This window comes from Brachypodium distachyon, chromosome 4 (genome assembly GCF_000005505.3).
Source record: "Brachypodium distachyon strain Bd21 chromosome 4, Brachypodium_distachyon_v3.0, whole genome shotgun sequence".
In the NCBI taxonomy this organism is placed as follows: domain Eukaryota; kingdom Viridiplantae; phylum Streptophyta; class Magnoliopsida; order Poales; family Poaceae; genus Brachypodium; species Brachypodium distachyon.
The window spans coordinates 8,949,284-9,004,998 of NC_016134.3; the positions used below are offsets into that span (position 1 = coordinate 8,949,284).

General features: G+C 47.4%; 6 protein-coding genes and 1 long non-coding RNA gene across 9 annotated transcripts; 4 read left to right on the forward strand and 3 right to left on the reverse strand.

The window, feature by feature from the left end:
- Positions 1–3,181: 3,181 nt before the first annotated feature.
- On the reverse strand, positions 3,182–3,544 carry LOC104584888 (uncharacterized protein K02A2.6-like). Its single transcript, XM_010240682.1, has one exon. The coding sequence runs from the start codon at positions 3,542–3,544 to the stop codon at positions 3,182–3,184; it is 363 nt and encodes a 120-aa protein (XP_010238984.1).
- A 9,055-nt stretch (positions 3,545–12,599) lies between these two features.
- Positions 12,600–15,531, forward strand: LOC104584427. The gene is made up of 5 exons (XR_002960555.1): positions 12,600–14,341; positions 14,446–14,518; positions 14,692–14,749; positions 14,956–15,044; positions 15,211–15,531. It is a non-coding gene; the product is annotated as an uncharacterized LOC104584427 (long non-coding RNA).
- Positions 15,532–20,664: 5,133 nt separating this feature from the next.
- Positions 20,665–22,916, forward strand: LOC112268712. Its single transcript, XM_024454678.1, has 2 exons — positions 20,665–21,069; positions 21,775–22,916. Coding segments are annotated over exons 1-2 (324 nt in total). The 5' UTR covers positions 20,665–20,746; the 3' UTR covers positions 21,776–22,916.
- A 926-nt stretch (positions 22,917–23,842) lies between these two features.
- Positions 23,843–25,120, forward strand: LOC100843707 (myb-related protein MYBAS1). The gene is made up of 2 exons (XM_010239082.3): positions 23,843–24,291; positions 24,379–25,120. The coding sequence occupies exons 1-2, from the start codon at positions 24,236–24,238 to the stop codon at positions 24,836–24,838; spliced, it is 516 nt and encodes a 171-aa protein (XP_010237384.1). The 5' UTR covers positions 23,843–24,235; the 3' UTR covers positions 24,839–25,120.
- A 1,637-nt stretch (positions 25,121–26,757) lies between these two features.
- LOC104584889 (putative disease resistance RPP13-like protein 3) lies at positions 26,758–31,691 on the reverse strand. 2 transcript variants are annotated; one of them, XR_002960032.1, is made up of 5 exons: positions 30,679–31,691; positions 28,383–30,407; positions 28,172–28,294; positions 27,644–27,764; positions 26,758–26,933 (listed from the first exon to the last, which is right to left on the reverse strand). XR_002960032.1 is itself a non-coding variant. In XM_010240683.3 (4 exons), the coding sequence occupies exons 1-3, from the start codon at positions 31,674–31,676 to the stop codon at positions 28,180–28,182; spliced, it is 3,138 nt and encodes a 1,045-aa protein (XP_010238985.1). In that variant the 5' UTR covers positions 31,677–31,691; the 3' UTR covers positions 27,175–27,764; positions 28,172–28,179. The 2 variants fall into 2 exon arrangements, 1 of the variants encoding a protein (XP_010238985.1); XM_010240683.3 differs by lacking the exon at positions 26,758–26,933 and having other exon boundaries at positions 27,175–27,764.
- A 12,208-nt stretch (positions 31,692–43,899) lies between these two features.
- On the forward strand, positions 43,900–48,275 carry LOC100829929 (putative disease resistance RPP13-like protein 3). 2 transcript variants are annotated; one of them, XM_003575596.4, is made up of 4 exons: positions 43,900–44,826; positions 44,974–46,882; positions 46,965–47,114; positions 47,841–48,275. In XM_003575596.4, the coding sequence occupies exons 1-3, from the start codon at positions 44,006–44,008 to the stop codon at positions 47,010–47,012; spliced, it is 2,778 nt and encodes a 925-aa protein (XP_003575644.1). In that variant the 5' UTR covers positions 43,900–44,005; the 3' UTR covers positions 47,013–47,114; positions 47,841–48,275. The 2 variants fall into 2 exon arrangements, with proteins under 2 accessions (XP_003575644.1, XP_010237385.1); XM_010239083.3 differs by having other exon boundaries at positions 46,965–47,098.
- Positions 48,276–48,724: 449 nt separating this feature from the next.
- On the reverse strand, positions 48,725–53,669 carry LOC100844311 (disease resistance protein RPP13). The gene is made up of 4 exons (XM_010239084.3): positions 53,527–53,669; positions 53,376–53,457; positions 51,887–53,129; positions 48,725–50,980 (listed from the first exon to the last, which is right to left on the reverse strand). Exons 3-4 carry the CDS (start codon positions 52,828–52,830, stop codon positions 49,003–49,005), a joined length of 2,922 nt encoding a protein of 973 aa, XP_010237386.1. The 5' UTR covers positions 52,831–53,129; positions 53,376–53,457; positions 53,527–53,669; the 3' UTR covers positions 48,725–49,002.
- Positions 53,670–55,715: the final 2,046 nt, after the last annotated feature.

The window sequence follows — 55,715 nt, forward strand, 5'->3', positions numbered from 1 at the left end:
CCTAGTTTATGGCAAAACAAGTAATTCAATGAATCGTCCTGGGTGGGCTGCTTTGAGTTTTCGGATGTCGTGACGTTAGGTCCATTTCTATGGGGCCCGCTGAGTCGTCTCTCCGTGTGATTCGGGAGCGTCCATGGTCATCTCCCCGTGCGATTCGGGGAGCGCCTGCGTCACAATGTGGGATGCCACCCGGGGTAACCAGAGACTGGACTAGTTTCCTGTTTAGTAGCTTCCAGTACAACCACATGGTATTATGGGCTCTGCCAGGATGGATGTAAGAAATATGAACCTGGATCCGAGGTGACATCGGTATGTAGCAGTGTAGGTTGGAACGCGTCCCTCAGGTGGTTTGGGGGAATATGTTCTGAAAATTCCTGTAATCGATGCCGTTGCTACTCTACCCTGAGGACAGCAAGGGATTAACACGTCGATTTCTTGTGGGTAAAGTGTACCTCCTCTCGAGAGTGTCAAACTAAGTACTTAGCCGTGTCCCCGGTTACGGACAATTATGAGCAACTGGATATCGGAGCTGTAAGGAAAGTCTCACTCATTCCAATTTCTTAATAAAATGAATGGTTTGAACTGGGTAGGAGCATTGATGTTTCTACTCAATGTGCCTAGGTTAATAGGAGCATGGGTGTTTCTACCCCGTGTCCAATAGAATTCAAAACTATTTGTCTGAAAATGATAGGATTTGAATAATGATGCTTTTATGCAAAATAGCCAAACCCCACTTAGCCAAACTATGCATGTACTTGGTAGGTCCTTTATAACTCTAGTGAGTTTGCCAATACATTCAAATGTATTGACCACGTAGTGGCTACGGTTAATAATGCAGGTGGATCCGACGATGAGTGAGGTTCGTCGTTTTGTCATGGGTCATGTGCTTACATTCCAACATGCTCTCTCCTCTGGGAGTAGATGAGGCCCTTTTACTCTACTTTTCCGCTGTAGCTTCATGATATTTTGTTGTCATGGTTTTGAACATTATTTGTTTATGCTGGCCTAAGAGGTCATGCAAGTTTGTAAGTACAATCTAAGTTCTGGATTATACGATGTAATAAAGTACTTTTGACCTTTGTATCTTGGTATTACATCTTGAACTGTGTGTGCTAGTGAGTCGATCCGGGGACTAGCACAAGTAAGCACAGAGATCGAACCCTTGGCGAAGGGGGTTCGCTTCAGGGCCCCACCTGTCAGTGGCAGCGGACGGACCGGACTGGCGGGGCCGGCTCGCGTGCGGTCGGGCGCGTCGGTTCTGGGCCGGTTCGGCCCAAGAGGTCGGACCGGTCCGGTTCTCTTTTTTTTCTGTTTTCTTTTTTTCCCTTTTCCTCATTTCTTTGATATCTTTTGATTTTGAACTCCAAATTGGCCCAAATAAATCCCAGAAAATTTGTAAAATCATGTTCTATCATGATACAGCTTTTGGGAGTGATTTCCCCTCAAAATAAAATACATAAAAATACATTTGCCCTATAAATGCCTTTAGGGCTATATAACTATTTAAAGAAAATACTTTTTCAACTCCAAATAATTATCCAAAAATTATGGGATAGCTCATTTATGCAATAAACCCCTTTTATACATAAACCCTATTGGTTTGAAAATCCAAAGCTTAAATGGGTGTGAACCCTAGGGTTTAAATTGAAACAAAGTCTTTTAAAGCCTTTTGAGATTCAAATTTGAATTCAAATATGCAATTGTGGCATGATGCTCATGGATGCAATGCACATGTAAAATTTTGAAATTTTGGGATGTTGCATTTAATCTTGAACTGTGAGTCTTGATGACTGAGGACTCCCGATGGGAGTAAGTCGGGTGCGCGACCAGCGCTCCCGATGGGAGTAGCCCCCGGGTCTGTGCGTAACTGCTTGCAGTTGGGTAGAGACCCAAATTCTTCGGTGTTGGAATTTGCTTGACGAGTCAATTGGGCGGAGTTCCTGAGTGAGGGGTGCGTCCAAGACTTAGTTGAGTCGATTGGGCGGAGCCCCCGAGTTAGGGGTGCGACCAAGACTTAGGTGAGTCGATTGGGCGGAGCCCCCGAGTTAGGGGTGCGACCAAGACATAGGTGAGTCGATTGGGCCGAGCCCCCGAGTGAGGGGTGCGACCAAGACTTAGGTGAGTCGATTGGGCAGAGCCCCCGAGTGAGGGGTGCGACCAAGACTTAGGTGAGTCGATTGGGCAGAGCCCTCGAGTGAGGGGTGTGACCAAGACTTAGGTGAGTCGATTGGGCGGAGCCCCCGAATGAGGGGTGCGACCAAGACTTAGGTGAGTCGATTGGGCGGAGCCCCCGAGTGAGGGTGCGACCAAGACTTAGGTGAGTCGATTGGGCGGAGCCCCCGAGTGAGGGGTGCGACCAAGACTGAGGTGAGTCGATTGGGTGGAGCCCCCGAGTGAGGGGTGCGACCAAGACTTAGTTCAGTCGATTGGGCGGAGCCCCCGAGTGATGGGTGCGACCAAGACTTAGTTGAGTCGATTGGACGGAGCCCCCGAGTGAGGGGTGCGACCAAGACTTAGTTGAGTCGATTGGGCGGAGCCCCCGAGTGAGGGGTGCGACCAAGACTTAGTTGAGTCGATGGGACGCAGCCCCCGACTGTGGGGTGCGTCCGAGTCTACGACCCGTCTTTGAGTAGAGAGAATGGATTATTACTTTATTGAGTACCGGAGTACGTAAGAGAGAAAAAGAAAAAGCACTAAAGCCAAGATAAAAAATTGAGGTGAAGCTATAGAGCTTTTAGGCATAGAATCGTCGCAGTTGTGCAACGTTCCAAGGCCTGTTGTAAGTTATGCCGGTCTTCATGTCCTTGAGGTAGTATGCGCCGCCAGGCACTACTTTTGTGATCACGTAGGGTCCTTCCCAGGGGGACTCAAGTTTATGGTGCCCTTTCAGCTTTAGCCGAAGGACCAAATCACCCTCAACAAAGGAGCGAGGGCATAGGCTCTGCTGATAGATAGCTGCTCGAGCTAGGGCAATATCACGAGCCTCGTCAACTGCGTCGAGAGCGTCCTCCATTGGCATATCGACGTCAGGACCGGAGTAAGCTGTGACTCGAGGTGCGTTGGACCTAACGTCGGAAGGGAGGATGGCCTCGGCACCATACACCATGAAGAATGGTGTAAAGTTTGTGCAGCCGTTTGGAGTCTTCCGCAGGCTCCATAAGACGGAGGGTAGCTCCTCGACCTAGGCCCCAGCTGCTCGGTGCAGGGGAGTCATGAGTCGTTTCTTGATTCCGACGGTAAGGAGGCCATTGGCCTTTTCGACTTGACCGTTGGTTTTGGGGTGTGCCACGGAGGCATAGTTGAGGTGTATCCCCATTTTCTCGCAGAAGTCTTTAAACTCGTTGGAGATGAAGTTGGAGCCATTGTCGGTGATGATGCTGTGCGGAACTCCGAAGCGGAAGACGATCGAGCAGAAGAAAGTGACGGCAGTCGTGCCTGCCTGGTTGGTAACCGGCATGGCCTCGATCCATTTGTAGAACTTGTCGATGGCAACCAGGAGTAGGGTGTGGCCACCCTCCTTGGATTTACGCAGTGTACCCACCATGTCGAGTCCCCATTGGGCGAAGGGCCAAGCTAGGGGCATTGTCTTCAGTTCTGAGGCGGGCCCATGCGGTTTGCAGGCAAACATCTGACATGTCTCGCAATGAATCACGATGTTGGCGGCGTCACACAGCGCTGTTGGCCAGTAGAATCCGGTTCGGAACGCTAGGCCGCGATTGCGCGGCTGCTGGCATGATGTCCACAAGTGCCTTGGTGGATGTCAAGTAACAGCTCACGTCCTTCCTCGGGTACGATGCAACGTTGCAATACCCCGGTGACGCTTCGCTTGTAGAGCTCTCCCTCGATGATGGTAAAGACCTTCGAGCGTCGTACGATGCGACGAGCCTCGGCCACATCATCGGGAAGCTCCTGCCGTGTCATGTATGCTATGAACGGCTGCATCCAGGTTGGCTCGACCATGAGGACCTCGTCCGACTCTTCTTCACCGCTCGCGACCTCTGGGGTGGCTGGTGTTTGTGAGTCAACGAGGTCGGGGTCGAGCGCGACTCCTTTGCTTGATGTAGACTTGGGGGTTGGAGCACCCTTTTCCTTGATAGATCTCTGGTGGATCGACTCCAGGAACACTCCCGGCGGGATGGGTGTTCGAGTGGAGCCGAGGTTAGCCAGCTGATCGGCCTCGTCATTACTGGCACGGCCAATATGACGAAGCTCGCATCCTTCGAATTGCGCCTCCAACGCGTTGTACGCCTCGCGATAGGCGATCATTGTCTCGGAGACAGCGATGCACATTTTCATTGTTTGCTGGACGACCAGGTAGGAGTCGCTGTAGATCATGAGTCGAGTAGCACCGCAAGCTCTGGCCATTTGCATGCTGTGTAGAAGCGCTTCGTACTCAACCTCATTGTTGGAGGGGTTACGAAAGTGCATTTGGAGCACGTAGCGCAGTCGGTCGCCCCTGGGTGAGATCAGGACGATACCGGCGCCGGCTCCTTCGTGCCTCTTCGACCCATCAAAGTATATTGTCCATGAGCTGGTCATGTCAGGCGGACCCGGAGTCTGGGCTTATGTCCACTCGGCGATAAAGTCGGGGAGGACTTGTGATTTGATGAATTTCCTCCGCTCGTAAGTTATGTTACGAGGGGAGAGCTCAATCCCCATTCGGCGACTCGCCCAGTCGCCTCCGGGTTGTTGAGTATATTGGCTAGCGGAGCCTCGCTGACCACCACGATCGGGTGATCGAAGTAGTGCCGGAGCTTGCGGGCTGTCATAAAGATGCCGTAAGCAAGCTTCTGGTAATGCGGGTAACGCTACTTGGTTGGAGACAAGACCTCACTGAGGTAGTAGATGGGGCGTTGGACGCCGTGAGTCTTGCCTTCTTCGGGTCGCTCGACGACAATGGCCATACTGACCACCTGAGTGGTGGCTGCTATGTACAGCAGCAATGGCTCATCCTGAAGGGGTGCTACGAGCACCGGAGAGGTTGACAATAACCTTTTCAGGTCGGCAAAGGCCGCGCTGGCCTCTGGGGTCCAAGCGCAGTCTTCGTCCTTCTTCTTCAAGAGATGATAGAAAGGCAGGGCCTTTTCACCAAGCCTGCTGATGAACCGACTCAGTGCGGCGAGTCGTCCCATGAGCTCTTGGACCTTACGTAGGTTCGTCGGCTCGCTCATCGTTAAGATGGCCTTTATCTTGGAGGGATTTGCCTCGATTCCACTTGCTGACAAGAAATAACCAAGCAGCTGTCCCGCGAGGACTCCGAAGGCGCACTTCGTAGGGTTGAGCTTGATTTTGTACTTGTCGAGGTTATCGAATGTTTGGCGTATATCCTTCGGCAGGTCGACCTCCTTCTTGGATTTGATGACGATGTCATCTATATACACCTCGATGTTGTCGCCCAACTGCGATTGTAGACACGCCTGCATGCAGCGTTGGTACATGGCTCCTGCGTTTCGGAGCCCGAAGGGCATCGTCGTATAGCAGAAGACGCCATATGGTGTGACAAACGCGGTCTTTTCCTCGTCCTCGACCTTGAGTCGAATCTGGCGGTAGCCTGAGTAGGCATCGAGGAAAGACAGGCGCTCGCAGCCCGCAATCAAGTCGACGATCTGGTCGATCCGAGGCAGGGGAAAGTGGTCCTTGGGGCAGTGCTTGTTGAGTGACGTGAAGTCAACGCACATGCGCAAGGCCTTTGTATTCTTTTTCGGGACAAGAACGGGGTTTGCGACCCAGGTTGCTTGTTTGATCTCCCGGATGAACTTGGCCTCGAGAAGGCGCTTGACTTCCTCCCCGATAGCTTTGCGCTTTACTTCTGAGAAACGCCGCATGGGTTGTCGAACCGGCTTACAGTCTTCATCCACGTGTAATTCGTGCTCGGCGAGTTCCCTAGGGATGCCTGGCATGTCAGCTGGGACCCAGGCAAAGATTTCTCATCGCTCACGGAGGAACTCGACGAGCGCGCTTTCCTATGCGAGAGGAAGGGTTGCTGAGATAACAGCGGTCTTGTTCGGGTCGGTAGGATGGACCTAAACCTCCTTTGTTTCTTTCTTGGCATTGAACTCCACCTGCGATGTTTTCTTCTTGGCCGCAGGGAGGAGGTCGTGTTCGGCTCCCGGCTTGAGTTGCTCCAGCTCTTCGTGCATGCCGAAGGACTCGGAGATTTTGTGAAACTCCTTGTCGTAGCTGTCGGAACGTGTAAAGTTCCCGGAGATGGTGATCACGCCGTTGGGTCCAGGCATTTTGAGCTTGAGGTAAGCATAATGCGGGACTGCCATGAAGCGCGCCAGGGCGATGTGACTCAAGACTACGTGGTACTGGGATGTCAGTCGACCACCTTGAAGTCAAGTCGCTACCGCCGGAAGTTCTCGGGTGTGCCGAATACAACGTCCAGGCTTATTTTCCCCAGGGGGATCGCAGCCCTGCCAGGTATGATACCGTGGAAAGTTGTATCGGTTGCAACGAGATTAGTTATTGACCGATTCATCCCGCGTAGGGTATCTGCATAGATGAGGTTGAGGCCACTGCCTCCATCGATGAACACTTTGTTCATCACGTAGCCACCGATCTGGGCCTCGAGTAACAGAGCGGCGTGTCCGGGCCGTGGGACTCGAGGCGGACGATCCTCTCTGGAGAAGATGATCTCGGTTTCCGACCAATCGAGGAACATAGGCGTGACTGGTGGTGCAGTGACGGCCATGTGCACCTGCCTAGAGATTAGCTTCTGAGCCCGATTGGTTGGCCTACCTTTCTGGATCATGTTGACGAGATTGATCGGGTCGGGGCACTGCTTGAGTGCGACTCGATCGTCGTGGCGACTACTCTCCCGGTGCGAGTCACATTCTCCAGGAGGGCAGTCGGTCCGTGGTTTTCGCACGTCATGGACGGCAATTTCCGCGGGGGAACGAGCAGTGTTGCCCTAAGACTCCAAGTCGTTGCAGTTGCGGCAACCTCCTTGATTGAAGCAATCGCCAGCGTCGCTAGGGACGGGGCTTTCTCCTGAAAAGGATTGATCTGATCCAGTAGAGGATAGACCAAGGTCCGTCTCCCAGACGCCACTGGAACGTGAGAGATCGGGTGTTGAGAGCGGTCTGACCGCAATGTAGGGTCGAGGCTCCTCGAGTGGGGGCGCGAGGAGATCTGGGAATTGTAGGATTTCGGTCTCGTCGGCCTGTATGTGGTAATCTCCGAACGTGAGATCGACGCCAGACTGCAGCGAGTTGAAGGCTGCGTGTCGCACCAGTGGCACCCGGGGTACCACCGTCGGGCGACGCGTGGGTCGCGTCGCCGAGTTCCTGGGAAGGCATCATCCCGGGAAGCAGTTAGCGTGCTGCCCGGCAAGCCACCAGCCCGGAAGGGCTAGCGGGGCTTCGGGGAATATTCCCGCCTGGCCACCTCCCGGGAAGTCACTTGCCGGGAGGGGGGTTTCCGGGCGCAGGCTCCCGTCGTGAGGGAGGGGCCCAGCAGGCAGAGCAACGGCGCCACATGGGCGCGCGTCAGACATCCAGTGCGCAGTTCCGCCAGGGCAAGGAGTGAAGCACACGGCGCATTTAATGAGCCGACAGGAGGGAAGTTACCTGTCCAGTCGAGTGAACAGCGGCTGTCCAGAGCTAGTTCTTAGGCCTTAGGCCCCTAGCTGAGGAGTTGGCACTCATGCATGCCACCAGCGCACCGAGGGGGAGTTGCCCTGTCTCCCTGCTCGCCACTTGTAATCCATGCATCGTGGCACCTGTGGTATCCCCTTGGCAATAAAAGGAGGACTCCCGCCAACGGTCAAAGGGTTGATTGAATTTTCGTTGGGTCTTTGGTTGGTCGCTCACAGTTAGCCTTTGGCATTAGCAGAGAATAGTAAGGAACACTTAGCCAAAGGGAGAGAGCGCCCGGGAACTCACCCGACAACCTGTAAACACTTGGTTTTGCGATAATACCAGCTCAGACAAGCAGGACGTAGGGTTTTACACCTCCGGGTGGTCCGAACCTGGTAAAAACGTGTGTGCATGTGTCCTTAGCTTGCATGCATCCTGGGTACCTTATGCAGTTCACATACGCCATCGGCCACGGCGGTGATCGCCAGAGCGATCCCCGACACCCCTGCCGAACCTAAAAGGGGGTGTGCCAGCACGCCCCCGGTGTCGGAGCCCCGTGCGACGACATCTGGTGCGCCAGGTAGGGGGCACGAGAGGAGAGCTCGCCGGTGACCGCCGGCAGCAGCTTCTGCATCGACGTCGGCCTCGTCCTCTTCACCGACGGAGCCAACCGCCATGCCCCCCAAGCATGCTGGCGATCCTCAGATAGACACGCGTGAGGCCCCAGCGGCACACACGTGGTCGCATGACTTGCGACCCGCGTCAGGGGCTCAGGAGAACCCTGAGCCCTCAAAGGGGCAGCAATCGTAGCTGCCTCCCCCGCCCCCTCGGCCGTCGGTAGACAACCGGCTAAGGGGACCAGCGGCCCCCTGCGTGGGGGCCAGCCGCGCGAGCGGGCATGGTGCCGCCCGCACTGGCCAGCGAGTCAAGTCGCGGGCCGAGGACACGTAGCGACAGCGGCACCATGAGCATATCGCGCCGCCAGCGACGCCCGGGGGCTCAGACCCCGCGCACCCGCAGGCATCCGGGGCTAGAGCGGACAACAGCCGCTCGGGAAACTGGCTGCCCCCCGCACGAACCTCGGCGGAAGCCATCATCGCCGCACGGGTCATGGGGCGAGGAGTTGGACGCACTCCTCGCTCTGGCCGCCCAACAGCCGCAAGGCGAGGGCGTCCCGGTAGGCTCCGGCCACAGGCAGAACCCGGAGCGCAAAGACGCGCCCCGTGCCTCTCGACAGGGGGAGAGCCCTCCCTCGCAGGGAGGCCAGGGAGACGGGGACCTGGAGGGGTCCTCGGACTCGTCACCCACCGTCACGTGGGGTGACGCGCGCGGCATCTTGAATGCCCGCCAGCAAGAAGATCTACGCCCACGCCTAGAGCGCCGGCGTCGGCGCGAGGTAGAGCGCCAGCACCCGCAGGAGCAGGAAGATGCTCCCATGGGCCTCTTGGACGGCTGCACCGCGTTCACACGCGAGTTGCGCCGGGTGACGTGGCCCCGCAAGTTCCGAGCGCCAGCGCTCGGCACGTACGACGGGACCGTGAATCCCAAGGATTTCCTCCTGACCTACACGTTGGGGATGCACGCCATCGGCGCCGACAACAAGGTCAGGGCCAACTGGTTCCCGATGGTCCTGAAAGGATCAGCGAGAACCTGGCTGCTCAACCTGCCCGCTAGGTCCATCGCCACTTGGGCGGACCTGCGCGAGCTCAAGTCGGGGATCCTTGGGTCCCCTACGGCCGCTGCCGCCATCGCAACCGCTGCGTCAGCACCGCCTTGGTCGCCGCCGCTCGATGCCGGGCGGGGCTTCTTGGTTGGGGCTGCTGGCGACATGCTGGTCTGCCCCCTCTTCCTCGACGATCTGAAAAACGCAAAAATAGATTAGTCAAGCACAAAATAATTTCACGAAATCAAAGCTGTTTTGGGTGACATTGAACTTACCCCGCCGGCTTGAGCTTGAGCACCCTGTCCGCCAGGATGCTCCTCGCCGGAGAGCCGCTTCGTGCGGGGGGAGCTGTCGGAGTTGCCGGGGTGGTCCGAGCAGCTGCTGCAGCCGCGCCACTGCCGCCGGAGGCCACAGCCCCCGCGTCGCCGTGAGGCTCCTGGAGCTGCGGGCCGGCTTCCCGCCTGCCCGCCTGTTCCGCCGCGGACCGCCTCACCAGGGGACGTCATAGTCCTCGTCGTCCTCCTCTGGCACGACCTCGCCGGCTGCCGGGGGAGCGTCGTCGTCGCTGAGGTCTCCTCCGACGCCCAGCGAGGAGTAGTCAGAGTCTGAGCCCTCTGCCTTGGCGGAGGCCTGGCCTTGGCCCCCTTTCCCTGAGTCGGCAGCCGGCCCCTTGCCCTTCTGGGACCTGGGCTGCGGGGGGGAGGGTTGCGCCAAGGGGTCCTCCACGATCCCCCACTCGTCGCAGAGTGGGAGATCTCGGGCTCCCGGGTTCAGGATCGCGGCGTGGAGCGAGTGCGCTCTAGGCGGGAGGAGCCGGTAAGGTTCATCCTCGCCGGTGATACCCTTCACCAGAACTGCACTTCCTCCGGGAGGAGGTCCGTGCGCTGTAGCCGGGTCCGGTCGCCGGCCCCGGTGTACATCCACGCCCGATGCGAGCGCCGCTGCGGGAGGCCACGATGAACTGGCGCGCCACATCCGTGTCCGTGAGCCCGGCCTCACGGAGCGCCTTGATCTTCACGCAGATCGGGGCCAGCTCCTCGTCCTTCGGGTCGCGGAGCGCCCAGTTGTTAGAGCCCTTCGGAGGACCGAGGGGCTCCTCATGGAACTCCTGGACCTCGTCGGTGCGCACCCAGCACCAATCGCGCGCCATTCGTGCTCAATCTTCTTCTTCCCCAGCTCGATGAATTCCGATTTGATCCTGTCGTGGAATCGGAACACTACCCCCGAGGACAAGGGAACCTTCTTCTCCACCCTCGGGTACTAGTAGTGGCGGAATAACGCCGATGGTATCACCCCCACGAACGCTTCACAGAGGTGTTGGAAAACAGCCAATGTGAAGAACGACGTGGGGTGAAGCTGCGCTATGAGGAGCCCGTAGGACTCCATGATGGTTGAGAGGAAGTAGGAGTGCGGCGGCACGAACCCGGCAAGGATGAACCTCCCAAAGATCCAGAAGTACTGCTCGTCGTGCTCCGCACCGACGAGGAGGACTCGCGTTGGCCCGTGCTCGTTGTGCTTGGTGGCCAGCGCCAGGATCAGCATGTCGACTCCCTCACTGTTGTACCCGGGGGAGAAGAAAGCGAACTTAGCTCGCATGTCGTCATCCTTCCGGGCTCTGTCCGACAGCTCCTTCTTGCCGGCCTTGTCGTGCTTTTCCCCTTTGCTGGTGCTCCCCTTGGGACGATTCTGGCCCTTGGAAGACATCGGCAGAGGTGGAGAGGAGATTTGGTTGGAGTTGGGGTGCGGGGAGCTTGGGAGGAGGCAATGGCAGGAGCGAAAGACAATGGGGAGTGCCCACCGCTGGCCTTGGGTATTTATCGGGGCTGGCAGACTGCAACGGACACCCCCATGATGGGCAATAAAGAGCCCTAAAGAATCGGAGATTAAGAGGGGGCTGGTGATTAAGGGGAATAAGGCACGAAATCGTGCGCCCAACCGTTTCGCTCGGAGGAGAGGAACTATAAATGCGGCCCACGAGGCCGAGTGCCCAGGGGTTTCCCCCTTGGGACCCACGCGTCGGATAGGGCGTAGCCCGGCAACCGACCGAGGATAGCACTTGCTGGAAGCTTCAAGGCTGCCGGCCCACGCCTGGGGGGTACTGTCGTACCAGTGGCCCACGGGGTCCCACTGCTACGGGACGCGTGGGTCGCCAGTGACGGAGCCCCATCAGGAAGGACTCCCGGGAAGTGACGAGCCCGGGAAGCCTGCCTCGAGGAGACGACCCCTAGTGAAGCTAAAGTTAGGAGCCGAGTACAAAATGCTCCCGGGAACCCCGGTCTCGGGAAGCCGAAGGAACACCTCCCGGCAACTAGCAGGTGCGCTAGCCGGGAAGGTGCACCCCAACAACCCACGCTCAGGCATGCAGGTAGGACCCGCAAAACAGTGAAGACAGGACAAGACGGCGGGCGCAGTGCATTAAATGCACCGACAGGAGTCTTATCAGCAGGCCTAGTCTTGTTTAGCAAGACTAGAACGGTTGCCCTGAGAACCATTTTTTCTACCATGTATAGTGGACTGGGCGCTGCATGGCGTCCAGCACAGATGAGTAAAATTGTATTCCGTGTGGCTATGACACACGTTTAGGCAACATGTTACGCTGCATGCAATGGCACCTGTGGTATCCCGTTGTCTATAAAAGGAGGACCGATGCCACCGATCAAAGGGTTCTGAGGAGTCTTAGTTGGAGCCCTAGTTAGAGTCATCACCAAGTAGCTCCCCGGGAACTCCCAGGACACATTGTAAGCAACATATACAACCTTGAATATAACAAAACGCAGGACGTAGGGTGTTACACCTTCGGGTGGCCCGAACCTAGGTAAATTCACGTGTCCACACTTCGTATCTATCGCCACGTCGGCGATCGCCGGATCGATCACCTCACCCTCCATCGAACCAAAAAGGGGGTGCTCGGCATCTCCGGTGCCGGAGACCGTGCTCCGACAGTAGAAAAAAATGGTTCTCAAGGCAACCGCCCTAGCCTTACTAAACAAGACTAGGCCTGCTGATAAGACTCCTGTCGGTGCATTACATGCACTGCACCCGCAGTCTTGTCCTGTCTTCACTGTTCTGTGGGTCCCGCCTGCATGCCCGAGCGCAGGTTGCTGGGGCGCACCTTCCCGGCTAGCGCACCTGCTAGTTGCCGGGAGGTGTTCCTTCGGGTTCCCGGGGGCACTTGGTACTCGGCCCTTAGCTTCACTAGGGGTCGTCTTCTCGAGGCAGGCTTCCCGGGCTCATCGCTTCCCGGGGGTCCTTCCTGATGGGGCTTCGTCACTGGTGACCCAGGCGTCCCGTATCAGTGGGATCCCGTGGGCCACTGGTGCAACACACACGCACTCAGAAAATCGCGCCTCGCAGCCCCCTCTGGCCCTCTCCTCCTCCGTCACGCCGCCGCGCCCCTGCTCTCCTCCGCCCCCGCCTACCCTCTGCCCCCCATATCCGGCTCTCCTCCGCCCCTCGCCTCCCCTCTGCCCCCCATATCCAGCTCTCTCCGCGCGAGCTCGCCAACGGGCGCCATGGCCCCTGCAGGTTGCTTCCCAAGCTCTCCTCCGCAGCACCGTCGACCTCCCCCCTTCCTCGTGCCACCCTACTCCCAGCCTCAAATCTGCGGCGGCAGGGTGCGCGCTTGGCGGCTGCGGCACCGTGCGGGCAGGGCAGCGGCAGGGTGCCACCGTAAGAATGATGGTAGAGAGTGAATTGACAAGCCTGAAGAGATACAGACACTTTGTGAGGCATTACTTTATTGCAATCATTTGTTCTTTTTAGGGCCCCTACACGTGTACTGCAATTTAGGGTTAGTTTTAATTTTGCTGTCAAATCTCAAATGTAGATTGATCTTGTCAGACCTGGAGATATTTAAAAGCTAAAAGTAGTTGCAATACTTGTATATATTTTCTGAATAATTATGTTGGACAAACACTGTTTTTGTTTGATACATCAACTGCAAAGGTGGATGTCAAATCTTTTCTAGCAATAGCTCAAGTTTAGCTTCCATCTATAAATGTAAGTTGCGACTAAGTCATTGAATGCTAAAAGTATGAACACACTTTACCTCTTTGTATCATTTGCAAGTTGATTGTTGTACAGTGCAGAACGGGATAATTCACCGTGTATTTTTTCAGAAATATATGCCTCAAGTCAGCATGTGTATTGTGTAATGTGTTGTGTACGAAATTAACTCTCCTTTTTGGACATAAGGAATTTAGCTCGGGAACAATGCTATGATCCATCTTTGTATGCTAGAATAATACATAGTAGAATGTACAAAAATGTGTGTTCTGTTTGGATAACTACATGTGTAATACTTTGGATAACCATAAATCAATATCTTTATTTTTCTATGTCTAGCTCATGTGGTTTCACTGAATCATAATGGTTCAGAATTAGTAACACATGTAAATAGCTACCACATATTTCAGGTTAGTGTGTTAGTTTGATTGATTAATTTTGTGAAATTGTGTTGAAGTTAACTCTTCATATATAGACTTGTAGGATTGTCAGTGCTTATGGTAGATTGCATATTTATGAATTATGACTATGCTCACTTGAGAAAACTAATTTTTTTTCATTTACCATCTACTCCACTTGTGTAGAAAACATACTACAGATGATGTGGTTTGGGGTATCATGGGGGTGGCTGAACTAATGTCTCCCAGTCCTGGAAATTTGTTTAGATAGGGTTGTGATGTATGGAGGACCATATGCATGTAAATTGAACTGATTCAGTTTGTTGGTTACATAATCTGGAAGCTGAATGTTTGATTTTCTAGCACAAGTCTGAACTGAATGGTAGTAGCTCTGACTACACATTGGCTTTTCTGAGAAATATTTGACGTAACTGGACTGATTTATTAATCTTTCTCATCATCGATGCACATGCTGGATGGCTTCACTAGACATAGAAACACCTGTGTTTGTTTGAGGTGCATCAATATTACATCATGCTTTAAATATCTTTACAGCAGTCGGATGCCAAAGACATAACCTTGCATATTCAGATGCAATATATTTGGGCAAGTTTATGGATTTTGTGGCTCGAGAACAGCACAGTAGTCGGAATTTGATTTATTTTGTGGCCAAAGACATAACCTTGCATATTCAGGTACTGTACATGTTTGTGCAATTTGATTTGTTTGTTTTGTGTAAATCAGGGAATTATGTTCTGTTTGGGATTTCAAACTAATTTTGTTTATCTCGTGTGGCTAGATGCGATCGGCGGGCGCCCACAACTGGAATCAAAGTACTGCCCTAAAAATATCTTTACAGTAACCTTGGCCTGGTAAGCGAGGGATGCATATATCGAATTCTTTATATAAGGTGAAGCCAGCATAGTCGATGTACGAGTTGTTTTTTTTGAGAAAACTGGAAGCTTGCGTCTCGATGCATTGATAGAAGATATATGAGTTGTTTTAGTTTTGTATCTTGGCTCAGTTAATTTCACAACTTCTCCAGAACTACAAAGACATCTAAGCAGAAGGTTAAAAGGGACTTTGAAGCTTATGGGCAAAGGGTAAGTAAGTATACATGGCAAATACCAGTACAGGTGAAGTGATTCTTCATTGGTAAGGTTTTCAATTGTTATAAAATTGGTAAACCATCATGGGTTAGCATTTCTATAGGACATTGAAGGGAAGGACAACGGATTTTGATGGCCGTGCGGTCTTATCCCAATATGGTCAATACTGGCATAACAGTTGGCTCTTCCTCTGTCTGTAGGCAACACCCCAACGGCACGTAGACGTCAGCAGATTCATGAATCATATGCCTAGGAGGTACATGTGTTGTTGTCCCTGTTGGTGTTGATGGTACGTACTCCTCCTGCCACTTTTATAACCATCTCCTTTCGTCCCAAGACGTTTCCCTCTCTTTGCTTTTGGAACCTCCATGCATAACTCATGGTGACGGGATTTGACATTTTGAACCGTTCAACAGTGAGGCCTAACAGAAAATATGTTGTTGCCGCTGTTCCAGGACCACGGTGGTGTTCCCCACTGAGCTCCGCCATCCGACGCATGCCCCTCCCCAATCTATTCGGATAAACTCACCATCGACATCTCCTTTTTCCTTTTTTTTGTTGATATTTTCCCTGTTGATGCTTTTTGTTTACATATTTAGGAATATACGAATATAGAATTGCTTAGTGTTTATGAAAAAAATTGTGCTATTGTGTCTGTTTTATATTATTGTGGAGTGACTGTTATCAAAGGAGTTGGGATTATTGTGTGGTTATCTGGAAGAGCTAATGTTGTACTATACAACTTTATTAATACATGTGTAAATCGGTTGCCTTAACAATGGACTTCTATTCCTAAAGGGCTGCAGAGTATTTGATTGACGAATAATCCTAAACATGATTATGTGGGTTGATTAAACATCGCAGTCCACGAGACGCGAACAAAGCGGTTTGCCGCAATGGATGAAAATCACTTCGGTGTTTACATAAGAATACCATTTTATTGTTCCGTAGCACCGCACGGGCACCCTATACTAGTGAATTTTATAACATGAGATCTGTACCACTAGAATTGTCTTAAAAAAAATACTTGTATGATTATATTTCGTGTCATATAAAACATGTATTGATAAGATAATTTCTTAATAAAACTTAATACAACATTGGTCGAGAGAAAGACGGAAGACTAAAGATAATACTATTCCTCCTTCTAATAAAAGATGTCTTTGCTTAGACTAAATTTGAATACATCTATGCACTAAGTACTGTCTAGATATATCTAAATTTTGACAAACTTGAGACATCTTTTGTACGTAATAAGTTTGAACTGCGAAATGCATCCCATTTCAGACTACTCTCACTGCGAGATGGAGCTTTCTAAACGAGTTCCCGTACTACAACAACAACCACATGCGTATGGGCCGGTCCCGGTTCACAGCAACGTTCGGGCTGAAAGCACTAGCAGACAGCTGTAATGGACGGCGAGATAATTGTTTAATTATAGCGTAGGGTTGTCAGGTTAATTGTTAGTTTAAATTTTGTCATCGCTAATCGATGCATGTCCACATGCGCATGCAGTCTACTCCCTCCGTTCAACGAGTCTTAACTTTGACTAAATTTGAATGCATCTATACACTAAGTTACGTCTAGATGCATTCAAATTTGATAAATTTGAGATATTTTTTGTTGGACGGAGGGATTACTTTAACTAGCAGGTGTGTCCGCGCGTTGCTACGGGTCAACAAAACCACAAACTATTTTCTTTTCCTGTGTAGGCAGCTCATGACGCCGTCGAGGTCGGCATGCGGGCATGGTGTCGTCGGTTGTAAGACGGAGGAGGAGAAATCGTGAATAAGGCGGGAGTGAAAGAAAATAAGGGGCAGTGGTATATTGGTTGTAATTTTAACGAAGTTGACCGACCAACGACGCCCAACCATCACCACCAGTTCCAATTTAATAGATAGTAATAGATCTAGTACTGGTACGCCATTGATTACACAAGGAAGGACGCTGCAGGCACGATGCATTTCTCAGATTCATACTACCCATCACCCTTGTCCATCTGAAGATGCATAACTCCAGCTTGGAAATTATTTAAATGGTTCTCATATACATGCTTTCCTTTCCAATTTCATTCATAGTTCAAATAGAGATTAAGTATGTTAAGCTGCTCGTATGATGAACTCCTCCAAACATAAGATCAAACCTACGTGGCATAATTTCCTCAAAGGAAAAGAATACACCCCATTTTCAAGTGAATTAATCCATATTTGAAGCGACCGCCCCCTACAGGGTTCGATCTCTATGCTTACAGTGCTAGTCGCTGGATCGACTCGCTAGCACACATAGTTTTAAGATGTAATATCAAGATACAAAAGTCAAAAAGTATATTACATCGTATTGATTCAGAATTTAATAGTAACTTACATATTGCATAACCTCATGGGTTATCTCAAAAGAAAAAAAAAATCTTGCAGCGGAAAGCAGAAGATACAAGAGTCCCATAACAACTCCACAGTCGAAACATGTTGGAATGTAAACTCGCAACCCTAATAATTCGTACCTCACTCTTCACCTGGTTCACCTGTTTAAACGTTGTAGCCACTAGGGGGTCAATACATTGAATGTATTGGCAAGTTCACCGAAGGTTATAGCAGACCTAACAAGTATATGCATTATTTGGCAAGGTGGCTATTTGCATAAAATCATCAATGTTTCATCCTATCATTTTTGAACAAATAGTTTTATCACTATTGGACACGGGGTAGAAACACCCATGCTCTTATTAACCTAGAGCACATTAAGTAGATATATCAATGCTCCTACCCAGTTCAATCCATTCATTTTATTAAGAAATTGGAATGAGTGAGACCTTCCTTACAGCCCTCAAATCTAGTTGCTCATAGTTGTCCGTAACCGGGGACACGGCTAAGTACTTAGTTTGACACTCTGCAGAGGTTGTACACTTTCCCCACAAGAAACCGACGGGTTAATCCCTTGATGTCTTCAAGATAGAGTATCAACGGCGTCGATTACAAGAATTTTCAGACCATAGTCACCCAGACCACCTGAGGGACCTACGTTCCCACCTATACGGCTACATCTGCACAATCCCTCGGATCCAGGATCATATGTCTTACTCCATCAAGCCAGAGCCCATTTAGCATGTGGTTGTACTGGAAGCTACTAAACATGAAACTTGTCCAGTCTCTGGTTACCCCGGGTGGCATCCCACATTTGCGACGCAGGCGCTCCCATAGAAATGGCGAGACGACTCATAGAAATGGACCCATAGAAATGGACCTGATGTCGCATACATCTCAAATACTCAAAGCAGCCCACCCAGGACGGTTCATTGAATTACTTGTTTTGCCATACACTAGAAAAATCATACTTTAATTCAATAATATCACATTGTAATAATACCAACCCTTGTATACTAACATAGCGTAGCATTTTACTACTACGATGGCAATTGGTGGTAAGGACATGGCTAGGGTTTCCTATACTACTAGGACAAATCATAGCTACCATAGATACAACAATAATCCTAACAATGCAACTAATAAAAACTAGTGCATAATAAAATAATAGGATGATGGTCAAAGTGAACTTGCCTTGATAATAGTTGCTATTCAAACAATCTTCGCAACCACACAGTTCGCTCTTCTAGAAAACTATACGAAACAAACATACACATACATAAACACACAATTCACATCACGATAAAAGAAGGTATGCTATGATGCAATGCAAGTATGTGAATGATTTGGTTTATTTTATTTGGGTGATCAACTGGTCCAAAGCATTAGCAATTAAAATTAATGCGTTAGGTTTAAAAACATAATGCAAAAACTAGGGATTAAAACCCTAAATTAAAGTTTTATTCGCATCAATTCAAATATTTTATTTCTCTGTCCCAATGGACAGAGGATAAAGGAACAAATTTTTGGGCACTGGTTTCAATTAAAAAGGATTTCTAAATAATTAGTTATGAATTAAATGTCATTAAACCCTATTCTGTAAATTCATTGAGGTTAAGTTATTCAAATTTAAAATTAAACTATTCCAAAAGATTCTACAGGTCAAGAGCTTTCCAGAAAGGTAAAATTTGTCAAAATTGGCCAAAGGGTTTAAAAGTTATGATCATTTGAAGTTCTAGGGGCTTTTCTGCAAAAGTTCCTTTTAATTCGGCCAGGGAAATGTTTTTATTTAAATGATGTGACACGTGGCAGATCCCTATTGGACGATACCGGTTCGAGATTTAATTAAAAGGGAGCCGTCGGATCTCACTTAAGTTAGATCGGACGGTCCAGATCGCGTACCGGTTCGGTGAGTTAAGTGATCTAATCCTAGCCGTAGATCTAGATCGGACGGACGAGATGGATCGGGCTCACCTCCGGCGGCGCTAGGTTTCCGGCGAGGTCTCCGGCGAGCTCGGGGACGCGGCGGCGGGCGGTTCGGGCGAGGCACGACGAGACGGAGACGCTGGTGGCGGTGGCTCGCTTCGGGGTGGCCGGGGTTGACGCCCAGGACGGCGGAGACGTGGCGGCGGCGGAGCTTCGGTCGTTGGGGTCCTCGGGTCTACGGCGCACGGGAAGAGAAACCAAGCGCATCAGGAGAAGCGCGATGACGAGACGGGTGAAAGAGAGGAGGAGGGGAGGACGATGCCGTACCCGGTCGTCGGCGGTGACCAAGAAATGGCGGCGGCGGCGGGCTTGCCCCGGTGACAAATCTTGGCAGTGTGGGCGCGTAATCGACGAAGAGGAAAGGAGGAAATGAGAGAGGAGCGCAGGGGCTTTAAAAGGACGCGCTCGGGCTCCCGATTAATGGACGGGGCAAGGAGATCACGGCGGTGAGCGCGCGGCCGGCGGACATGGCAGGTGCGGGCGTCGCGCGCGTGATTCCGGGGAAGACGATGCTGACGGGTGGGCCCCGCGCGTCAGCGGCTTGCCGGTTCGGGCGCGCGCGGTGAGTTGGGCCGGTTCGGCCCATTTGGCCGGGCTGGTCCGGTTTTTCCTTTTTTTTTCTTTTCTTTTTTTTCCTTTTCTATTTTTCTTTGATAACTTTTAATTTTGAACTCCAAATTGATTCAAATAAATTCCAGAAAATTTGCAAAATCATGTTTTATCGTGATTCAACTTTTGGGAGTAATTTCTCCTCAAAATAAAATATATAAAAATACCTTTGCGCTATAAATGCCTTTAGGGCTATATAACTATTTAAATAAAATAGTTTTTCAACTCCAATTAAATTTCCAAAGATTATGGGATAGTTTATTTATGCAATAAACCCCATTTATAGTTAAACCCTATTGGTTCAAAGATCCAAAACTCAAATGGGTGTAACCCTAGGATTTAAAATGAAATAAAAACCTTTTTAAAGTCTTTTTGAAATTCAAATTTGATTTCAAACATGCAAATGTGGCATGATGCTCACGGATGCAATACGTATGAAAGAGTTTGAAATTTTAGAATGTTACGATATTGCAGTGGCCGCCAAATATAGAATGTGGAACCACGGATCCGTTAATTACGTGTCGGATGTAACTAAGACAAGCCGAATCAAAACTGCTACTCCCCGTGTCAGACTCTACTCTCACTGCGAGATGGAAATTTCTAAACGAGTGTGTGTACAATAAAACGGCAAGAGGAAGGAAGCCCACGCAATCCTCTACGGTCCAACAAGTACACATGCATATGGCCGGCCCAGATTGAGCAGGAGCATTCGGGCCGAAGCACATTATGGCCTCAAGCACAATCCGGGCCGATGATGTGCTTATTAGGCCGGATTTCTTAAGCTCAATTCGATTTAACAGACATTGAGCGTAATGGGCCGAGTTCGGTCGTGCTTATTGGGCTTCGAATCTGACGCGGGTGCTGCCCATGGCCGTTTTTGGCATGCTCTGTTTGGCGGGAAACGTGCCCGAGTTCCTCCCCACGCGCGCCCTTTTCCCATCCCCCACTGCAGTCCCCGAGGAGACTTCTCTGACAAGGGTGCAATCGCTCGCTAAACACAGGCGATTCCAAGGAGCGGCGGCCCCAAGTCCAGGCGATGGCTCCCAAGCGCAAGTCTCCGGCGGCGGCGGCGGCGGCGGCGATGTCGCCGAGGAAGACGCGGAGCATGGCCGCCCTGAAGCGGGGCGAGGTGGTGCCGGCCAAGGAGGAGGAAGCTGAGCCGGTGCCGGCCGGGAAGAAGGGGAGGAAGAAGGGCAAGAAGGAGGAGGCGGCGGCGGTGGTGGAGAAGGAGGATGCGGATGCGGCGAAGCAGGAGGGGAGGAAAAGGGCCAAGAAGGAGGTCGCGGCTGCGGCGACGGCGGAGGAGGACGATGACGGTGCGGCCGTGGAAGACGGGAAGCGCGTCGTCGTCGAGGCTTGGTGAGTTCGTTTGCCTGACGGTTACAGGTTTAGCTTGCCTCTTGGAAGTTAAGGAATTTAGGGTTCGATTGATTGGGGGTTTTGGGCACGATTAATAGATGAAAGTAGCGAAGTTTTAAGATTGCTTTGTAGTCTAGATTGGGGAAAATGTGTCAATTCTGGGGGTAAAATGGACCGACTCAACTCCAGTAGGTATCCGAGCTTACCTCCAGCAGGAAGCTGGCTTTCTATTTTTAACTGTAAGTGATGCATGAATCATGATCGATTGAAATAGGTGTAGAATGTGCTTTAACTTGTAACGAAATCCAATAGGAGTCCAAGCCGCAAACATTGACTAAAAGATGATTCCATCTGGTATTTTCCATCTTTACAAGTTGGAGCTTGGGTGTCGATTAAGCTGCCCTGGAGAACCACCGATGGTTCAAGGGTAGCGCACTTGCGAAACAGTTAGTACCATTTCCTTTTGTGGATCTAAAATTCGTCAACAGAGTTTTTACGTTTGAAATCCCAATTCCAATAGAAGATTAAATTACTTTGGGTGACAATAGGAGAAATTTGACAAAATGCCACACTTTTCTTTGGACTTTGTCCCAAATGCACACCTTTTCTTTTCTTAGACAAAATAGCACGCTTTTCTTTAGAACTTTGATAAAATAGCATTTTTCTTTTTTTTAATCACCTTTTCCCTTTTTGCCCACATGGCAGATTTTTTAGGAAGAAAATGCCCCTACGCCTTCATGTGCCGACCGATCTAACAAATTGATGGACCATCTTATACCTCGGTCTCCCGAATTGATCGATCATCTCATCCCAAATGCAATTTTATCTGAAAGTAGACACCGCAGCAGTCAATGGCAAACAATCAGCAGCAGCAATTTTATCCCTACAAGCTACAGCGACCTACAGCAACAATCTACAACGCCACGGGCTACAACCTTCAGGCCGAGAAGCCGAGAAGGCAGCATAGCAGAGCGAGACAGGCGCCAATTCCTCGCCGGCCCCTTCTAGCCGGCGGCGGTGGCGACCTCGACTGGTGGGCCTCGGCTGGTGGATGGGGACGGCGGCCTCGTCTGGCGGATGGCGTCCGACGGCGGGGGCGGCCTCGTCCAGTCCCACGACCGTGATGGTGGACGCGGCGAGCGAAGTCTGATGGGAGCACCTACCTACGTCTCCTTCCCATGTCCTCCCTCTGCCGCTGCACCGCCTCTGGTTCTTGAAATATCGATCGATCGATTTGGGGATCGATCATAACATGAAGGAAGGGACAGGGGAAATTTCGTAACTATACAATCTGCCATGTGGGCCAAGAGGGATAAAAAGATTAAAAAAACAGAAAAATGCTATTGTGTCAACGTTCCAAAGAAAAATGTGCTACTTTGTCTAAGAAAATGAAAAGTGTGCATTTGGAGCAAAGTACAAAGAAAGATGTGGTATTTTGTCAAATTTCTCAAGATGGGAGAACCTCCTTATTTTTATTGGAACCTTGTTTCCCTTTTGAAATTGAACAAATGAGAACTACAAGCAAATGAGAACCCTGCTGTCCAAGTTCCGTCTGTCTTTTTACAACTTCCGTCTCCATAAAGGCCGAAGCGGCATTGCAAAATTCAGTAAATGAGTAATATTAATAAGATCCAGCATTTAGTAACATAACAGTCACATATAAATCAACAAGGGTGTCAGAAATATTACACCGATAGTGTAGCATGATCGGTTATTATATCACCTGAAAACTTTGACGCAAAATAGTGGAACTATTTCTTCTGAAGGAAAAACCATCAGTACAACATATAACCACAACAAAATCCATCCAAGTAGTCAGTATAGATGCACAAAGGCTTGCTTTGATGAGGCTCAACGAACAACAGAAGGGAACATTTACAAGGCAAGATGAGTGGCAGAATGTGCATAGGCCCATTTGTATTGGAGGTGTGTGTATGTCTGGAGATATTTTGCTTTGCCTAGTATATGACTGACAAGAAAGGAGGGATAAAGTCCTCTGTCCTAATGATAATTGCTGACAGAAAGGAAAAATGCTTTTTACATCCAGGAGAAATAAAATAAGTTAGGATCAAGAGAAAGATTACATATTCGGCCCATGAGTCGATGAATGCTTGTCCCACAGCAAACAAGTAGTGACACTCATGGATTTTAGCACAAAAAGATTCTCGATGGACAAGCATCGGCTTATCTGGTAACAAACTGAACCCTTTTATAGATTGCTTACTTCCGTTTGCATTTCAGTTAAACAAAACATTGTGTGTGTTTGCCTTCACTTCAGAAGTGATTTCTGCCATTCCGTGAGACATCCGATGGGCACAAAGCAGTGAATCGAAAGCAAAATTCATGAACTTATCTACCTATTTGAGTAAAAAATAAATGCCATGTTCCTTAATTAGAAGCAGGGAGTCAACTCACAGAGTAAACAAACAAGAAGTCAGAAATACATGTCTTCTGAATCAAGTATAAGCAAGGTTGACCTGACCATTCTCTTGTATAATTTGAAACACAAAGCAAGAGCAAAAGGAAAGCCAATTTAGGTCTGAGGACAGCCTCAATGATCAAAAATAGGATCATTAAGATTCTCTAAACCATACCCACCACGTCACATGACCCCGCAAGAGCCTTCTTGTCCTGCCTATAAAATGAGGAGCCAGAACCACCAAACCAGTGAACAGCTAAGAAAAACAAAGTGCCTAGTAAGCAACCTTCTTCCCATCAGGCTGGAGTTCATCAAGGATCTGAACCTAAAACTGGAGCCCACGAGTACGCAGAGAAGGGAGAGCAACAAGGCTGGCTCCCAGCCCATCCAAGGCCGAAGCGAGCAACGCTAGAGGATGGTGACGGTGCGGGATGAGATGCGCAAGGGGCCATGGACAGAGCAGGAGGACCTGCAACTGGTACGCACTGTCCGCCTGTTCGGTGATCGCCGTTGGGATTTCGTTGCCAAAGTCTCAGGTTTGAGGGGTGGGAGACCTGCAAATTAGGTAGCCAATTTTGCAAGCCCTTGGCACAAAGATGCAAACAGCATGCAGTCCCATTTTTCTCTAACCAGTTCTGTCTTCATATGTCACCTTATCTATGGTCGTGTAGGCCTTAAGACAGGACAGGCAAAAGCTGCCACCTGCGGTGGGTCAACTATCTCCACCCTGGCCTCAAGCATGGGCGCATGTCGCCACAAGAGGAACATCTTATTATTGAGCTCCATGCTCGATGGGTTAACAGGTTTGATATCTCCAGAACAAGACTTGGACGAAGACTTTCTTCTCAGCTATTAGAGGTGAAACTTGCTAACCATCTATCTCTTTATAGGTGGTCTAGGATAGCAGGGAGGCTGCCAGGGCGCACAGACAATGAGATCAAGAACTACTGGAGGACACACATGAGGAAGAAAGCACAGGAGAGGAAGACAGGCATGTCACCATCCTCCTGCTCATCGTTTACATACCAATCCGGCCTCATTCAGACTGCACCAATCACCGGGAAGGAGGAAGGCAACTCTAGTAATGGCAGTACCTGCATCTCAAGTGTACTTAAGAGCAACCAGAGTGTCATGGATGGGTATTCCATGGATCAGATATGGAGGGAGATCGTGGCACCTGCCATGCTGCCCATTGATGATAAAGCATGCAGCAATTTCCCATGTCCTCTGCTGCCATCTCCTATGCGAGATTGGCACTACCCTGAGGTAGTCTGGAAGATAGACGATGATGATATGAAGATGTTGGCTCCAGAATTTGGTTATGTTACAGGAGGAGGCTCCTGCTATTGAAGGCTGAAGCCAGCAGGATGGAGGTCAGGTTACTAAGATACAAATATATGCTCAACAGAGTTACCAGTAGATATATAGCTATGTTTGCGTATACATATATGATTGAAAGAATTGTAGCTATGTTTGCATTCCTATGGACGGTGGTCTTAATATTTACATATCTATTGTAAAGATGTAGATTTTCAGGTATACTCGTGATGTGTGTGCCTATGAAGTGTGTAAAATAGCTTATGTTGCTTGCCCTTGGTAGTTTTGACTATGGAATACAAGGTCAATTTATTATGCATGATACAGCCACCCATCTGACCATCTCCAGTGAAATCTTTATCTTTACTCTTGTAAAGATCCGAGTTGGTGGTCGTCCATTCACTCGGCCAGTAATATCCACCTTTCTATGTAGTAGATATATGTATCCCGATCTTTTGATTATACTCCCTCCCTTCTATAATATAAGGCGTCCACACATTTCGAGGTCCATCTTTGACCATGAGCTAGACTAACAAAATGTGAATTATGTGTTATAAAAATTATACCACTAGATTCATATTTGAAAGAAGTTTCCAACGGTATAATTTTTATAAGACATAATTCACATTTTGTTGGTCTAATTGATAGTCAAATCAAAATTTTGAAATGCGTGCGTGCCTTATATTATGGAATGGGGGGAGTAGTTGATTGGATTGACATATATTTTGAGGAAAATCGTTACTTAGCACAAAATTGGGAATTTTGCGGGCACACCCATTTAAACAACTCATGCAATATATATTTTTAAATTTTCTAGCAACTCACGTGTATTTATCTAGTTTTGGTGAAAGTATCAGTTTGAGAGAGATGTACATTGTATTTTCTCTATTCCAAAACACAACTCATATAGATTTGTGCACTTGGACCAAGGCAGCTCTCATTTCTAGTGTCTGACTACTCATATTGGATTAATAGTAAATGGATGTGAGTGGTTATTGGCCGGGTGCGGGTTTCAAGAGAAAAATAAGATGTGTTTTGGAACAAATGAGAAAAATCTATATGATTTGTGTTTTGGAATGGAGGGAGTACACCGTTACGTTATAGGAATTGTAATCTCATCCCCATGTTCTCATAGGACTGAAAACAATACTAATTCTGAAGCTAAAGATAGGGCCTCAAGACTATGATCATCAGACTGAAGGCATATACTCCAGCATGTAACACGGAAATTCAAAAACAAAAATTTTGGAGTTCCAAAAACTTCTGATTTTTTTTTCCACACATACATATAGATTGTTGCCACACCATTGTAAAATCTCATGAAGAAATATTACTATGTGTAGAGTGTAGACTACACAAAAAATAGAAATGTTTGCTATTATAGTGGATGCACTATTCACTATTATAGGTTCATGTTTTTGTCTTTTTTGTGTAGCAGAAATGTGAACATATTTACGAAAAATTGCAGGTACATACAAAATATATACCTGTACGTCTAGAAAAAATTCAATGTTTTCCGACACTCAAAGTATGATTTTCGAAAAATTAAAATGCGCCAAACCAAAATGGGAAGTTTACGCGGAACCCAGTTTACATTTCAGATGCATGACATCAGTAAAAAGGCTATTCAGAGAGGATTATTAATTTATTATCATATCTGAAGGAGCAAAAAGGAAAAGGGGGGAAATGGATTATTTCAACAAAACTGTCTATGGGCAAAAGACCCGGAACTGATTCTTCAAACCGAACATGATATTGTCCAATACTCTCATTTTCTCCCTCAAATTGAGTTTGCAGCCAATAAAACAGCTTTTGGAACTTTAAACTGAGAACAAAGTATTCCTCTGACAAACACACAGCCCATGAAATAAAACATTTTAGTATATGCAATTATAATATATTAAAATTATTTTAGTAATTACAATATAGTATATTATGGAATGCAGCAGGAGTTCAAGTAAAGCAGATACAGTCGTATACATGTTATACAAAAGCTAAAGTGTACCAATCTGTTTGTTCTTTAGGTTACAGTCCAATAGAGATGTTGGTAGTGGTACATACACAAGAAGCTAGTCTACGAATAAGTTCTCAAACAGGTCAGAAACAGCACCGCCAGCATGGACATCCACTGACCCCTCGACAGTTACATGAAAACAGATTAACACATGAATATAAATGTATAGTGCTTAGTCTGAAGGAACAGTTGAAGGAAGTAATGCAAATCAACAAAGAATTAAAAGCCAGCAGTTTCAACCGGTGGAGCAAATTGTAGTCTGCAGAGTAGTAGACAACTGGCATGGTATTATACTGAGTTCATCGATCTCCCGATCACAAAGAAAGTAATGAGCTTCCTCACTCTATGTGATGCATTTAAGATTTACAACAATAATTAAGAGACAGAGAATACAAAGTAAAAACAGGTTAGGCGGGAGAGTGGCGATTGGCTCATGGGCCATGGGCTGGGTTACCAACTGATTGGTGGGGTTCTAACTTAACCTGTTAACCCCTTGGGTTGGATAAGAGCTACTCTGATGTTCGGAGCTTACTGCTTTATACCCATAAGGCCCTGCTTGGTTTGTTATATCTTTTCCTGGGATACCAGCCTCTCCCACAAAATATACAACAATCCAAGCAGCGCCTAAGTATAGAACATTTGATTCATGATGAAAGCAAGTTACCGAAACTAAGAATTAAGTACTTGGCTTAAGAATCAACAATGGCATAGCCCAGAAGGTCATTAACTGTCCAACTATTAGCAGACAATAATAAAGTAAATAGAAATACCAGACATCTGATCTGATACAACACAGTGCCATCAAAATAGTAAGAAACTCTCACGTTTTGAATCACTCATCTTGGAGGGATTGAATTTGCCGGTCATCATGTCTCAAAGCCTTCACCTCCAGTTGGTAACACCAACATTTAACACATCAATAATAGAGCTTTTTTACTTGCAGGCCTGAGTGATTCCAAATAGCAGCAGTATTAACATTAACAGTTACAAAGTTAGCGGCGGTATTTATGTTATTGATGTTGTTGCTTAACAATCACCTCTTAGAAAAACATACTATTACATAATTCTTTCCAAATAAGTGCTGAAAGTGTATTTGTGTATTCAGTTCAAGTACTTTGCACTCTGCCGTAGAATATTTAAACTTCACTAGTAGCAAGTTTACTATAAGCTGGAAGAATGTTGGAAAGTTGAAGAAATGCCGATCTTAGTGTAGTTTAAAAAATCCAATTTGTACTAAAAACCTGACACCTGCTTATACATATCGTCTAACTGAAGAAGAGTAGTTTTTTAAGGAAAAGTAATCACATAGTTAGTCACGTTTTTAAGGAAAGTGATGGATTAAGATGACGTACCTGTAGTATTAGAGAGCTTGCAAGGTCAAAGTTTGGCTTCTGAGATGAAGAGAAACAATCTTATATTTTCTAATAGTTCCTTTCTCCTTTTGACGGAACTTTTTCTTTGCAATTCTGAGCTTCCTGCTCGAAGCATAAAAGAAAATATTAGACAGAAAATGCAAGACAAAATGTGTTGGAATGTAGAGTTTTATGGAGGAAGATTAGTTACTTCATCTTCTTAGTTTCCTTCTGCTTTTCTTGTTTTATAACTGTTTCTTCTTCTTCTTCTTCATTTTCTATGATATCTTGTTCCTTTTCACTCTCTACCATATCTTCCTCCTTTGCAGTTTCTATTATCCCATCTTCCCGGACTCTGCTTATTACAAGATTTGCCCCACGGCTGCGGCCCCTGTATATTGCCCTCCTAATAGCATCCTTTGCATCCTCCACTACCCGAAGATTGGCATTGAAACAGATTATTTCAATACTTAAATGCTCCAAGGAAGACAGGTTCTCCAACCCAAAATCGAAACCATGAAATACATCTTTGGTATGTGATGCTTGAAATGAAAGATTAAGCCTTTTGAGGTTTAGCATAGCTCCGGGTCCAAAAATCCTCCCTACAGCATTACTCAAAAAGTGGAAGCATGTTAGATTTCTGAATCCATCATTGAAGTTGCCTTCTGGGACATGCTTCGATGTCAGGGAGAGAACAAGAAGATTTTGCAATCGCCCAAGGATGTCAATGATCTCCTGTGATAGCTTGTAGACCTCAATGCATAAAGAGGAAAGTCTCTCAAGTGAGCAAATCCATCCTGGCAATGAAAGGAATGTGCTATGCCTTATCTCAAGCTTTTTGAGGCTTGGAGGGGCTTGTCCAGCATCCAAATCATCCAAGACATGTAAGGAGCAGCAAGTCAAAATAGATAGACTCTTGATGTTTTGCCTGCTTAGTGAACCTAGATAACTGAGAAGTGCGTCATCGTAACTATCATCCCATGACCATATGACAATTCTAAGAACCCTCAAGTCAGTCAGCTCGCACAGCTCTTTCAGCAACTCTGGGTTACTGATATTCATGTCTCCTAGCTCTTCCAAAGCTTTCATTTTTCCAATTCCATGTGGTATTTTCGTGTGTCTATTAACACGTAGACATTTCAATTGCTTAGCATGAACAATACTCCCTGGCAATTCTTTCAGACTAGTTGCGTTTAAATCCAATATCTGCAGAAAGACTAGATAGCCGATATCTTTCGGTACGTCGGTGATACAATTACCTTCAATTACCAGGTATCTCAAAAGATATAAACTCCCAATACCCTTGAGATGGTCACTTTGCAAAGAATCACAGCCCCCTACCTCCAAAACACGTAAATTTTCAAACTTTGAGAGGAATGGCATCAGCTTAGTACCACCACTTTCCTCAGAAAACAAATTAGCATCACCAGAGACAACAAGTGACCTCACACTGGACAATCGCACTTGTGTTGGCAAGTCTAAATTGTTTCCCTGGATGGCTAGCCGCCCAACCGTCTGTGGCAAAGGTCCGCCTTGCCGACCATTAAATATGGTGACAGAGCTTTCTTCAGTTGACAAAGAGACAATCAAGTCATGCCCCGTGTCGTTCACACGGCACGATAGAGCCTTGCCACCTGCATCAACCTCCACTGCTTCAATCAACTTTCTCTCCATCAGCTCACTGAGGTACTCCTCTCCTAGTTGCTGCACAGTCGTTCCAGCATGTTCAGGAATGAAACCCTCAGCAATCCAACCCCATATCAAGCGGTCCACAATGATCTCATAACCCTTCTGAAACATGCTTAAATACAACAAACAAGATTTCAGATGGCGAGGTACACCAGTGTAAGAGAGATATCTGCTTCTGGTATCATATGAATCTGCTAAATTATTGGACTCAAGCACTGTATGCCAGTCTTCCTGTGTCTTGCCAGCTAGCAAATTGGCTGCCTTGATGATGGCTGATGGTATACCATTGCATTTTTCTAAAATCTTTTCAGACATGTCTGCTAATTCAGGAGGACAGCTGTCTCCAGAACCAAACAATCTTCGGTAGAATAATTTTCTAGAGGAGTTTTTTTGAAGCGGTCTCAATCGATAAATTCCAGAAGAACGAGCAATGGAAACTTTGCAGGTTGTCATCAGAACTGCACTGCTGTTGCCATTTTCAATCAAAGCAGACTTGATAGTTTCCCATGCTTTAACATCCCACATATCTTCAACTACAATAAAGTACCTAATAGAATAACGCATCCGAATGTTAAAAAACATAATATATGATGATGTATAGTGCTACTCTATTCAAAATGCAGCGATTATTTTAAGGAGTTGAACGGAGAACCACAAAATCTTGCCAATGTAACCTCCATCAACTGTCTTAATAATATAGAAAAGAATGATACGAGTAATAGTTAAGTTTTGCAATTAAGTGATGCACGGTTTAAGGGATAGGAGTTAGAAAGTGTCTGGAATGGAGCCTTATAAATCTGGAAGGAGGGGAGTAATACCTTTTATACATGAGGGCTTTCCTGATCTCGCCGATGGTTTCTTCCACATTGAACGATCCAAAATCATCATGGTCTTGTGGACTAATCTGACAGAGCATTGTCCACAAAACATTTTTGATGTCAGGCTTGGGAGAAACCGTGACCCAAGCTGTACACTTGAATTGCTGGTTAAGTCTTTGGTACACCAGGTTCGCAAGAGTGGTCTTGCCCACGCCTGCACGCCCAAGAATCGAAGCGACCTTGAGTCGCCCCTGCTCCTTCTCCTCCGTGAGGATCTTGACCAGATCCTCCACTCGGGCATCAAGGTCAACGAGCTCGCCCGCCGGGTCAACAAGCTCGCCGGCAGCCCTCGGAGCAGCAATGTTGGGCCTGTCAGGTCGCCCGCCCAATTCCATGATAGGCTGCCTGAAGCTCCCGATGTCGGTGGCGAACCGGGCAGAAGCCTTGGTAATCGCCACCTTGGAGCTGAACTTGCCGAAGATTTCGCTGGGGTCGGCCGCCGGCGGATCGGCGGCCCTCAACCGGCGAGCCAGGAACCTGTCGACGGCGTGCTCGATGTCGTAGCTGAGGTCCCTCGCTTGCCTGGCCCAGCCCTTGATTTGCGAGCTGAGCTGATCCGCCGGCACGTCTTCCAGGTCGCTGAGGGCCAGCTGAATCCTGGTCAGTTCCTCCTTGAGAAAAAGCACCTCTTTCCTCACGCTCTTCCGCAGCTTGTCGCCGAGCAGCTCCTCCAGCTTGGGGAGCAGGCTGCCGATGGCCCCCGTCGCCGGATCCATATCGATGCTCTCTGGTTCTTGGTCGATCCCCTTTCGGTTGTTTCGAAGGTAGGGAGTGCGACAGTGTTTCTTCTGCTGGACCTCAGGACCTGTGGGGCGGAGCGCTGCCGCTGAGGTCGGGAAGTGCGGCTGAAACGCACGACGGGTCGTCGGGTCGGGCAGCAACGGGCCCAAGCCCGGCGGGCTTTCAGACTTTCGAAAAAAACCCAGCCCATTGGCCATCTATAGTTACATCAGGTGATCAAACCTTAGATCTCCAAATCCATTCAGCACCGTACGCTTCCTTGCAGCAGATACCGTATATGCTATCGAACTGGCATATAACCGTCTTGCACGGAACGGTACACTTTTCAGCTTTGGAATGAAGCTGAACTAGCTTGGTAGTGTGGCCGTGTGGGGAATAAACCATTTATGCTGTACTGACAATGTGATTGCTGAAATGCCGTCTCACGCACTATTTACTAGGATCTTGTGTGATGGATGCAAATTGGGTTAACCAGGACATTGCCAACGAATCTGAGTTATATAATGATCTGAATGTCTATTGGTAATTTAGCGTGGTAATTCTTTTTGCCGAATGCTCTAGACCTTGAGCTGGAGGCAACACTAAGAATATTCAGTCATCCAGAATGGTTCTGTCCAAAAGGTTTTGTCTATTACATACATGAATTACGTGATTTGCATTTGCAGTAGTCATAACAAATTCAGTAATTTCAGTTGACCTTTACAGCTTATATACAAAATGGTTCTACCGAGACAACTATGATCAATTTTCAAGTTGCATGAACGGCTTCAAGAATCCCATGGTTATCATGCATCGAAGGCAGACACAAGTGCAAAGGTAGACAAGTAAACAGAATGGGTTCTGAAGTGCATTGGATTACATTAGTGTACATTCTCGCAAAAAAACATTAGTGTACAGAAGAGCAAGGGAAAAGGAAACCATGGCACAATCGTTGAGTTCGGCGGCATGATGCCCGCGACCATCTTTCAAAGTGGTCATGACGACCATCGTGCGTCTGTCACGAGCCCGTTAAAAAATGCCGTGGCAGCGCACGGGCAAATTGCTAGTAGTAGCAAAAAAACGGTCCAGAATAGATACCGAAAAGAAAAACTGACCTGAAAAAAGTTTTCGGGGATCCGATCTCCCGGACCAGAAATGCCAATATCCGCGGATATGAGATCGGGTGGAAGGGGAACTGCTGAAAATAACGGCCAAAGGTCGTTTTCCATCTTCTTCTTCTTACTCTCCTCGTCCCGCGCGGGCTTCTTCCCCAACTCCGGCGGGAGCTCCCCCTGCGCCTCCCGGAGCCTTCTCTTCGTCTCAAGGAGACGCGCCCGACCTCCGCCTGTCTCGCGACACGGTCGCCGTCCCTGCTCCCGACCATGACCCCCGCGCCCGATTCTCTCCTTGTGTGAGGATCCGATGGATTACTCACGAATTTCAGTGGCTAGCTCTAGAATTCGAATACTCAATTGACGAGATATATTGTTGTGGTCGTTGTTCCTCCCATCCTCCCTCACAGCAAGTTCATATTACAAGCAATCGGTCCAAGTCGTCCAAAACCTAGCCAAGGAAGAAACTACACAGAAGCTAGCTTAAGTAGGAAATACAAGGTTCAGCGAACCCAACTTGGGCTTGCAAGCCTGGCGGGTAACCGGTGCGTGCGAGTGGGCCGCAACGAAGGCCCATCTTGCCTTGATGAAGCGTTGGGCTGGTCCAGGTCGTTGACACCCCCTCCTCCATAAGAAGCGGCTTGCCCCCAAGCCGGTGCCCAAGGAAACTTCTGACGGAGCGAATCCAGATCTTCCCAGGTGGCATCAGTCACAGCAGCATCACTCCAAAGAATAAGACCCTGAGGAACAGTCTTGGAACCTTGCTGGCGAACACGATGCTGCAACACACGCACAGGAATCTGGAAAGCAACAGTGTCAGCAGGAAGATGATCATGTACCTTGTACTTAGGAGAGACCAATCGCTTCAACTGAGAGACGTGAAAGACATGATGAATACGATTGGAATCTGGCAATTTCAAACGATAAGCCACATTGCCAATCCTTTCCAGAACCTCATATGGGCCAAAGAAACGAAATGCCAGCTTGTGATGAGAACGATGAACCACTGAAGCTTGAACATAAGGTTGAAGCTTAAGAAAGACCTTGTCGCCCACCAGAAAACTGCGTTCAGTTCCGTGCTTGTCAGTATGAAGTTTCATACGTTGCTGGGCGCGCAACAAGTGTTGTCTGACAGAAGCAATAACAACTTGGTGCTGGTCTAACCATTGCTGCAAATCAGGAGGTTGAATAGCAGCACGGGCTGATAGACCAAAGTAACGAGGAGTATGACCATATAACACCTCAAAAGGAGACTTGTTCAAAGCTGAATGCCAATTGGTGTTGTACCAAAATTCACACAGAGATAACCATTGAGACCACTTGGTAGGATGGGAACTGATGAAGCAACGCAGAAAGCATTCAATCTGCTGATTAACCCTCCCAGTCTGACCATCAGTTTCAGGGTGAAGGCAGAACTCATCTTCAAATTAGAACCAGTGAGCTTCATTAATGTTTGCCATAAAGTGCTAGTGAAAATGGGATCTCTGTCAGAAATGATATGCTTAGGAAAGCCATGAAGTTTGTACACATGATCCAGAAAGACGTCAGCGACTTTCTGAATTGAAAGGATGGCGCAAAGGTATAAAATGACCATATTTAGTGAACTTATCAATCACAACAAAGATGCAATCAAAGGAGCCAGATTTAGGTAAGCCACTAATGAAATCCATAGATATCATTTCCCATGCTTGAGAAGGAACTGGAAGAGGAGATAATAAACCAGGGTATGGAACTCTCTCAGGTTTAGCTTGTTGACAAATAAGGCAAGATTGAGTTTGATCCTTAATAAAATGCTTCATACCAGACCAGACAATATGCGTCTATATGTCACAGGAAATCCAGAATGGCCTCCAACAGGACTTGCATGAAAAGCTTGGAATATTTTCATATGGAGTGGCAAATGGTGACCCACCCATAAGCAACCTTTATACCTCAGCAACCCATTAATCAAAGTGTAATGTGGATGAGAAGTGGGATCCAAGGATAGTAGTTGCAACAGCGCCTGGGCTTTTGGATCAGCAACATAACTCTGAACAACTTCATCCAACCAAGCAGGCTGAAGATCAGACAAAGCTAGGACTTGCATATTTGCATGTGGCCGGCGAGATAAAGCATCAGCGGCATTGTTAGTAATACCTTTCTTGTACACTATTTTATAGGTCAAACCCATCATCTTAGTCAAGGCCTTCCGTTGCCATTCAGTGTGCAGCTTTTGATCATCCAAATGAGACAAACTCTTTTGAGTAGTACGAATAATGAATTCCTTGACTTGAGATAGGATCTCCATTGTTCAACAGCTAGTAATATAGCTAAGTATTCCTTCTCATAAACAGACAATGACTGATTTCTAGGACCCAAAGCCTTACTGACATATGCCAAAGGATGGCCATCCTGCATTAACACAGCTCTAATGCCTATATTGCAAGCATCAGTTTCTATGACAAAAGTCTTGCTAAAGTCGGGTAAGGCCAGAACAGGAGCAGATATGAGAGCTTGCTTAAGAACTTGAAAAGCTTCATCATGAACAACTGTCCAGAGGAAACTGGCACCCTTCTTGAGAAGCTGAGTCAAGGGCTTACTTATAATGCCATAGTGCTTGATGAATTTCCTGTAATACCTTGTAATGCCCAAAAATCCCCTAACTTCTTTGACATTAACCGGTGTACGCCACTTCTGAATAGTGACAATCTTGCTGCTGTCCGTAGACACACTAGCAGCACTGATAACATGGCCCAAATAAGCAATTTGTGGCTGTGCAAAAGCACATTTGCCTTCCACTGATGTTCATGTAAAATCTGGAGGACTTGGTGAACACGGTGAATATGCTCAGGGAAAGTCTTGCTATAGATTAAAATATCATCAAAGAACACTAGAGCAAACTTCCTAAGAACAGATGCCAAGGAACTATTCATTGCTCCCTGAAATGTACCAGGAGCACCAGTGAGACCAAAAGTCATCACAATGAATTCAAAATGGCCATTATGGGTCTGGAATGCTGTCTTATATTCTTCTCCAGGAGCCAATCTAATCTGATGATATCCAGCCTTAAGATCCAATTTAGAAAACCAAGCAGCTCCAGCAAACTCATCCAAGAGTTCATCAATGACAGGTAAAGGAAGTTTGCCCTTAATAGTGAGAGCATTCAAGTGTCTATAATCAACCACCATCCTCCAAGTGTGATCCTTCTTTTGAACAAGTAAAACTGGAGAGGAGAATGCACTATTACTGTGCTGGAGCATACCACTCTTCATCAAGGAAGAGACCTGAGATTCCAGTTCATCCTTCAGATGGGGAGCTATACGATAGGGGCGAATGAGGACTGGTCTAGCACCTGGAACCAAGGGAATAGTGTGATCATAGCATCTTCTAGGTGGAAGTCCTACAGGATCAGCAAAGACAGAAGCAAATTTATCCAACAAGGATTGTATCTCAGGTGGGATTGGAGGAGTGTCAACAGGAATAATAGCAGATAAAGAGACTACACTGATAGCATACTCATCAGGCAGTGGACCCTATAAAGTAACTAGTGCACCCTTCCTATGAAAAGACATCCAACGTTGAGCCCAGTCAACCTACATGGGACTGTGAGCAGCCAACCAATCGAGACCCAAGATACCGTCATAAGAACCTAGAGGCAACAATCTGAAATCAGTAGAAAAAGTGTTATCACAAGGCCAAGAGCCTCTGTTTTGTGTGTGGTGAGCGCTGGACTCGTGACCACCAATGCAAGCAGACTGTGCAACTGCATTTTGTTCAGGAGTTAATTGATCACCTGCAATCTGATATGGTGCATTCTGGTTCTGATTCTGAGACTGGCAGTCAGCTAATGTCCATCTCTGCTGCTGCTGTTGGCCGTGAGCATTCTGTTACTACCCTGCAGATTCATATTGAGTTGCAAGGTCACTCCTTATTATGTTTGGTTGACTTTTTCACTACTTTGAAATACGAAAAAGATCCAAACCTAAAATGCAAAGGTCATCTTATTCAAAATCTCAATCATCAGATCCCCTCTCTCCCACTTCACACCTCGGAACGCGCTGTTCTTATAGAGAGAAAGGCGCTTTCCCATCTTCTTAACCCAAAATGAAGGGGTACCCCCAATTAGAAAATGGATTCCTATTTGAAGAGTGCCTAACCGCATGGATAAGCTCACATTAACCCGTCAATTTGGATCCAATTCGGGATTTTTCTTGGGAAGTTTCGAGAAGAAATTGGAATGGAATAAATAAAGAATAAAGCAAAAAAAAATAAGTCGAAGATAGAAGAGCCCAGATTCCAAATGAAGAAACGGAAACTCGAAAAGGATCCTTCTGATTCTCAAAGAATGAGGGGCAAGGGGATTTTGACCAAACCTGAGTTGGAGTTGAGTACAGAACTCGTCCCCAGTAGCACGAGGCATTTGACGCTGCGCTGACTCCAACCAGCGAGCCGCTGCGCCCTCAAACTGCGTTGACGCGTACTGAATCCACAGCGTCGGTGACGTGCCCCAAAGCTGGAAATAGTCCTCACAGCGAGCTTGCCACAGACGGGGATTTGAACCATCGAATCGGGGAAGCTCAACGCGAGGGCCAGAACCAGAGATATCAGACGAGTCCGTGAGAAGAGAATCAAAAGTCTAAGAATTTTTGGTTTGAGAATTCTGAGGAATTTGGGACTCACGTGCGCCTCTTGCGGAAGGAGGAATGTAGAGTCCGCTGCTCCGGGGTCGTGGATCCTTGGGCGAGCCCACGGCAAGAGAGTCGGCTGCCGACCAGGAAGCAGACGGCGGCGGCTTGGGAGAAGTAGCGCGACGCCTGTCCCGCTCGAACTCGATCCGCATCTGCCCGATGTCGATGCCCGATTCATCCCGTACCGCATCAATTTTGGTAATGATGCCGTCGATCTTACGCGTCGATTCCGCGAGCAGGGAGCACACCGCCGACACCAATGACTCCTGTTGGTTGCGGAACTTCAGATCCATGTCCGTGGTGATGTCTCCACGGAGGAGCTCATAGAGTTGCCGTCCCTCCGGTGGCAGATTCTCCATGGCTGCCAGGCGGCGACGGTCGCAGAAATGGGTGTGGTAGTGGTGGACAGGCAAAGCCAGGATTGGTGGCTCTGATACCAGATTGTGAGGATCCGATGGATTACTCACGAATTTCGGTGGCTAGCTCTAGAATTCGAATACTCAATTGACGAGATATATTGTTGTGGTCGCTGTTCCTCCCATCCTCCCTCACAACGAGTTCATATTACAAGCAATCGATCCAAGCCGTCCAAAACCTAGCAAAAAAAAGACTACACAGAAGCTAACTTAAGTAGGAAATACAAGGTTCAGCCAACCCAACTTGGGCTTGCAAACCTGACGGGTAACCGGTGCGTGCGAGTGGGCCGCGACGAGCGCCCCATGTTGGCTTGATGAAGCGTTGGGCTGGTCCATGTTGTTGACACCTTGCCCGTCCCCGACCATGGCCGCTGCCGCACTCTCCCCTGGTTGCCTCGCATGGTCGATGCCTTCTCTCCCCTGCCCGTCCCCAACTATACCCGTCCCGTGGCCTCTCCCTGAGTCCAATGCGAAGATCTGAAATTCATCGCTCAGCACCTCTCCCCTGGCCGATGCGAAGTCCTGAATCGGTTTGTTGATTGATGAGGATTGAATTTCAGGTTTTAATTTGATGAAAAAGGGTTTAGAATTTGGGAATCTGATGGTGATTTAATGAGGCAATGCGTACTATCCTTCTCTGTTTGAGTCGTGCGGGAGGAGGAAGAAGACACGAGGTGGGCTGGCTGGGGCGCTAGATGGGTTGGAGATGGGCCATATGTAAATATTCGGTTTACTTGTCAGATATACGGGATTGCGCAGATAAAATTGGTACCGAAAAATACCGGTTCGGTAGACTGAATATGTGTTTTTTCAGATCATTTTTTCAGTAACTGCTAGAGGTGTTCTGAGCTGTGAAACAATGTATCCAAACAGGCATCGGATCAAGTGGTATCCGCCTAGAAGCCGAACCTGGCACCGGCGAGCACCTTCTATCGAGCGGGATGCTGTGGCCACCTCTGTCTTTACCGACCTGATTCCCAGTGGAATCGAGGCTGCCGCAGGCGCCCAAAGTTCGCACGCCACCAGCCGTCGTCCCGGGGCCACGCCTGAGACTAGCCGGTGCTCATCTTGCCAAAAGCAACAGCCATGGCCACCCCTCCGCAGCCTCCTCGTTGTCGTCGTCCATCACTCATGGGCCATGGCCGCCGCCGCCATGGAGGTAACCGGCCGGCATCTGTATCAGTAGGTGGTGCCGTGGCGTGCGGTGGCTGCATCAGGCCATTCGCTGGGAAGAGCACGAGGAAAAAGGAAGAAGGGGAAAAGAAATGAATGTGTCACTGACAGAGGGGTCCCATTTGTTAGTGGAATGCTAGAGTAGTCAAAGATCCAAGCCTTGACCTCACCACATCAGCAAACACAACCTATGTACAAACCCTGTTTCATCCACTACATACCGGGACTAAGAAGAACAGGATGCCAACTTCAGTGATTTGGAGACTGAGGTTTGATGTACCGACCTCTACAAAGACAGGATTTAAAATAGCCTTTACTTTACAAGGCGTGTTCTTTTTACCTCCGAAGTGCTTCAATTTCATGAAAATATATTTTGGGTCGAGAAGAACATAAGCACCCATAAACCAACCAACTAATTGTACTTATGCAGTGTTTTGGTATTTTTTTTGGCGAATAGTGTTTGATTGATAGATGATTTGGTAGATATCACGAACATAATGAAATCCTTTTAGATTTATGCATGGTTCGTGTGTTTTTTCTAGGGTTGTTGAGGTTGAGCGGTTCTTGTGTCACCTGGGTTTTCGATCAATGTCCAGTGAAAGAGTCCACTTGTTTCCTTTGGTGTGGTTTGGGCGAGTGATTTCTTGCACCTCAACCATTGCGCATAGGCATTGTGTTGCGTTCTCGGCGTAGAGATGATATTCGTTATATCCGGATTTTTTTATTTAACTAAAATGATTCAGGCTGGCTTAGGCCTGTCATAGTTTTCCTAAAAAAAATTGTTCCCTCGATATGCTAAACCATTTGATAACTCAAATTTGTAGAAACTGTTTGGCAACGGCGTTCCTGGCATGGAGATTTCTCATCGTCGCGGCTTGAGACAGGGGGACCCCTATCCCCTATGCTCTTCGTCCTCGCGATGGATGTTCTGGACAAGTTGTTTTGCCGTGCCTCGGAGGGGGTCTTCTGGCGGATTGTGGTCTACGACAGCGCACTTCCATCTTCGCTGACGACGTAGTTGCTTTCTTCCATCCCGATGTGATGGAGCTCCGGGTGTGCTCTGCGTTGCTTGCAGATTTCTGACTCGCCTCTGGCCTGCATACGAACCTCTTCAAGAGCACGGCCCACCTTTTTCGCTGCTCCATGGCCCAGGAGCAAATCATGGCCCAGGAGTTGCCCTGTTCGATCGTGGGCTTCCCTTGTCATTACTTGGGCCTCCCTTTGGGCGTTCGGAAGATTACAGCGGCCCAGCTTCGTCCGCTGGTGGACAAGGTTGCCAACCGGCTTCAATCTTGGGCGGCGCCCCTCCTGTCGAGTGGTGGAAGGCTGACACTGGTTAAATCGACCCTTTGCGCCATGCCGATTTACTCCATGCTTGCTCTCGACCTCCCCATGAGCTCCATCGATGCCATCGAGAAAATCTGTCGCGGCTTCCTCTGGAAAGGACGTCGGGAGGCCCGGGGGGGGCATTGCATGATCGCGTGGGACAAGGTCTGTGCTCCTCTTCATGTCGGCGGGCTTGGGATTCCTAATCTCAGGCTCTTGAACCTTGCCTTGAGAACCAAATGGTGCTGGCTTGAGCCCACTGAGCATTGGCGCTCATAGCATGACCTAGGCATTGATGTTCCTCCTGGTTCTATGGATTTATTCGAAGCTGCTACCTCCGTAGTCTTGGGCAATGGCATCGACACGAGATTCTGGTATGATCCTTGGCTTGTCGGTGAGCGGATCAAGGATTTCGCCCCGCTGATCACCCCTGGCTTTGATGAGGAGATTTCGGTGGCCAATGGACTGCTTAACAACCGGTGGGCCCGTGCGATGGATCCTCGATTGACGGGTGAAGGCATTCGGCAATTCCTCCTCCTTTGGGACAAGGTCAGGGAGGTGGAGCTTAACTCGCAGGAGGATTCCTTGCTTTGGAGGTGGACGAGCTCTGGCCAGTTTTCTACGCGGTCGGCTTACCTGGCGTTCTTCGAATGACGCACGGAAATGGTTGGCCATGATCTGGTTTGGGGCTCCAGAGTGCCCAGCAAGTGCAAGTTCTTCGTTTGGCTTGCTTGCCGGGGCCGGTGTTGGACTGCGGATCTCCTCGCCCGTCGTGGCCTTGATCACCCAGCCAGGTGCCCGCTTTGTGATCAGGATCCAGAGAGCATCTCCCATCTTCTCCTGGGCTGCTCCGTTTCTCGATCGATTTGGTGGCAAGTGCTGGCTCTCTGGGGCAAATTGGAGTGGCTCCCCGGGAGGGACTCCTCCATCCTCGAGTGGTGGCCTTCGATTCCCCTCCTGGCAGGGAGAAGAAAGACTTTCCGATTGCCTCCACGCTCATCTTTTGGTCAACTTGGAAGCATAGAAATAGCGTCGTCTTTGATAACGCCAGGGTGGATGTGGTTCAGCTCCTTCGCTCCATCGGCAAAGAGGCCGAGACTTGGTGTCGAGCTGGGTTGTTTAGGGGTAGTTCCTTCGCTGTCCTTCCGAGAGAGTGGAGAGATAACAGCTAGTCGTGTTGTATCCGCCCGGTGGGCATGTAACCGCATCGCGGTAAACTCTTCTTCTTTAAATCAATGATGCACCTGCCAGGTGTATTCTAGAAAAATATGAACTTGATTGTTCCATTCCATTTCTGTATGAATAGAATTGTTCCACTCCATCCCGTCTTGCTCTGTAACCAAACACTACGCAACGGCCAAGGGGACATGCCAAAATCTAAATATCCATTCGTTTTTATCCGTGGACAAAAAAATAGTGACTCAATGATATATGCAGTTTGATGTCATCAGTCCATTTGTCTGCAGACACGTCACGTCCCAATCGGCTAAAAACAAAAACAAAAAATTGCGTGCGTGTGTGGACACGTATCCAATAGATGGATAGTATGTCCATTTGACATTACCCCCTAGGGAAAGTGGAATTCCTTGTAATAAAGCTTCGCGCCTACCTCTGATTCCTTATGCCGGATGTCTAATCAATTAGAATTCAGTTTAAAGAGGGTCTTCGACATCGTTGTCCTTAATTGGAAAGATAAGAATAAGAAGATTCGATCCGTCTCTCGTACTCTTAAGAAATAGATGAATCATATACTACACGTCCACATATTATATGTGGGTATTGTGAAGTATTATGTGTTGGCGTCATATCCCGTGCATCCCTCGTCTTCGTGCATCACAGCATCCATTCTTTTACAGCCCTCCGATCAAAATCGTGCGAGTCGAACGTTTCGTGGAAACATTTGCAAGAACATGTCCGCCCCTGTGGTCCTGCCTCCCCCCAAATTCCCCAATCGTTCTAGTCTAGAACTTGAACACACTGCTCTCCCTCCAGCCCTCATCCCCCCCCCCCCCCCCCCAGGGCCCCCCCGCGATGATTCGACGATTATTATGACCCTGACGATCCCCATGATTAAGACCCCAACAATACCGAAAGGCGATGACCATCGTGTCTGTGTCGCTGTGATGGAGATCTGGCGTGGGCTATTACCAGATTTCGGCGACGGCAACTGGAGGATAGCTAGTTCTTGTTCTTCCTGTGATCCTGTCGTGGATTGTTTCAGATGCAAGTCATTTTTTTTGGAAGAAACTAAATGTCAATTTGTGTTCTGAGGTGTTATTCCTGGTTCATACTGCAATTTCAGATGCACAAGCAGTTAAATGATTTAAAAAATTAGATCGCAAGCACACATGTATCACGTATGCTAACACTGAATTCATTTTTTGTTGTGTTATCTGAAACTCCATGCATGTATCCAAGTGAACTCAGGATCTGCAGGTGGAGAGTTTTGGGGAAACAGAGAATTAAAGGCGATGATTCTCTGAATGGCAAGTTGGGAGAACACACTCCACGTGGCATCCTGAACTTCAGGGGAGGGAGAGCAAGCAGGTTCTCCCGGTCTCTGTCCAAGCAGACTCGTTGTCCCTGTCCGTAGTGGCCGCCGTGAGGAGATCGATCTCAACATCCCTGGCCGCAGTGGTCGATGTGGGAAATTGGGAGTCGGGAGAGGTCTGGGGGGTTTCTGAAAAAAATGCACGCAAGTTGGGCTAGATGGCGGACGTGTTTTCGTAAATTTTGACACGAAATGTTTCAGTCACACAATTTTAATCGAAAGGCTATCGAGGAATGGATGGACGGATGCAGGAAGACGCAAGATTCACACGATACGACATAATGTTCCACATCATCATTTAGAAAAGACAGAAAAGACAACGAAACAAGTGCATATATCATTCCTTAATGTCGTCAACATTTATCCCAGGTGGCATGGCATCTTTGAGGCTATTTTTTTTTAAATAATACAAATTATTTAATCATCTTTGAAAATAATACGTGTTTTTTCAGAATTTTAAAAAATAATACGCCCTCATCTGGGCCAGCCCGATTTGCTTCAGTCGGCCTGGCCGAAGCCGATTAGTTCCAGTTGGTCTGGACGAAACTGATTAGTTCCAGTTGGCCTGGGCGAACCTGATTAGTTCCAGTTGGTGTCGCCCAAGCCGATTGAAGTAATTAGCTTCCCCAAGCTACTTAGTTGCATGATCAATGCATGTTTAAATGGACATAGTTTGTGTTTCGTCCACAAACCCAGCAATTCAACTGAAACTAAAACACAACTGAAATTAAGAGAGCAAATTAACAGAATCTGGTTATAGAACTAAGGCACGAATGGACTGAAATTGAAAATTAAGAGAGCAAATAGTTCAATCGTGTCTTAATTTTAGTCCAATCATGCCTCGATTCTGTAACCAACTTCTGTTAATTTGCTCTTTTAATTTCAATCGTGCCTTAATTTCAGTCGAATTGTTGGGTTTGTGGACGAAACACAAGTTACGCCCATTTTAACATGCATTGATCATGCAACTAAGTAACTTGAGGAAGCTAATTAGTTCCAATCGGTTTGGGCAGCTTCGCTCAGACCAAGTCTGGAACTAATCGGCTTGGGCCACGCCGATCAGAACAAGGACGTATTACTTAAAAAAAAATGATTATTTAATTCGTATTATTTTTAAAAAAATAGCATCTTTGAGAACGAGTTTGATGGTACACGCCCCGTTACCCGACCCGATACCCGATCGATGCAAGCAATAATTGCAGTAGCTTGTCCATCCCCAATCCCCCCATCCTACTACTGCGTGCGGCGGCGGTCTCCCCTCCTCGGAATAGATCCACTCACTACTACCACCACGAATCAACCATGGAGCTCGCAACGGGGGCCATGGGCTCCCTGCTTCCCAAGCTGAGCGAGCTCATCACCGAGGAGTACAAGCTCCAGAAAGGCGTGAAGAAACAAATCAAGTTCCTCATGCTAGAGCTGGAAGCGATGCTCGCTGCCTTGCTCAAGATTGCGGACGTGCCGCGTGACCAGCTCGACGAGCAAACCAAGATCTGGGCCGACGAGGTCAGGGATCTGTCATACACCATGGAGGATGTTGTCGACAGGTTCATGCTGCCCACCAAGGGCTCTGCTCCACCCACCAATCCAGACAGCTTTAACGAGATCATGAGGAAGATGTTCAAGAGCGGCAATACTCGCCATCGGATCTCCGTCGCGATCAGAGATATCAAGGACCAAGTCCAAGAGGTGTCTCAACGGCATGCTATGTTGGATGTCCCTGTTGCTAATTCAGTTGCCGCAGTCACCGTCGATCCTCGCCTGGTGGCCTTATACGAGGATGAAAGAGATCCAGTTGGCTTACAAGAGCCAAGTGACGAAATAATCAAGATGCTGCTGGGAGATGGGGGTGATGGTGTGTACACGCAGCAGCTCAAGATACTCTCTATTGTCGGGTTTGGGGGAATGGGGAAAACAACTCTTGCCAAACTAGTGTACGACAGGATCTCAAAACAATTCGATTGCAGAGCTTTTGTTTCTGTAGGTCGTGTTCACCAAGTGAAGAGTGTTTTCAAGGCCATTCTCCTTCAAATTGACGAGGAAAAGTATACAGATTTCGATTCAGCAGCACTGGATGAAGTGCAGTGTATCTATCAACTACGAGAGCTGCTTCAGAACAAGAGGTACGATCCACCCACCACAGGATTCAGTTCTCTAGCTGCATTTTTACGGTGCTAGTCGAGGTGCACGCATCTTGTTTTTTCGGCGGACAGTCTGGATAATACCATGATATTCACTAATCCATATCTCTTGTTTTCTCATGACAATAGGTACTTCATCGTTATCGACGATGTATGGGATATTCAGTCCTGGGAAATAATCAGATGTGCTTTGACTGATACAGATCTCGGAAGTATAGTAATCACAACTACTCGGATTTTCAGGGTGGCAGAAATTGCTGGTGATGTTTACCAGCTATTACCACTTTCTGATAGGCATTCTGAAGAATTGTTCTATACAAGATTATTTGGTGGTAAAGTCAAACCCCCTGATGATCAAACAACTGATCTAATTCAGAAGTTCTTACAAAAATGTGGCGGTGTACCACTAGCTATCACTACTATAAGTAGTTTGTTGTCCGGTAAACCAAAGGATGATTGGCATAAGGTGTATAGCAGTATTGGTTTAAGGCTTAGCGATGACACTACCGTGGATAGCATAAGACCTATCATCTTATTGAGCTATCAAGATCTACCTCATCGTCTAAGGGTCTGCTTATTGCATCTGAGCATATATCCGGAAGATTATATAGTCAGAAAAGATACATTGATATGGAAGTGGGTAACCGAAGGTTTTGTGCGTGAGGAACCAGGAGTAGGGCTATTTGAGCTCGGGGAGCAATACTTGAACGAGCTTATAAATAGAAGCATGGTCCAACCCCTAGAGAACCCACATAGTGGTGTTATAATTGGTTGCCGTGTCCATGATTTGGTGCTTGATATGATCTGTTCCATGGCAGCAGAAGAAAACTTTGTTACCGTACTGGACGATAACAAGCAACGCACATCTTCACGAATTAAAGGTCGCCGGTTAGCCCTCCAAAAGAAAGTTATAGATGGGCAGGATCATCTGGATAACACTCTCATGTCACATATGAGGTCATTTAACGCCATCGGATGCCATACTAGTGTGTTGCCATCACTGTCGAGCTTCAAAGTTTTGCGTGTCCTAGCTATAGAAGATTCTATCTTTCTGGAAGGTAATTCTTATCATCTAAAACACATCGGAGTGTTGTGTCATCTGAGATATCTGGGGCTATGGAGAACCCCTATCCATGAGCTTCCAGAAGAAATAGGGAATCTACAGTTTCTGCAAATGCTGGACCTGAGGCAAACAGGGATACGAGATTTGCCGTCGAGTGTTAATCGTCTAAGGAATCTCAGGTGCCTGCGTGCTGACAGTGGTTCCGCAAGAGTGCCTGATGGGATGGGGAAACTGATATCCCTGGAAGAGCTACAGTTGGGCGATGTCAGCAGTTCCCCGAACTTTGTGAAAGAACTGGGCAAGCTGACAGAGTTGAGAGAGCTGAGGATCTGGATTCAGGTGTTAGATGAGAGGTCCAAGAAAGCTTTGGTGGAGTCTCTTAGCAATATGCAGAAAATTCAAGTTTTGCATCTTGATGGTGGGCTGTGGATTGAGGATGCCGAATGGGAAGGCTACGTACCCCCTCGGCAACTCCGTCATCTAAGCCTACGGATCAAATCATCGAGGCTGCCGAGGTGGATTAACCACTCGCTTCTTCCGAACCTCTCCCACTTATCAGTGGAAGTGATGGTTCTGGAGGCGAATGATCTGGTGATCCTTGGGATGTTCCCACAGCTCCTTACTCTCAAGCTGTTCGTGCCAAACATCTCCCTCGATATCAGGGGTGCTGGTGCATTCCCCAAGCTGAGACACTGCTACGCATCTGGAATGCTCCGGTTCCTACAGGGAGCCGCTCCACGCCTTGAATCTGTCAATTTCAATGTCCTATTGTGGGACTTGAAGGGTGCCAACTTTGAGTTTGGTAGCTTGGGGAACCTCCCTATGCTTCAGAAAGTCAGAGTTGAAATCTTCTACTCAGATGCCCATGGTGCTACAGAGGTGAAGGAGGCAGAGGCAGCCCTGAGGCACGCTGTCGACCTCCATCCCAACAGTCCCCACCTTGATATCAGCAAATACAAATCGTCCTTTGATGAGGTACAACTGTATGCTGTCTCAGCCGGTCGTACCCATGTGCTAATTTTTACAAGATTAATACTGATGCTTTTGTCTATTTCAGCTGAACGCTGAGAATGAAGAGGAGGAGGAAGAAGATGATGACGAGTAGGAGGAGGAGGAGGAGGAGGAGGATGACAAATGCTCACTGACTGTGAATGTGAGCTAGCTGTGCTGTACAATCCTACCCGCCTGCTGGTATGCAGCTCATCTGGTATGATCTGCACATCATTCTGTACAATCCTAACCTATCCAGTGGATCTACACGTGCCCAAAACACAGTAGGACCTGTGCCAAACCACTTATGAAACTATTAGGACTAAATCGTGCAGTTTCAAAGAATTAGGACTAACTTGGGACCTTTACGAAAGAATTAGGACCTCTGATGCATTTTACTCAAGTAGGAAAGGGTGTAGATCCACTGGATAGGTTCAAATTTTGATTAAGCTAACAAAATAAACACTAGCAGTACTCTCTGACAAATAGAACACTCTAGTACTCTCTAGACACTCCCCTAACACGAATATTAAATATAAATACCAGCTGACATCTGAAAAAAAAACTCAATCTGGCACAGCATCACAATTTGATGATTTGCATTACCATAGGTACCAGTGGTCCAAGGCTAAATATCCTGGTCAATCTAGATGTATTTACACATAGGATGAAACTTTAGGGTGTAGATTCAAGCCAAGGAGGTTAAGAATAAGTGAGATCACTATTCACTAGTACAGAGGTACTCCCTCCGATCCATAATAAGTGTCTCAGATTTTGTACTAACTTGTGATGGATCGGAGGGAGTACTAAGCATTGCTTATACCTTCAGTTTTTTTTCTCAAAAAAGTGGATAACCCCCGGCCTCTGCATCGACTGATGCACACAGCCATATCTTGTACCTTTAGTATATAATCATCCTTATATAATTATGTTTCGTTTGCAGGTTGGTACTGTGAAGACTTTAACAATCATCCACGCGACCAGCTGCAAGTGAGACCACATCTCATTGAGATTCACATGATTGGGAGCTTATCTTCCTTCCCATGTGGGATTAGGGTTAAGCAAGACCACATCCAATTCCATGCAAGACTCGTAACTGCCAAAAGATGATGCTCGAACTCTATTTATTCCACAAATGTACTGTGCATCTGTAATTCTTCCCTTCTACTTGTATGGCTGTTGTTATTTGCTACTGTGTCAACTGGAGAACGTACCATTGCATCTCCAGGATGCCACCTGCTTGTTGTAACCTTCAGTTTATCGGTACCTTGAACGCTTTAGCTCATGATCATTTTTTTTCGACAAGAGAGCTTTTATTGAACTTAAAAGTGGCATCAAGGAGATACATCAAACAAGCTCCTGATCATGTTAATAAGCTTGTCAAGTTGTGATGTACTGGTGGCTGATTTGCCTGCTTTAATTCTTCATCACAGCAGTTCTGGGGATACGGGCTTAATCTTAACATTATGAAACATCTCGACACCTTAGCCTAGGATATGAAACATGTTCGCAATTTGCACTGTAAAATGAATTGATGTTTCTCGATCTTGCATGCAGAGCGCCCAAAGAGAGCTGTGCCAATCTACTGTGCAACAGCAATAACCAACCAAAAGAATAACCTCATGGCTATGAAGAGTTTTGCTGAAACTGCAAAGCTGGATCAGATTGCTTCCACAAGCTCATGCTGCATTCTTTCAGCAAGAAGAAAGAAATCATGTCATTTTCAAAAAAGAAGACAAATCATGTGCACTTTTTCCATAAAAAAATCATGTGCACTAGCTGTTTCTCATCATTCAACAATTATCATGCCCATGGGAAGAAGAAAAATAGCACCAAATATATGTTCCTGAATAGATGTCATTTTGGAATTTCAACTGTTTAAACACAACAGATTTGAGAAGGTCTGAATGCAACCTTACAAGTTACAAGCACCATTTAAAAGTATCATACAGATCCAAAGAAAGACGACCAAATACATGACACGACAATACACCGACATGTAAATTAGAAGTAGGATACAAGCAGCAAGAAACAGATTTCTGCTTAAGAGTTGAACTTGTAATCGGCAGACTGGCAGAACATCAGATGAGTCATACCAATTCCAGTTAACCTTGATACTCGTTGACAATCAGGGCATACTTTCTCGACGACGAGCTTTTCTTCAAATCATCTAGTACCGACTTTGTAAGTTTACCAGCTTTGTCATCAACTGTTAAAAGTACATCATGCAGGCTGCTGAGTTTGTCCATGCCATGAACACCTTCCAACCTTTTGAAGCGGAGTTCAAGCCTTTCGAGCAGGGGTGTACCCTTCTTTGAGAAGTTGAGTGATGGGAGAAGAGGTACAAATATGCGAAGCAGTTTGAGCTTACGGAATCCTGCAGATGGGACAAAGATCTCTCCTCCAGAGTCAGACTTATTATTCTCGAGAACAGCTGCCATCTCAGGATCCTTATTTGCTGCACTGATTGAAAAGGTCAGGGAAAACAGTGAACCTAGATTGCTTAGAAGCACCAAATTATCTGTCCGGAGAGCTGTCGCTGAAAGAGTTAATTTGATAAGTTCACTGAGACTCGGAAGCCAGATAGGGAGTTTTAGCAACTTGCCAGACAGCTCAAGAGTTCTCAAATCTGTTGGATGGGATGTCATAGTGTCCAGGGTGCTGAGGAATTCAGATGATTCATCATCAATTATAAGAGTTTGGAGAGAATAGCCGCTGAGGTACTGGATAGAGGAGAGTAAATCTTTGAACATCTGATCACCTTTTTGGAGCTTGTAAATGGCCAACTTCCTCAACCTGGTGAAATAACCGAGGTCTGAAGCAGCACTTGATCCCTTGACAATCTCAATGCCTGACAATATGCGTAGGCCTTTCATTGTTCCCTTGATATCCTTGGGAAGTTTCAGGGTTTTCCTTGTTCTCTTATCTCCACCAAGTATGTTACTTATTCGTTCCAGCTGACCAGCAGTTTTAGGCAGCTCTTGAATCTCCGTCTGCCTTATGTCCAGAGTTTCCAAATACTTGAGATTCCCGATGTTCGATGGTAGTTTGTTGATATCTGTATCTCGGAGGCTTAGGTACTTGAGTAAAGTCATTTCACATATGTCCGAGACACTGACATGATTCGCCTTAAAACCTTTGCAGCCTTCAAGGTCTAGTACTTGTACTATTCCAGTCTTGAATGACTTGAAACGTAGTTGGTCTAGGCTCCCAAACAGAGTCAGTGATCGGACATGGGACAAGTTCATGCTATCTGCTTTCTTTGCATGTTTGGAGTCAGTACTGTGGAGGGAAAGCCTGCGGACTTTGTTGCTACGTGTTGCCATGGACCAGTAGCCACCAATCACAGTGACGAAATCCTCTTCAGCTGCCTTGGACATGATGTACTCCAGGATCATGTCATGGACTTGGCAGCTCTTCACCTTCCCATTGCTGCTGTGCTCCACAGGCCGCATTATCTTCCTTTCAATCAGCTGATTAAAGTATGTCTCTGCAACATCCTCAACACTCAGACCCTGCTTCTCACTGACAAAACCTTCCGCTATCCATCGTCTAGTCAACCGCTTCCTGCTAATTTCACGACCCTTAGGGAAGATGCTTAAATACAGAGAGCAAGTTTTGAGATCACCAGGTAAATCACTGTAGCAAAAATTGATTATCCTCATAAAATCCTCCGGTTTGCGACACTTTTCTTGCTCTGGAAACAAAGAGTCGCAAACTTTAGTCCAGTCGCTCTGTTCCCACAGGGGCTTGGATGCCACGAGACCTGCCATTGTAACAATGGCCAATGGCAGGTCACCGCACATTCCCCAAACTCTATCAGGAATTTTTCTCCGATTTTGTTGATTTGCTATGGTACGCTTGCACTCCAACAAGCTCTTCTCAAATAACTTTTGGGACTCATCATCAGAAAGAACATTAACTGGATAGAGATGATCATCTTTGTGAGCACAACATGTTGTGGCGACAGCTTGAAATCGTGTAGTCACAATTATTCTGCTGCCTTCATCATTTTCTGGAAAATACCTCTTGATGTTCTGCCATGTAGATGATGACCAGACATCATCAATCAACAGTAAGTACCTGCAAAGGAATAAGATAAGAAAATACATCACACGACTATTAGCATATATTTCCACGTGGGGTTGTCTTACTCATGCTGGTGCCTACAAATTTGATACTTCGCTAAATTTATGTCTTGCATTGTCATTTATCATTACATGCTTTACCATATTGTAGAATAAGGAAATTAATCTCATGCTTAAAGTTAAGCCATGTACAACTTTACTTAATACTTGGAGTACCGTTGAGTTGTGATTTGGAAGGCTACTCATAAAAACCACAATGATATTATATTTCTTGTGGGCAGCATTGCGATCTCAAAGCCCTAAGCCATGTTCAGCATTATGAAATGTGCATCAACACCAATTGTCCTTGTTGTCGTTTGTACTTAGTAAAGGACCCCTCGTCAAGGTACCAACAGCTTGTTGGTTTTTTGGTTTGAGTTGCTATCTAACTGCTAACATAGTTTTTCGTAGGGCTAATATATTAAAGGAAAATTGCCAAAATAACAACATAGTCGTCACTTTAAATTTGAAAAGCACGCATACAACTTTTTTGCCACCCGACAAGTTCCCTCCATTTTGTAAAGTCCACCAAGTATCCATCTTTAAATATCTTTGTTATTCATTTTATTCAACCCATACTCCGCGGATAAGTGTAGCTCCTATATTAAGTTGCATGCTCAACCGCTCAAGGTTTTGAAAAGATTACACCAACTAGACTTATGTTGCCTCGCTCCTACAAACTTTTTCCAGGTTCTGTAAGAACTAAGAACTTGATGGCATAGTGTCAAAAGAAAAATAACTAGATGACACAATATTTTTCTGTAGTTTTTTTTGCTTGATGAAGTATAAGACTAGTAACTACGAAATCAATTCAAAATATGTTTGAAAGGTAAAAAGGAGAAAAACTGGCTGCTCACAATACCTATTTGTTTTGAGATAACTCTGTAACTCTGTTTTTATGCCTGTGTGCCTTTCCTGATCGTCTTCTTGATTTTGGGCCGGCAAGATAATTCGGCTCAATATGCTCCTGAGAACTGATTTATCCCCCGGTATGGTGCCAGTGCTATATTGGCCTTTCTGCTCTTCGCTGTTGGCCTGTGGCTTGACTTGGCTAAGTATATTCCTGAGGATTGCCTCAGGATCGGAGTTCTGAGACACGGTGACCATCGCCCGGCGCTGAAACTGATCCCCGAAGTTTCGGTAGAGCGCCATAGCAATGGTGGTTTTGCCCACGCCACCGAATCCAACAACGGACAGCACTCCCAGCTGCTTCCTGCTATCATCATAGCTGATCCACTGCTCAAGGCCATGCATGTCCCTCACCCCCACAGGCTCCTTGACGCCAATGAGCTGACAGGTTGTCTGCTGATGCTCAGCAACGAGGTACCCGGTGGCGCCGCCCAAGCTACTCTTCTTCTTGCCGGTCTCCGGGTCACGGACGCCGTACCTGCCGCGGCGCTCACCCACATGCTGCGCCCGTTCTTTCAGTTGAGCAATCTGGGAAGCGATGCGGCGACGGGGATAATACGTCTGGATCTCGTACAGGGTCCTGCGGATCATGGACCACAGGCCACCACCACGGGGGTCGGGGCGGAGGCCCTGGGCGAAGTCGTCGACGCAGTCCTCGATGTCGTAGGAGACGTCGCGGACCTGTTTCATCCAGTCCTCCGTCTGGTCATCATGGCCGTCGGTGGCGCTGTTGCTGAGGTTGCTGAGGAAGGCCTGCATGCTGGCGAGCTCGTCGTTGATGAACTGAATGTCGCCGCGGACGCCACGGATCAGGGCATACTCCTCCGCTAGAAGGCTTCCCAGCTTGGTCAGCAGGGACTTGATGGTGGCTTCCGAAGCACCTACAGCCAGCTCCATCGCCTTGCCACCGACAACGGTCGATGCAGCAACGACCGCTCCCGGTTCCCAGCTCCCACCTACCCAGTAGCTCTCCACAGAAACTGTTGGGGAAAATTGATGATTTCCCCCAAAATTTGTCTGCCTTTGATGATATCCCCAAAGTTTGTCTGCTTTTGGTCTTTCCACCCCACAAGAACTTCACTACAGAATCAATATTCTGCTTCTGTCCGCCCCCTTGCTCCCCTCGCTAATTTCTGCCATTCTTCTTCCAGAAGGTGGTGCCCTTTGTTTGCTCTCTGCTCCCAGCCTTCACCTCTCTGTTTGAAAACAGAAAACTACAACATTTCAGTGCGCCTTTTCTCTAATTCTTGTCACAAAAATGGTAACAGTACTATGTTCCAACACTTGATCTGTTCATGCATATGTAAAGAATCTTATTTTTATTTGCCAAAGATAATTAATAGATTCAAACAAATCATCCCACAAAACCTAGGGTTCCATTTAATCTAGCCTATACATGAAGAAAGGAGTGGGGAAAAGACAGGGAGGGCTGCAGGCCTTACGTGGCTGCCGTCCACCTCCCTTGCTCGCCCGCCCGCCCGTCGTCTCGCCAGCCAGAGAGAGATCTCGTCGTCTTCTGTCGCCCTGTGCCGGCACAGGGATGTCAGCGCCAGACGGGAAAAGCGGAGAAAAGGAACGGGGAGCTTGCTTTACCTGCCGCCGCCGGTCAACGGGGGTCGCCGGAGCTACCGCTGGAGCAGAGACAAGAAGGGCACAAATTATTGAGGGGAGGAGCAAGCTCGAGCAGTGTGACAAGTCAGATGTGAAAGAGACGTGCGAGCAGCTCATCACTTGTTGGGATTACCAATTTTGTGTGGGACATTGGGGTTTTTAACTTTAACAACAAAGGTAGTTAGTTTCATGAATACTACTACTGATGAAACAAACTTTTTGCAATTGGTTCTTTCAGATATTAGACCCTCCACAACGTATCCATGCCCGATATCTGACAAAAGAACGCCGCCTCATATCGATGCCTAGAAAATTCGTTGAGACACCGATCGCACAACGTTAGTATTTGGCCCTTGAAAATAATAGGACCCACGCTGAATAAAATAGATCGACCGGCAACTTCTAGCTACTTCCTTCCCGCGAGTTCTTCCCGGTCGCCCGCAGGGAGAAATGAATCCCCTTTCTTCTCAGAGAAAGATCCAACAAATCTCATACATTTTCTCTCGTTTCTTTCCATTTCTTCCCGATTCAACATCAGGTGGACTCGGACTGAGCACACGGCGGTGAGGCAGGCAGGCAGCTTGATGCGGCGGCTCCGATGCAGCGGTTGCGAGTCTCGGCGAGGGAGCTTGATGTGGAGGCAACATGCAAGTCTATGCGGCGGCGACGAGGCAGTTCGCAGCAGCAGCTCTGAGGCAGATCGATACAGGGGCGAGGTGCTGGGCAAAGCCGAGGCGCGGCGTCCGGTAGCGATGTGCGTGGCCTCCCCCCAAGTTCTGTGCGGAAGCGATGCGCGGCGTCGGTAAGGTCCTCTAGGCGGAGCCAAGACGCGGCAGTCCGATGTGGCTGCTCCGAGGCGGCGCGAGTCAGCTCGATGCGGGGCGAGGTGTTGGGCGGAGTTGAGGCAGTTCTGGTTCAAGGAGGAAGACGGAGTTGGCAATTGTGCAAAATTAGTATTTTATTTGGGACAGAGTTCGGGCATCGGAGCAACTAGTTGCTCCGGTTCCCACGATTTTTTCTCTGGCACCGATCGGGCAACGGAGGGCACCGATGTCAAATGAGCAAAAGTGAATTTGGCAGTAGTATTTGGCCTGCATTGTGGAGGGCCTTAGATCGGAAAAAAAAGTTGAGTTAGTCTTCAGATTTGGGAGATACCAAAAATAGTTGGCTCGATCATAAGATTTGAAAGATACGGAAAAGCTTTGTCTCCACGGATGGGTCCCTGCGCAATTTAGAAAAGGTAAGATCTCACTTTCGCATGGAAGAACTGTTTCTAAAATTTCAAACACTATATATAAACCAGTGTCGCTATTTAGCATGGTCATCTGCTTTGTGAAATAAAGCTGGACATTTCCATAATTTTAGCCAATGTCTATGCAGTTTGATTTCAATTTGCATAATGTTGTATACTTCTGTACATTTATCTTAGCCATCAGCTGGAGAGAAGCTCTCTTTGTTAGGTGCTCAGCTTTATTTTTATGTGGGATCTGACATGCAAGCTTTTCTTCACGTGACCTTCTCTTCCAAGTACTCCGCTGGAATATACTCCCTCGTTTCATAATTCTTGTCGAAATCTTACATGTATCTAAACACATTTTAAAAATAAATACATTTATTTTTGGTAAATTTGAGATAAAATTATGAAACGTAGGGAGTAGCATTTTTTTTTGCATTGAACGATCTTATTACTTATGTTGTTTAAATCCACATGCTGTACTGCTTGCTCATATTTATACTTCTGTAATGGTAAATCTGGATCTGGTGACAAGTTTACTTGGGAATAAATGCAAGGTTAGGTTTATATTTACCTGTCCCGCAGCTTTTGGCCGTATAATTTCTTTACAGTGTGCCTTTTGACCATGTCATGCTGGCTCATCAGCAAGAACCGATATTGACAGGCACACATGGAAAGTCATACGCTCTCACACAGAACCTTGTTTTTACCTGACACACTGCCTGCGTTAACTTACCACGATATTTTATTTCTCTCTACATGTAAACAACAAGAAATTATTGTACATCATCACGACGTTTTATTGCTCATCACATGTAAACAACAAGAGCCTGCATCACTGCCTTCCAGCTTCCTATCAACTCTAGCCAGCAGATCAAACAAAGTCTTCGAAAAAACTGTGATTATGCATCCACATCTCTATACAAGAGGTTAAGAA

Coding starts and splice junctions, on each gene's coding strand:
- LOC104584888 (XM_010240682.1), bottom strand. CDS start 3,544: ATGGTGGGTACACTGCGTAAATCCAAGGAGGGTGGCCACACCCTACTC.
- LOC112268712 (XM_024454678.1), top strand. CDS start 20,747: ATGGCTCCCAAGCGCAAGTCTCCGGCGGCGGCGGCGGCGGCGGCGATG.
- LOC100843707 (XM_010239082.3), top strand. CDS start 24,236: ATGTCGCCACAAGAGGAACATCTTATTATTGAGCTCCATGCTCGATGG. Junction 24,292..24,378: donor CATGCTCGATGGGTTAACAG/GTTTGATATCTC, acceptor ATCTCTTTATAG/GTGGTCTAGGATAGCAGGGA.
- LOC104584889 (XM_010240683.3), bottom strand. CDS start 31,676: ATGGCCAATGGGCTGGGTTTTTTTCGAAAGTCTGAAAGCCCGCCGGGC. Junction 30,408..30,678: donor AAAGCCCTCATGTATAAAAG/GTATTACTCCCC, acceptor TTATTCTATTAG/GTACTTTATTGTAGTTGAAG. Junction 28,295..28,382: donor AAGGAAACTAAGAAGATGAA/GTAACTAATCTT, acceptor TGCTTCGAGCAG/GAAGCTCAGAATTGCAAAGA.
- LOC100829929 (XM_003575596.4), top strand. CDS start 44,006: ATGGAGCTCGCAACGGGGGCCATGGGCTCCCTGCTTCCCAAGCTGAGC. Junction 44,827..44,973: donor GAGCTGCTTCAGAACAAGAG/GTACGATCCACC, acceptor TCATGACAATAG/GTACTTCATCGTTATCGACG. Junction 46,883..46,964: donor ACAAATCGTCCTTTGATGAG/GTACAACTGTAT, acceptor TGTCTATTTCAG/CTGAACGCTGAGAATGAAGA.
- LOC100844311 (XM_010239084.3), bottom strand. CDS start 52,830: ATGGAGCTGGCTGTAGGTGCTTCGGAAGCCACCATCAAGTCCCTGCTG. Junction 50,981..51,886: donor AGTTATCTCAAAACAAATAG/GTATTGTGAGCA, acceptor ATTCCTTTGCAG/GTACTTACTGTTGATTGATG.